The sequence below is a fragment of the Pristis pectinata genome, chromosome 8, assembly GCF_009764475.1.
Source record: "Pristis pectinata isolate sPriPec2 chromosome 8, sPriPec2.1.pri, whole genome shotgun sequence".
In the NCBI taxonomy this organism is placed as follows: domain Eukaryota; kingdom Metazoa; phylum Chordata; class Chondrichthyes; order Rhinopristiformes; family Pristidae; genus Pristis; species Pristis pectinata.
In genome coordinates this window covers 45346240-45418328 of record NC_067412.1, presented here as the reverse complement: position 1 = coordinate 45418328, position 72089 = coordinate 45346240, and the positions used below count along the sequence as shown (strand labels likewise).

Here is a 72089-nt window from a genome sequence, read left to right as displayed (position 1 = left end):
AGATGGTGAGGTTCCCTGACTTCCCACATTTTGCAGGATGAACATTCCACTGCCCTGACTACCATCCTGCCTGCACTGAATCAAATGTTACAAATCAACAACAAAATAAAACCTTACTTGTTCCTACCTGTGGCTCCTCACCAAAGACTTTTAAAAAGGTCCACTCTCATTCCCAACACTTGGAGTACTTACTCAGCCTCTTTACGCCAAAGCCTCCCAACTCTTATACTGGCCCACTGTCACAATGGCCACTCCAAAATAGCCACTCTGCTTTTTATTGGCTGCTGTTAATCAGCTAATTAGGCTAACAATTTGCAAACTTGCCTCTTTTAGAGTCCTGTAAAGTGAAACTCACAAGCAACTCCAAGACCTAACTTTTTTAAACTGTCCCACTCTTGTTCCAGGTCTTGAGTTCTGTAAAGTCAAACTCTTGAGGCTTAAGGAGTCTAGAACCAGGAGTCAGAGTCTCACAAGAAGGTTTAGGCCATTTAGGGCTGAGATGAGAAGAAATTTGAACATGTAATTTTGGATCCAAAACTGCCTTGGTAATAGGAGACAGAGAGTGATGGTAGAGGGTTGTTTTAGTGATTGGATGCCCATGACTAGTGGTGTACCAGAGGGATTAGTGTTGGGACCCATGCTGTTTATTATATACATGAATGATCTGGATGTGGATGTAGGAGGCATGATCAGTAAGTTCACAGATGACTGGAAAAGTGGTGGAGATGTTGACAGTGTGGAGGGTGGTCTTAGGCTACATGGTGATATCGATGTGTTGGTGAAATGGGCTGAGAAATGACAGATGGAGTTTAATCCTGATAAATGTGAGGTGATATATTTTGGGAGTACAAATGAGGCTGGCACATACACCATGAATGGTAGGGTCTTAGGGAGTACTGAGGAACAGAGGGACTTTGGTGTACAAAGATCCTTGAAGGTGACAGTGCAGGTAGACTGCATGGCTAAGAAGGCATATGAGATATTGCCTTCATTAGTTGGGGATTGAATACCAGAGTAGGGCGGTTATGTTCCAACTTTATAAAACATTGGTTGGAACTTTATAAAACTTCAGCTGGAGTACTGAGTGCAGCTCTTGTCACCACACTGCAGGAAAGATGAGTAGGGTGAAGAGAAGATTCACCAGGATGTTGCCTGGGATGGAGCGGTTCAGTTATGAGGACAGACTGGTGAGGCTCGGTCTGTTCTCCCTGGAGCGGAGGAGGTTAAATGGGACATAAGTTAGGTGTATAAAGTTAGGAGGGATATAGATATAGTAGACTGTAGGAAACTTTTCTCCATATCAGAGATAGATAAAATAAGAGGACATTGGCTTAGTGGAAGAGATTTAGAGGGGATCTGAGGGGAACCTTTTTCACCCCAAGAGTGGTAAATACCTGGAACACACTGCCAGAGAGAGTAGTGGAAGTAGAGTCACTGACGGCATTTCAGAAGTGTCTAGACACGCATTTAAATTGCCCGGATATAGAAGGCATTGGGTCAAGTGCTGGAAGTTGGTATTAATATGGATGGGTGCCCACTGGTTGGTGTGGATGTGGTGGGCCGAATGGCCTATTTCCATGCTGTATGATATATTGAGCACTGTAGGACATATGTGTAATATGAAAGGTCATGGCTGTCATGTGACACCACTGAGTACTGGTTGAAAGTGACACCACTGTCAATCAGGGTCTAGCCCCACCCAGCCATTTAGCAGCACACTCTGACCATTGGCCCCTGTGCACACCTCTTTTACCTGGCCACAACCCATTGGACTTCTTGAATTATCTGATCTAGCCCCACCCAGCTCTCCAGTACAATAAAGGATGCCACGTGTATGTAGCCTGCTCTCTTTGATTGCTGCTGGGGTTGAAGCCATGTCGAGGGATCACTGGTAAGAGTCTGTGCACCCACAGGGGTTTTAGGGGCATTTTTAAGTAGATTCCCCACAGCGTAGAGCTGTTGCTCCTCCTAGAGGTAAGGAGGGGTTCAGGCACTGTACAGCATTTTTCCCTGACCATTTGTAACTAGCTTACTGTGTATGTGCACTTCATCCCTGTTGCGACTCCCCTCACGTTTTGCGATTACCTGAGTGAGTGCGGGTGGGTGAGTGTGCATCCGTTCCCGTCATTCTGTTCCAGTGTTTGTTTTTGTAAGTAAATTCTTTTAAAATCCAAAGACCGTGTTCGGATACCTCTGCCTTTGAGACCCGAAAGAACCTTTTCCCACAACAATGAGTAAGTGGCAAGGATATTAAGAGCAGTGATGCACAGAGAGGGTTTGGGGAGCAAGAGAAAGTGGTGGCACAGATGGATAAGAGTTAGGAAGTCATTTTGCAGCTGCACAAAATATTAGTTAGACCAAATTTGGAGTATTGTGTACAGTTCTGGTCACCACACTAGAGGAAGGATGTAGTGGAAATAAAGAGTGCAGAAGGGATTCACCAGGATGTTGTCCAGATGGAGGGCTGTAGTTATGAGAGGTTGGATTGGCTGGATTTATTCTCACTGGAACGTAGGAGGCTGAGGGGTAACCTTCAGGAGGTTTACAATATTGAGGGGCATAGATTGGATGGATAGTCTTTTTCCCAGGACAGGGGAGTCTTGAACTAGAGGGCACAGGTTTAAGGTGAGAGGGGAGAAATTGAAAGGTGTTCTGAGGGGTATGTTTTCCACACAGAGGATGGTGGTTATCTGGAATCAGCCGCCAGAGGAGATAGTGGAAGCTGATGCAAGTACAATGTTTAAAAGGCATTTGGACAAGTACTGAGATAGGAGGGGAGTAGAGAGATATGGGGTTAACACAGGCAAATAGGATTAGTGTAGAAAAGGTATTATGGTTGTCACTCCTGCTCCTATTCTCAAGGTCTTAACTTCTTGTGCCAACCTAGATGGAGGATTATGGAAAGGGTCAATGAGAATTACTAGTCATCTACCAAGCAGTGGGCTAATAATTCTGGACCATGTGAAAGACTTAGAGTGAATGTTTTCATGCTGCCAAACTTTGGGAAGCATTCAGTTGGGGTAGTGGGAGCAGAAACCTTCATTGTATTCAGAAAGTACTTGGATGTGTCATTGAAGATGCAGTACTGTGGACTTGGTGATGGAAAGTGGGATTAGGCTAAGCAGTCCTTTTTAGACAAGCACAGAAATAATGGGTCAATTGGCCTCATAAGACATAAAGGTTCCATGACTTGATTTATCTCAGTGAATTCTTGCTAAAGTAACTCGAGACTATTGTTGAAAGAGGAGCCTAAATGTCAGAGTATGGTCTTGTATTCATTCTTAGTAACAGCTTAAAAATACAAAGCTGCCATAATTAAATCATTCACCACGGGCACCCAAAGCAATATTTGCTTTGAGCAATGCTTCCTACAACAGGCAGTCCATTGCACCAGTTGTTAAAACTGCAGCCAGAGTTGGAATTTTCAATACCATCAGTTAGTTCCAGACACAATTCTGTTGCTCTTCAGGAAAATCGACTCTCTTATCTTATTTGCACAGCAGTTCAATGTAATGCTGTAAAGCAGCACTTCCTGCCCATACTTGTTGCAGCACAAGCCACAGTAAAAGATCTGTCAAACATTGAAGCGTTCATAGGTTCCAATCAGATTGGGTAGTAATTAAACTTAGCTGTGAGATCCTACTTTTGTTTTACCAGACATGCTAGTGGTGAGTAAGTGCTCTCATTCATTAAATGAGATAGCAGTCATTCCCCACAACTGAGCAAATCTATCATACAACTATGAAAAGGCTAAATTATTTCTTATGTCAATGATTCTGAATTGTAAATGCTCACAAAAATTTGTGATTATATTTGGCAATAATTAATTGCAGGCGTAACTCTCTGATCTTGTAAACAAGAAAGTGACAATGGAGATATGGTTTGATTCACTTTCTATCTGTAATTTACCAACAACATTTTAAAGCTTGCTTAACTTGTAAGTTTTTTTCATTCCTTCCCATAGGTCACAAATTTCTGTCTACTTGCTGCGCCAGTTGTTATTTCCTCTGCTTTTACAACTCTTACTTGTGCTTCTTGCAAAGCAAATTGTGAAAATCTTGTCACTGAATCAATTACACTTGAAAGATTATCACCCAAAAATATCTGTAATACCACGTCTTTTTTTAAAAAAAATGACAAACATGGATATTTTCCTCTGCGCAGCCTAACTAGAATGCTCACGTTATTGGTGATTTTTTTTTTTTGGTTAGCATTTATGTAACTGCAAAGAAGTTAGGCAACCATTCTGAGTCTACTGTCAATATTGAGCTTCAATTGACCACTAGTTCAACTGCAAAAACATACTGGAGTGACACCACCTTCCATTTCCAGAGGCTCAGATGCAATGTTTCAGATCTAATATTGTTAGGAAACAATAGGACAAATCATTAGACCTGCTTTGTGATAATGCTATGGTCGTCTTGTCAAGTACTTAAATCTTCTTCCAATAACACTACTCCATGAAGATAGAAACATAGATAAACTACAGCACAATGTGGATAGAAAAAGTTTGGTGGGATATGGGCTAAATGTGGGCAAATGAGACTAGCTTAGATGGGAATCTTGGTCGGCTTGGACCAGTTGGGCTGAAGGGTGTGTTTGTGCTGTATGACAATCTCAAGATCACTGAGGTTGGATCAGTCATGCTTCCAGACATGACTGAGCTGCAGTTGATGTTTACAGCAGCTCTTCGATCCTCAGCATACGCAACTGGTCAGTAGTAGATGGGGATATGGGTGGTTCTGAATAGAGAAAGTAGTGGTTTTGGTGTTGTATGTATTTCAGAAAAAAATGTTGAAGTCATAACCAGTTACATTGACTTCTCCTCACTGACTATCAACACAGGTGCACCTCAAGAATGCATGCTTAGCCCACTGCTCTACTATACTATATAAAATATACATCTATCATTTCTCCTCTCGTCCTCCTTCTCTCCAAAGAGTAGATAGCCAGCACCTCTTTCCCAGGGCACCAATACTCAATACAAGAGGGCATAGCTTTAAAGTAATGGGTAGGAAGTTCAAGGGAGATATCAGAGGAAGGTTTTTTTACCCAGAGGGTGGTTGGGGCATGGAATGTGTTGCTTGGGGTGGTGGTGGAGGCAGGTACATCTGTCAAATTCAAGAGATTGCTAGATAAGCATATGGAGGAACTTAAAACCGAGGGATATGTGGGAGGAAGGGGTTAGATAGTCTTAAGTGAGGTTTAAAGGTCGGCATGACATTGTGGGCCAAAGGGCCTGTATTGTGCTGTACTGTTCTATGATTCTATAATATGATTCTATCCAACAGAAAGTAACTTAGCAAAACAAAATGAAATTGTTCAAGTAGTCATTTTCTTAGAGTCATAGAGTCATGCAGCATGAAAACAGGCCCTTTGGCCCAACTCATCAATTCTGACTGTTGCCCAACAATCTTGTCCCCTCTGCCACCATTTGGCCCATAGCCCTCTGAAGCCCTCAAAGCCAATATACATTCCATAATTAGTCTTCTTCTCGGACAGTTCTTCAAGATTGAGGATGACTTGCTTCCACTCCATTTTGTTTTTGGTTTGAGATGGCAGGAGACCAATAAGGGAACTGCAAACTCCTCCAAGGTGGGCAGGAGATGGCTGACAGTGCAGGCAGGTGTGTAGTTTGTGAGGTGGTCTGCTTATTCTGCTACTTTCACAAGGCCACTGTGTGCTCCTGATGCATGGCCTTGAGTTCTTCAGTACAGTTCCCAAAGTTCTTTCTCCACTTTGAGCAGTCATGGACTAGAGATTCCTCAGAGTCAGTAGGGATGTTGCATTTTCTCAAGGAGACTGATCCATCATTGGTAATACCTTTCCATGACAGAGCTTGAAACAGTGCCTATTTTGGAAGCCTGGTATGTCCATCAATGGATGTACATGGTTGGGTGTAGGAGCATACTTCCAAGGCTAATAGTGGAGCAGATTCAATTGAGCACTCAAAAGGGAGATGAATAAGTATCTGAAAGGAAAGATTTGCAGGGTGGAAATCAATACAAAACCAGAAGAATCTGAAACAAAAACACAAAATACTGGAAACATAGCAGCTCAGGCAAATTGTTTTTCTTTCTTTCCAACCTCTGATGAAGGAAGTTGAAATTTTGTTTCACCTTCTACAACTGAAAACTTCAGTACCAACTATACATAGCAGGGACAGATGCACACACTCAAATTCTCCCTGAGGGTTGGGTCCCACACACACACTGACCCTCATTGGGGATAGGTCCCACACTCTGACCCTCACTGGGGACAGGTCATACACACACATTTTCCTTCACTGAGGGAAGGGTCCAACATACGCTGACTTTAACTGGGGGATGGGTCCCACACACTGACTCTGGATAACAGATATACAGACATTGACGTACTGATCTGCGGGTCTCACAGGCACCGACTGTAATGCCTCCACATTTGCCCATGTTAGCATCTATTTGCCACAAATCGAGCCAGTGATTCAATCCATTAATTTCTCTTCATAAATCTAATACAGTAACAAAGTTACTAAAACTAGAGAACAACATAATGTTCCCACACTTAGTGAGCTACAGACTTTACCCTCTACATTGCAATGAAATTAACTTGAGGGTGGCATCATAATACCCGCCATGGATCCAAAACTCCTTGCACTATGGCATAATATAGAAAATAGGAGCCAGAGTAGGTCATTCGGCCTTTCAAGCTTGCTCTGTCGTTCACTATGATCAATGCTGATCATCCTTCTCTCCATATCCCTTGATTCTTGTAGCACTAAGAATGAAACTCGATCTTGAACATATCCAATGGCCTGGCTTCAACTGCTCTCTGTGGTAGAAAATGCCATCAGTTCACCACTCCCTGGGTGAAGAAGTTTCTCCTCATCTCAGTCTTAAATGGCTCATCCATTATCCTGAGACTGTCACCCCTGCTCTTGGACTGTCCACCATCAGAAACATTCTTCCCAGATCTAATCTGTCTGATGCAGATCCCCTCAAGGATTTCACGTAAACATACAAGGATCTATCGAGGTTTCATTGTCGGTTCTCTTATAAAATCAGAGCATTCCCATCAACCCCTATTTCCCCACATGATTAGAATATAGAACACGATAGTGTAGTGGTTAGCGTAACGCTATTACAGCGCCAGTGAACCGTGTTCAATTCCAGCCACTGTCTATAAGGAGTTTGTACATTCTCCCTGTGTCTGCGTGGGTTTCCTCTGGGTGCTCTGGTTTCCTTGCACGTTCCAAAGATGTGCAGGTTAAGAAGTTGTGAGCATGCTATGTTGCCTCTGGAAGCATGGCGACACTTGCAGGCTGCCCCCAGAACACACTACGCAAAAGATGCATTTCACTGTGTGTTTCGATGTACATGTGACTAACAAAGATACCTTAACTTGTCCTAGAGATCAGCATAGCACAGGAACAAGCCCTTTGGCCCATAATGTCTGTGCTGAGCATGATGCTGAATGAAACTAATCCCATCTGACTGTACATGTTCCACATCCCTCCATTCCCTTCCTGTTCATGTGTCGGTCTAAATGCCTCTTAAACATTGCTATCATATCTGCTTCCTCCCCTGACAGCACATTGCAGGCACCCACCACTCTGTTTTTAAAAAAAAAATCTTGCCTCACACATCTCCTTTAAACTTTCCCCCTCTCACCTTAAGGCTATGCCCTCTAGTATTTGACATCCCTGCCCTGGAAAAAACATTCTGACTGTTCACATTATCTGTGCCTCTCATAATTTTACAAACTTCGATCAGGTCTCTCCTCAGCTTCCACTGCTCCAGAGAAAACAATCCAAGTGTGAAATCCAGTCTAATCCATTTCCCTGTAACTTATTCTTGCTAATGTGCTCAATAACTTGCCCACCTCCCTCATTCTCACACAGGTCCAAGGTCAGGAATGAACCTGGGGATGTGTGGCAGCAACATTTACTACTGCACTACATTGGCCCTTAGTGCTGGGATGTTGACTCAGGATGGGACATTTAGTTGGTGTGCATTTGGACTTGCAGTGAATTTGGAGGAGTTTGTGAAGATAGAATGTGTAGAATACCTCCAGTGCTTTACGTAGTGCCTACTTTAGGTAATGGATGTTTCTGAAGCTTGGTAGACTGGGAGCTTTCTGCTGGGTTTGAGGTCACGACCTTCAATGGCCAAAAGCTGTGCTGGTGCACTGAAGGTCAATGTCAATATCTTCAGTGATGTCAGAGTCATCGAGTTATACAGGACAGAAACAGGCACTTCGTCCCAACACATCCATGCCGACCAAGTTGTCCACCTGAGCTAGCCCCATTTGCCTGCATTTGACCCATGTACCTCTCAACCTTTCCTATCTATGTCCAAATGTCTTTTCAACATTCTAACTGTACCCACATCTACCCCTTCCTCTGACAGCTCGTTCCATATACCCACCACTTTCTGTGTGGAAAAACTTGCCTCTCAGGTCTCCTTTAAATTTTTATCCTTGCACTTTAAACCTATGCCCTCAAGTTTTAGAGTCCCCAACCCTGGGAAAAAGACTGAAAATCCATCTTATCTATGCCCCTCATGATTTTATATGCCTCTATACAGTCAAGTCAGCCCCCTGTCACTCCAGGGAACACAGTCCCAGCCTATCCAGTCTCTCCTTTTATCTCAAGCCCTCCATTTCTGGCAGCATCCTTGTCAATCTTTTCAGCACCCTTTCCATCTTAATCACATTCTTCCTACAGTGTGGTGATAAGAACTGCACACAATACTTCAGGTGTGGTCTCACTAACATCTTGTACAGCTGGAACATGACATCCCAACTCTTGTACTCAGTGCCCTGACTGATGAAGGCAAATGTGCTGTATACTGCCTTCACCATCCTGTCCATCTGTGTTGCCAATTTCAGGGAAATGTGTACCTGTACCCCTAGGTCTCTCTATTCCACAACACTCCCCAGGACTCTGACATTCACTGTGTAAGTTCAAAGGGGAAAATACAAAGGAGATGTGTGTGGCAAGGTTTTATACAGAAAGTGTTGGGTTCCTGGAATGTGCTGCCAGGGGTGGTGGTGGAGGCAGATATGATAGAGACATTTAAGAGGCTCTTAGATAGGCACATGAATGTACAGAGAATGGAGGGATATGGACACTGTGCAGGCAGAAGGGATTAGGCGTCATTAGCTTAATTAGTTTAGCACAACATTGTGGGGTGAAGGGCCCGTTCCTGTGCTGTACTGTTCTATGTTCTAAGTCCTGCCCTGGTTTAACTTCTCAATGCCTCATTTCACACCTAGATCCTGTTGTAGCCTTAGATAACCTCCTTCACTGTGCACCACACCACCAATGCTGGACCCAGCACCAATCCCTGCAGCACATCACTGGTCATAGGCCTCCAATGTGAAAAACAACCCTGCACTAGCACCCTCTGTCTCCTTCCACCAAGCCAATTTTGTCAGTTGACAAGCTGACCCTGGATCCTATGTGATGTAACCTTCTTGACCTGAATACCATGTGGGACCTTGTCAAAAACCTTGCTAAAGTTCATGCAGACAACATCTACCACCCTGCCCTCATCAATCTTCTCGGGCACCTCTTCAAAACAAAACAATCAAATTTATGAGACATGAGTTCCCACACACAAAGCCATGCTGACTATCCTTCATCAGCCCTCACCTTTCCAAATGCAGGTAGATCCTGTCCCTCAGAATCCCCTCCAGTAACTTCCCCACCACTCATGTTAGACTCACTGCTTTGTAGTTCCCTAGTTTGTTCTTGCAGCCCTTCTTAAATAACAGTACAATATTAGCCACCCTCCAGTCTTCCAGTACCTCACCTGTGGCTAATGATGACAAAAATATCTCTGCCGGGCCCCAACAGTTTCTTCCCTTCTCACAATGTCTCGGGATACACTTGGTCATGCCCCGGGGATTTATCCACCTTAATGTGTTTTAGACTGCCAGTACCTCCTCTTTTGCCATGTCGATATTATCCAGGACATCACTGTTCTTATCACGAATTCCCTAGCTTCCATGATGGTAAATACAGACAAGAAGTATTCATTTAAGACCTTTCTATGCCTGTCTCCTGTGACTCCGCACATAGTCGACCACACTGATCCTTAAGGGGACCCTTTTGCTCTTAATATATTTTTAGACTCTCTTAGGATTCTCCTTTCCCTTATCTGCTAAGAATCCTCATGTCCCCTTTTTGCCCTCCTGATTTCCCTCTTAGGTGTATTCCTACATCTCTTATACTCCTCAAGGGATTCACTTGATCCCAGCTCCCCATACCAGACATATGCCTCCTTTTTCCTGACTGGGGTCTCAACATCCCTCATCAACTAGGGTTTCTTAATCCTTTGCCTGCAAACAACCTACTCCAGTCAACTTTTGCAAGTTCCTGACCAACATCGTCATCAAAATTAGCCTTGCCCCAGTTTAGGACTTTAACCTGTGGACCAGTCCAATCTCTTTCCATAAATATTTTAAAACTAGTAGAATTATGGTCACTTGTCCCAAAGTGCTCCCCCACTGACATTTCAACCACTTTCCCAGCCTCATTTCCCAATAGGAGGTCAAGTGTTGTCCCCTCTCTAGCATTGCTTGAGAAAACTTTCCAGGACACACTGAACAAATTCTGCCTCATCCAATCTGTTACCACTGTGGCAGTCCCCGTCAACATGAGGGATGCTCATATCGCCTGCATTTACATCTCTATTACTCCTACAAATATGAACCTTGTGCAGACAGATGGGATTAATTCAATTAGCATGGACAGCACTGACATGATGGGTCGAAGGGCCTGCTCTTGAATCTTAGAATACAGAACATAGAACAGTACAGCACAGGAACAAGCCCTTTGGCCCACAACGTTACACCAAACTAATTAAACTAGTAATTAAAAGCCTACTAAAATAGTCCCTTCTGCCTGCACAAGTCCATATCCCTCCATTCTCTGCACATTCATGGGCCTATCTAAGAGCCCCCTAAATGCCCCTATCGTAGTTGCCTCCATTCTATGTTCCCTGTCAGGATATTGGGCCCCCTTCAGTTCTGGTGCAACCTGTCCCTCTTGTACAGGTCACCACTGTCCCAGAAGGGATCCCAATGGTCCAAGAACCTGAATCCCTCCCTCCTGCACCAGCTCCTCAGCCATACAGTCATCTGCCCTATCTTCCTATTCCTACCCTCTCTAATGCATGGCACTAAGAGCAATCTAGAGATTACAGCTCTCGGTCCTGTTTTTTAAACTTCTGCCTGACTCCCTATATTCACTCTGCAGGATTTCATCTTTTGTTCTATATGTCATTTGGTACTAATGTGTGCAACAACCTCTGGCTGCTCGCTCTCTACCTTGAGAATGTTCTGCAACCGCTCAGACATCCTTGATCCTGACACCCAGGAGTTAACATAATAATCTGGAGTCCCTTTCAGGGCCACAGAATCTCCTGTCTGTTCCCCATTGAGTTTCCTATCACGACACCTCTCCTTGTCTGCCTTCATTAAGACAATGGCTCCTGAGAAAGAGTCCACGTTTTCTAGGGTTTCAACATGGGAGTTTATTGCCAAAGGCAGTGTTGTGCATGAGCTACCAGTTGGTAGAGGACCTTTTGTTTTTCAGATGTTAAGAAACCCTTTGTTGTATGCTTCAGAGAATGATTCGACAATGACTAAGCTCATCCTCTGAACATGCATATGCATCATTGGTCTGCTGCATCTTGATAACTGGGGTTGCATTAACTTTACTGGAGTGGGTGGTGACATAGGTTGAACAGTATCCCAGCTGTCCTTTGAATTATCTCCAGCCCACTGGGGGTAAGTTGCAGCTTTGCAACAATAAGATTGAGAAAAGTGCTGGAGCAATCATGCAACCTTGGACACAGACCTGCACTGAGGTTGGGTTTGTTCTGGCTGTAGATCACAGCTTTAATGCCATCAGGTAGCAGATATGAGTTGGAGATGAATTCCTGGTGGCAGCTAAATTTGAAAGAATGTTCTACAGTTCATCTCGATTGACAAAGCCAAAAGGCTCTTGAGGTCGAGGTTATGTACAGATTGATGCAGCTCCCTGCATTTCTCGGAGTTGACAAGTGATGAAGATGTGTGATGTGCCTCTGGATAGAAGGAATCCATCCTGCAGTTTGGATAGCACTTCCTGTCACCGGGGAGAAGTGTTGAGGACACTGTGGGAGAGCAGATTGACTCTGCTGGAATTACCACTGTCATCCTTGTCTCCTTTCTTGAAGATGGTCACAATTATAGCATCACTGAGGTCCCCCACATATCCTCTTCTTCACAGACATAAGAGATGATATTTTGTAATTGTGATTGGAGTCCTCTCTGCCAAGTTTTAGAGCTTCAATGGGGACACTATCTGTTCTTGAGGACTAAGGCACAGTGGTGAAGAGAGCAAAGCTGCTGCTTTGCAGTGTTAGAGACCTGACCTTGGATGCTGACTGCATGGAGTTTTCTTGTTCTCCTTGTGGGTTTGCTCTGGTTTCCAACCATGTCCCAAAAACATGCATGTTAATTGGCCCTGTAAATTGTCCCTAATGTAGGTAAATGGTGGAATCTAGGCATAGTTGATAGGTATGTGGGGAGAATAAAAGATGGGACTAATGTAGGATAAGTGCAAATGGGTGGTTGATGTTAGTGCAAACTCGGTGGCCGAAGAGACTGTTTCTGTGCTGTATCTCTCTATGACTTGTTTATAAGTTGGCTTGTTTATTTACTTGTTAGTTTGATGTAGATTGGGCAGGACAATTTACTATGGGATGGAGCTAGGGATGCTATGTCAAGAAATGTTAAGGCCTCCATTCATGGCTGTCAGTGAGGCAAGTCCTTGTGCTTAAGCTACAGATGGCCTTGACTGCATTAAAGAATCTGCACATGTTATGATATTCAGCAAGCAGCTGGATTTCCTGCACCTTTTCCACCTACCATCTTTTCTTTAGATAACAAGCTTTCTGTTTAGCCTTCAACTGTTTCTTTTTCCTTGAGACTTGCACCTTGCATTTTTAATTTAGCTCCTGGATCTCCTGGCCATTCTCAACAAACTGGCCCTAATGTCTTCTGTTAAAAAAGCCAAGTGTCTTGTCAGAGATGGTAAACATGGTGAAGTTTTGGGCAATCCTACTACTGTTAGAGGTCAACAGATTTGTGAGGTGATGTCTTGGATGAACTATCTTCTCAGGGCCTTTGAGGCATTCAACATGAATTTTCTTGTAGTCAGGTTTCTCCTGCCGCTGTTATTTTGGCCCCAGCTTGATGGAAATGATGGAAATAATGGAATGGATGAGATGTGGTCAACCCACTAGCATCTGTCATAGCATGGCTGATGCAGATAAGTCAAACATTCAGAGTCAGATAGCATGGAAACAGAACGGCCCACTAAGTCCATGCCTACCATCAAATACCCACTCACACTTGCATTCATTTACATTGATTCTGTTTTACTCTCCCCACATTCCCATCAATTCTCCCAAGGATTTATCATAGGGGAAGTTTACTGTTGTCAATTGAGCTGCTAAACTGCAGAAAGTCGTAGAGTCAGAGCATGGAAACAGGCCCTTCAGCCCAACTGATCCATGCCAACCAAGTTGCCCACCCAAGCTAGTTCCATTTGCCAGTGTTTTGCCCATAACCTTCTAAACCTTTCTAATCCATGTAGCTGTCCAATTGTCTTTTAAAAGTTGTTATTGTATCTACCTGAACCACTTCCTCTGGAAGTTCATTCCAAATAGATACAACCCTTTGTGTAAAAAGAAAAGTTGCCCCTCAAGATCCTATAAAATCTCTCTACTCACCATAAATCTATGCCCTCTTGTTCTTGATTCCCTAACGCTGGGGGAAAAGACTAAGTGCATTCACCCTAACTATGCTCCTCATGATTTTATACACCTCTATAAGATCACCTCTCAGTATCCTGCACTCCAAGGAATAAAGTCCTAGCCTGTCCAACCTTTCTCTATAACTCAGTCCCTCAAGTCCTGGCAACTTCCTTGTAAATCCAGTTTAATAACATCTTTCCTAAATTACTAAACTGAATACAATACTCCAAGTGCGCCTCACCAATGTCTTGTACAACAGCACCATGACTTTCCAACTTTTATACTCAGTGCCCTGACTGATGAAGGCCAGTACGTCAAAAGCCTGTCTACCTGTGACTCCTCTTTTTCAGGGAACCATGTACTTTTACTCCAAGGTCCCTCTGTTCTACAACACTCAGTTCATTGCTGTTCACTGTGAAAATCCTACTTTGATTTGACTTTCTAAAATGCAACACCTCACACCTAATAATTAACATTAATAAATTTAATTTGAGTTTATAAAATTTAACTCCATTTGCCATTTTGTCGGCCCACATACCCAGCTGATCAAGAACCCCCTGTAATGTTTGATAATCTTCTTCACTGTCAACTATACCATCTATTTTGGTGTAATCTGCAAATTTACTAACCATGCCTTGTACATTCTTGTCCAAATTGTTGATATAGATGACAAATAGCAATGGGCCTAGCACCAAGCCCTGGGGAACACCACTAGTCACAGGCCTCCAATCTGAGAAACCACTTTCCATCATTACCATCTGCTTCCTACCATCAAGCCAATTCTGTATCCAATCAGCCAGCCCACCAAGCCCCCCAAACCCCACCCCCCTCCGGATTCCATGTGATCTAACCATCCATAGTAGTCTACCATGTGGAACCTTATCAAAGGCCTTAATGAAGTCTATGTAGACCACGTCTACCACCCTGACCTTTCTTGATCACATCATCAAAAAACTCAATCAAGCTGTCACTGATATCACTGGTGGAAATCCCATCCCATGAAGGGTTTGCCCTTCGAGATGGTTTATCCACAGCCTTGTTCTTTGAGCTGACTATTTCCTACAAATCATGTCTGATGACAGCAGCATCAAAGCAGCTGAACTCTTGATCTGCAGTGGTGGAATGGTATTCGGGACTACCACTGTTAGGGGCAATCCATTAAAGGTCTTGATTTTCCGGGACCTGAATGTCATGTTGAAGAAGTCTGACAGCATGCCTCATGTAGGAGTACTGAAACATGGGATCCTGATGTTTCAAGATTCTGGAAAAGTGATATAAGCTACAAGCCTGTGGTGTAGGAGGCCAAGGGGTGAGGCTCGGTATTGAACTAGGTAGAATACTGTTATTTGAGAAGAAAGTTGCCAATGAATGAAAGGTAGATACTTGTTGTTGTGATCTACAAATACTGGGAAACTAGTTTTGATGACCTAGAAAGGCTGCCCAGGTTTCTGAATGTGGTTTCATGAGGGCACACATGTAATAAAGGAATATCTGGCTGGTCCTATGATGGCTTCGGATAAAAAAATTGAAAGAATTAGGTGAGTTCAGAGAAGGTCCTTGAGCTTTAAGACTCAAAGATAATGCAGCTGTATTTGAGGGACATGCTCTGCATCAGCCAGATACACAGATTAGGTCTGCAAACATGCATGGGCCAGGAGAAAACACTCAATATTTCCTGAGTTCTTTGAGTGTCATCAAATGGTTCTCCCCCTTTTACGAGGCTGGCAGAATTTCCCAAAACCTCTTTTGGATTCAGGCTTTTAATGCAAATGCAAAATTCAACAGTGCAATTTTGATGATGGTACTTTTGATTCATAAATCATAAAATTGTCTATTATTTTTGTCCACAGCAAATACTTGCATTTGACCAGCACATTTAATGTTGTAAGATCTATTTCAGATAGATGAGAAAACCATTCCAGACAGTAACTTGAGAAGTCTTGGGAGTGGGAGGGACAAGGTGATGGTTGAGTGAGTTTGAAAGGTGGAAGAAGAAAGTTTCCCATGTATAAACCTCAATGTTCCAAAATGAAATAGTTTTGAATAGTTGCTGTTTTAAAGGTACAGGGATTATGGAGACTTTGTAGCTGATGGACTAAAATTGTTTAAGGATCTGTTATTGGAAGTAATTTGGAGTGGCACAGGGGAAGGTTGGTGCTTCTTTGTCAAATTTGGCATTATAGACAAAGGGAAAAATCCACTGAATGATTTGTGAATGGAAATCAATAGCACTACTACAGGCTATATCCTGGAAACACATAACTACTCCTGGTGTCCAAGTTGTTGAGATGCTTATAAATTATCTCTAAGATAGAATAAAAAGTTCCAAGTTCTTTAAAGAGGCTTAAGGAATAAAAGTATAAACTAACCAAACTAAGAAATTATTTAAGTTGTTAATCTAACGCTTAGTGGAGTTTAAAGAGGGACATTGTGAAAAGGGTGTTTAAAAAGTGGAAAGGTTCAGGAGTAAGTTGCAGTGGCTGGGGCTTCAGGAGAAGACCCAGCAAATAGTGACATTGGAGGTGTGGGGGGTGAGTTTATGTGAAATGGGAGACTCAGAGGTATAGGCATTTTGTGTGGATGGGGGAGTGGTTCCTACACTGCTCTGTAAGATGGATGCTGAAATAAAGTTCTTGCTCATGTGGAAATCCAGAATCAGAAGGCATAGTTTCAGAAGAAAAGGTCATCCGTTGAGTGTGGAGATGAGAGGGACCCATTCAAATAGATGGAAATTATTCCCTTTAGGATTTGGTATGGAGATGAGTGTCAGCAGATGAAATTTAATCCAGATATGTACAAGGTAAATCACTTTCAGAAGTCAAATTCTGGTTGGACATATAAAGTAAGTGGTAGGGACCTGAGCAGCATTAACATGCAGAGGGATCTTGGGATCTTGCTGAATGTGATGACATAGGTGGATAGAGTGGTGAAGAAGGCATTTGATATGCTAGTCTTCATCTGTGGAGCATTAAGTATCTGAGTCCTGAGTGGATCTCCTCCTGTTCTCATATCTAATGTTCTTATAACTGAAAAGAACAGTTATGCCACTGAATTTCATAGCATACAGATTTTTCTCTGTCAGATGCACCAAGTAACAATATGTCTCTGGGCACGTTCAAGAAGGAGCTAGATAGGTTTCTTATAGATAGGGGAATCAAGGGATATGGGGACAAGGCAGGAACAGGATATTGATTGTTGAGGATCAGCCATGATCTCAAATGGCGGTGCAAGACTCGAAAGACCGAATGGTCTACTTCTGCTCCTATTGTCTATTGCCTTCTCATTTATGGAAGTAAATACTATACATGTTGCAGCTGTACAGTCGCTTCGTCAACCATCTTTGCTCCATCCACTGCAACAGCCAGGACCTCCTGATGGCCACCCACTTCAATTCCACATCCTATTCCCATAATGACATACCTATCCGTGACCTCCTCTACTGCCACATTGAGGTCAGGTGCAGGTTGGAGGAAAAACACCTCATATTCTGCCTTGAGAGTCTCCAACCTGAGATCCTCAACATCGATTCTCTAACTTACAGTAACTCCACCCCTTCTTTTTCTTCCCCCACCCCACTCCTTTGTCTTCCCTTATTCCTATGGCTCCCTTCCCCTGTCTTGATGACCTGCCCATCTCCTCTCCTCCCCTCCCCCATCCTTTATTCCATGGTCCACTGCCCTGTCCTACCTGATTCCTCCTCCTTCGGCCCTTTGCCTCTACTACCTATCAACTCTCAGCTTATTACACCTTCTCCCCCTCCCCCACCCACTACCTTCACCCTCACCTGGACGCCTATCACCTGAACTTGCCTATCCTCTGCCTGTGTGTGCTCCTCCCCCTCCCCCACCTTCTTATTCTGGCTTCTGCCCTCTTCCTTTCCAGTCCTGATGAAGGGTCTCGGTCCAAAACGTCAACTATTTATTTCCCTCCATGGATGCTGCCTGACCTGCTGAGTTCCTCCAGCACTTTTTGTGTATTGCAGCTGTACAAAACATTGGTTGGACCACATTTAGAGTACTGTGTACAATTCTGGTTCCCACACTACAACAATAGAGAGAGTGCAACCAGGAGAGCTGCTTAAAACAGCATGTGGATAGTCCAACTTGGAGAGTCTGTACTGGACCTGGTGTTGGGAAATGAGCCTGGCCAGGTGACTGACCTTTCAGTGGAGGAACATTTAGGATCACGACTCCCTAAGTTTTAAGCAACACACAAGATGCTGGTGGAACTGAGTCAGAAATGGACGGTTGATGTTTCAGGTCAAGACCCTTTAGGACTGAAAGATAGAGGGGAGGTAGCCAATATAAAGAGGTGGAGGGAGGGTGTGGAAAAGAGCTGGCAGGTGATAGATGAATCCAGGTGAGTGGAGGGTGATGGGGCAGATGGGGGAGGGGAAAGTGGGAATGGTGTCAGAAGCTGGGAAGTAATAGGTGGAAGTGATAAAGGGCTGAAGATGATGCCATCTGATAGGAGAGGAAGGTGGAGCATGGAATATGGGAGTGGAGGGCAGATAGGAGTAGTGGGGGAGGGGAACCAATGTTTTTTATGTTGCTCCTCATTCCAGCATCCGCAGTCTCTTGTGTCTCCTTAAATTTTAAGATTGCTATTGATAAAGATAAAAATAGACCTTGTGGGAAAGTATTAAATTGGGGGAGGATAAATTACGAGAGTATTAGGCAGGAACTAGCGAGAGTTAATTGGCAACAGCTTCTTTTTGGCAAGTCTCATCTGCCAAGTGGAGGGTGTTAAAAGACCAATTGCACAATGTACAGGACATGTATGTTCCAGTAAGGAGGAAGGACAAGGATGGCATGTTAAGGGAACCTTGGATTTCAAGAGGTAGTGAATTTAGTCAAGAAGGAACAGGAAGTGAATGTAAGGTTTAGGAAGCTAAAATCAAACAGGACTGTTGCAGAGTATAAAGAAGCCAGAAAAGAACTGAAGAAGGAAATTAGGAGAGCCAGGAGGGGCCATGTATGGGCCTGGGCAAATGAGATTAAAGAGAATCCCAAGATATTCTATACATACATCCACAGCAAGGAGATAATTATGGGGAGGGTAGGACTACTCAAGTATAAAGGAGGGAACATGTGCTTGGAGATGGAGGATGTGGACGAGGTCCCAAATAAATATTTTGCATCTGTATTTACGAAGGAGAAGGACATGGAGGATAGTGACATCAATGTGGAGTTTGTTAATGTGCTAGAGCATTTTGAGACTAAGAAAGAGGTGGTGTTGGGTCTCTTGAAGAATGTTAAGGTGGATAAGTCCACAGGGTCTGATGGGATATATGTCAAGTTATTGAGAGAGGCAAGAGATGAGATTGCTGGGGCCTTGATGAAGATATTTGTGTCCTCTCTAGCCACAGGTGAGGTCCTGGAGGACTGGAGAATAGCTAATGTTGTTCCTTTGTTCAAGAAGGAAAATAGGGATAATCCTGGAAATTATAGGCCAGTGAGCCTCGCATCAGTGGAAGGGAAGCTATTGGAAAGGATTCTTTGGGATAGGATTTGAGCATTTGGAAAAGCATAGCCTAATTAGGGACAGTCAGCATGGGTTTGTGCAGGACAGGTCATGTCTTGCTAACTTGATTGAGATTTTCGAGGAGTTGATGAAGGTAGAGCTGTGGATGTTGTGGAGGCTCATCCAGAAGATTAAGATGCATGGGATCCATGGTGACTTGGTTGTTTGGATTCAGAATGCCCATAGAAGACAGTAGTGGCCAATGGGACTTATTCTGGCTGGGGGTCCGTGACTAGTATTGTTCCGCAGGGATCCGTACTGGAATTTATGGGTTAGTAGATTTGCAGATGAGACAAAGATCAGTGGTGTTGTGGTTAGTGTAGAAGGCTGCCAAAGGATACAGCAGGATACTCATCAGTGGCAGATATGGGTGGAGAAATGGCAGATGGAATGTAATCCAGGCAAGTATGAGGTGTTGCACTTTAGGAGATCAAATGTAAGGGGAAAGTACACAGCTAATGGCAAGACCCTTAACAGCATTGATGTATAGAGGGATCTTGGGGTCCAAGTCCATAGCTCCCTGAAAGTGGCTGCACAGTCTGACAGCATGGTAAAGAAGGCATATGGCATGCTTCTCTTTAAGTCAAGACATAAAGTTCAAGAGTCAGGTAGTTATGCTGCAGCTTTGTAAAACTCTGTTTAGGTCACATCTGGAGTATTGCATACAATTGACTGCCCCATTATAAGAAGGATGAGGAGAGGGTGCAGAAGAGGTTTACCAGGATGCTGCCTGGATTAGAGGGCATGTGATATAAAGAGAGGTTGGACAAACTTGGGTGATTTTCTCTCGAGCAGCAGAGGCTAAGGGGAAATCTGACAGAAGTTTGTAAGATAATGAAAGGCATAGATAGAGTAGACAACTGGTGTCATTTATCCAGGGTAGAAATGTCTAATACTAGAGGGCATGCATTTAAGGTGAGAAGGGGTAAGGTCAAAGGAGATGTGCAGGCCAACTTTTTTTACACAGCGGTGGGTGCTTGGAATGCATTACAAGTGGTGCTGGTGGAGGCAGATACGATAGAGGTGTTTAAGAGGCTCTTGATAGGTACATGAATATGCAGAGAATGGAGGGATATGGACTATGTGCAGGCAGAAAGGATTAGTGTAATTAGGTATCATTAATTTAATTAGTTTGGCACAACATCACTGTTCCTGTGGTGTACTGTTCTATGATCTGTGTAATCTGGAATGAGCTGCCAGAGGAGGTGATGGAGGCAAATACCACAACATTTAAAAGGCATTTGGACAGGTACTTAGACAGGAAAGTTGTAGGGGGATACAGGCCTAATTAGGGCAAATGGGACTAAACATGGGCAGCATAGGCAAGGTTGGCCGAAAGGTCCCAGTTCTGTGAGTCTGAGCTGCTTCTCTTAGAAGATTGTGAATCTTGCAAATTCTGTACCCCAGAGAGCTGTGTAGGCTGAGTTATTGAATATATTCAAATCTTGGGGCAGGCAGATTTTTGGACTAAAGGGAGTTGAGTATTACTGGGAACAGGCCAGGAAGTGAAATCAAGGCCAAGATTAAATCAGCCATCAGCTTCCTGAACAGTGAACAATCATGAGCAGGTCATGGCACACAGATTTTTTTTTCTGTCAGGTGCACCATGTTAACAATATGCCTTCTCATTTGTGGGAGTAAATATTATGCATCTTGAAAGTAGTAATGAGGAGCACACAGCTGTTGAAGGATCTTTCCACACCAACCCACTGGGAGCTCCCACGGTTCCAAAAGGAAATGCTTCCCAATCCATTAGTTCATACACACAATTCTTGACTTGTTTACAGTTGATTTCTGGAACATCAGCTAATGAAGTTCTGTTTCCAGGGTTACTATCAGCTTACTTCTGCAAGACAAGCACTTTATGGCAGTGACCTATTGACTCCTTCAAATATTTACCAAATTCAAATCTTATCACCAAAAAAAAACTCCATCTCTGTATATAAGGTTCAGGGTTAATTTTGAATGACCTATTTGGTAATTTGTCATTCATCCTTCCAGCTTTTTATTCACCAGCTTTCTTTTTAGGGCATTAGTCTCAGGAACGTGCATGGCTCTCTGGTTAAAGACTGACCAGTCTCTGGCCACTTGGAATTCTGCAAATACTATGTGTTAAATTTAGTTAAATTTCTGTTAAACAATGAGGAAGCAGAGAACTTCTACCTGACAACAAACAATGGTAACAGTGTGATCAAATGCCTAACAGTTCGTAACAACAGTTTCCACTTGTATAGCTCTAGAGATTAGGGTTGTGCAGGTTGGTTCAAGAACTGAAGGGAAGTAGCTGTTCTTGAGCCTGTATATATCTGTATATATCTGTATATATCTGTATATATCTGTATATATCTGTAGAAGTTTGTTAGGGTGCTCAGTGACAAGCCAAACCTCCCTAACTTTCTAAGGAAGTAAAGGAACTGGTGCACCTTCCTTATGATTGCATGTATGTGCCAGGCCCAGGACAGGTCATCCAATATGTTAATGTCCAGGGATTTAAAGCTGCTGACCCTCTGCGCTGCAAATCCTCCAATGTAAACTGGCACATGTTCACATTCCTTCCCCTTCCTGAAGTCAATAATTAGCTCTTTAATTTTACTGATGTTAAGCAAGAGGTCGTTGTTGTGGTACAACTCATTCAGGCGTCCTATCTCATTCCTGTACACTGACTCATCACCACCTATGATTCATCCAACAACAGTGGTGTCGTTGGTGAATTTGTATATGGCATTGGAGCTGTACTTAGCCACATTGTCATGTGTGTATAGGGAGTAAAGCAGGTGGCTAAGCACGCAGCCTTGAGGTGCACCTGTGCTGATGGTCAGCAAGGAGGAGATGTTGTTGGCAATCATCACTGATTGAGGTCTGCTGATGAAGTTGAAGATCCAGTTGTATTGGGAGATAGAGGCCCAAGTCTTAAAGCTTGATGATGAGTTTGGATGGGATGATTCAGTTGAATGCCATGCTTCAGTTGATGAACAGCAGCCTGACATATGTGTTCGTGTTGTCCAGATCAAAGTCTAAGTCAAGTTTATTGTCATATGCACACATGGGTGCAATGAGAAACTTAACTTGCGGCCATAACCAACCTCTCGAAGCACTTCATTACTCTTGATGTAAGCGTCACTAGACAGCAGTCATTGAGGCAGATCACCATGCTCTCCTTGGGCACTGGTAAATAGATGCCTTTTAGGAGCAGGTGGGATCCTCAGACTGTAGAAGGGAGAGGTTGAATATGTCTGTAAATACTCCAGCCAGTTGGTCCACACAGATCTTTAGTACTCAGCCAGGTACACCATCTGGACCAGATGCCTTTCATGGGTTCTTGAAAGATGCCCAAACATTGGCCTCAAAGACTGAGATAACAGGATCATCTGTGGATGTAGTTAACAACAAATACGATCAATAAGATAAGTATTAAGGAGCAGGAACATCTTAAAGACGAGAGCAAGGTGGAAATGCAGAGAGGTACATGGCAATTCCAGCCTTAGTTCTTTGGGAGATAAAGGCACAGTTAATGATAATGGACCAGTGGGAGATGATTGAGTTTGGAATTTAAGATGCAGAGAAATCTTGGAGGTTATCTCCAAAGAAGTCAACAATAGAATTTGAAATTCAAGATTTAGCTGCATAATTTGCTCTAAAATCTGGGATATATTTACTGTACAAACAGACATGAACTACAATAATATTATACTTGACTAAACATCTCATAAATCAAGGTTGACTGTAAATAGGAACAATCTCCTTGGGAATCATTGTCATAACAAGGTTTAAGCAGAACATGAGTCATAAGACTAATGTGTATATTATCCCATAAACAAGAGCAACCAATCATTATCTAGATATTATTTCTTCTCTGCATGTAGAATCTGGTGGTGCTACATTCAAAATCCTTTCAAAAGCTATAAAGATCTTTGGGACATACTGATGCTGTTAATGTTGCTGCATTAATGTAAGTCTCTTTATTTTCTTTAGTAGGCTGTCACATCCATGTAAGACAAACAACAATCAGACAGTGAAGTGATAGAAGTCCGACAATCAGATAGTCTCTTGCCTGTTGGAATCTCAATGACTTCTCAGGGTCAGAGATCCAATTTAGCAAACTCATATTGGGCTAATTATATAGTTGAATGATTGTAATAAATCAGCCAAGAGTTCATGGGTTTGTGACATAGAATAGGTTACAGGGAAATAAGTAGGAGAATTGGATTGATGGGATTGCTCTGAGAACCATCTTTAACTTGATGGGATGAGTGGCCTCCTTCATGTTATTAACAAATATGAGAAAAATATAAGAAAGAACAACATTTTGCAATAGTGCTGGATTGGCCAACTGAAACTGCAAAACAGAAGCTGACCATGTAGGTCCATAGCTAATTTCAACATACCTGCAATTGCATAGGCTGACACAATGATCAGATTAACTGTTGCAAAATGAAGAGACTGTCTAAAGCAGAAAATGTGAAATTGTGACAGCAGGGTAGTCAGCATTTGAGAGAGAAAGCAAAGTAAGAATTCATAAAGATTAAAAGCTGACTTTCTTTATTTACTTTTAGAGATTTCTTTGTTTGCAAAATTATTCCCAACTTCTCGTATCAGTGGTGGCTCAGAGCATCAGTGTTGACTGCAACAGGAGTCATAATTCATCTTTTGCAAATGTGGGCAAACAGGGAATTTGACGTGGTACAGGGGTGTGGAAAATATAGTAGGCCATTCCCAGAGTCCAGACCTGTAGTAGAGGGTCAAATGAGAGGGCTAGCTCAGTCGAATGTTTGGTTTTAACAGCAGGATATAGGGAAAGGACATATATCCATTTACTTGCCCCCAAAATTTAGAATATTTTTTTCTGATAGATCTTTCCCTTCATTAAGAAATACAATAATAATATCAGTAGGTTAAGTACATGGCCAAAAAAAAAGAATTCTAATGTGTATATACCACCTTCTTCATCCTATCTACCTGTGTCCCCACTTTCAAGGAACGATGTACCTGCACCCCAAATTCTCTGTTCTACAAAAACCCCAGGGCCTTATTGTTTACTGTGTAAGAAGTCCTGGACTGGTTTGTCTCACCAAAACGCCAAACTTCGCATTTATCTGAATTAGACTCTATCCACTACTGTTCGGCCCAGTGGCCCTCTGATCAAGATCCCTCATGGGCCTGTAGTTCCCTGGATTTTTTCTTGCAACCCTTCTTAAATAAAGGCACAACATTGGCCATCATCCAGTTCCTCACCTGTGGCTATTAATGATGCAACTAACTCTGCTAGGGTCCCCACAATTTCTTCCCCAGCTTCCCACAATTTCCTAGCATACACTTGATCAGGTCCTGGGGATTTATCCACCCTTATATGCTTCAAAGCCACCAACACCTCATCTTCTGTAATTTGGACACTTTTCATGACATCATTATTAACTTCCCTGTAATCCATATCTTTCTTCACAGTAATTACAGATGAGAAAGATTTGTTCAGGACCTCACCCACTTTCATACATAGATGACCTCTTTATTCCTTAAGAGGATTTATTCTCTCTATATTTACTCTCATGCTCTTAGTACTTGTAGAATCTCTTAGGATTCACCTTTAACTCATCTGTAAAACATATCTCATGTCTTCCTTTTGCCCTCTTGATTTTCTCAAGTGTACTCCTACATGTGGGGCAAGTTTTTTTTACACAGTGGCGGGTGCTTGGAATGTGCTGCCAGGAGTGGTGGTGGAGATAGTGGTGTACTAGAGGCTCTTGGGCAATATGCAATGAATAGAAGGATATGGATCATGTACAGGCAAAACTGATTAGTTTAATTTGGCATTGTTTGACAGACATTGTGTGTCAAAGGGTTTGTTACTGTGCTGTATTGTTCTATGTACATTCTTCATACTCGAGGGATTCACTTGATCCCAGCCTCCTATACCTGACATATACCTCATTCTACCTGACCACACCCTCAATATCCCTCAAAAACCAGGGTTCCCTAATCCTGCCAGCCTTGCCCTTGCCCTGTTGGCCCTGAACTCTCCCTAGCTCACGTTTAAAAGCCTCCCAATTACCAGAGGTCCCCTGCACCCTGTAACAACCTCCCCCACCCAACCTCTGCCCGTCCCTCCGTAATGCCATCAGTGAGCGCACGGACATGTCTCTGACAACACACTAACGTGTGTACATGTTTCCCGGCACTGATGCTGCGGGTCTTCCTGCGGAGACCGCGGAACATTTGACGAGGTGACCCACACACTCCCAACGGATCGTGGCTCCCACAGTGACCAGCTCAGCGGACACTGCTGCAGGGGCGATCAGCAGCTGCAATCCCACGTGACCAGTGGGGAGCGCGCAGCAGCCACTGGCGGGTACGCGCGACGACCGGCAAGCCCACGTGACCGGGTTGGAGTCTGCGCAGTGGCGCGGACGAAAGCAGTTAGTTGGAGTGCGTCAGAGGGCCAGGGTCGGACATGGTGAAGATCGGGTTCAACTCGCCCGTCGCCCAGAAGGGTGCTAAGGGAGCGCTGCTGGTCCCCGAGCCGGTGAGCGAGGGGCGTCGGGTCACCGGACACGGTAACCCGGGGGGGGGGTGAATCACCGGCAGGTCCCGGGACACGCCCCACCAAACGGTTTCCGTTGGCGGGGGGGGGGTGGGAAGTGGGGGGGGGGGGGGGGTGGACCCGAAGGGGGGAGGAGGAAGTGGGGGAGACGGTGGACCCGAAGGGGAGGGAGAGGAGGAAGTGGGGGGGGGGGACGGTGGACCCGAAGGGGAGGGAGAGGAGGAAGTGGGGGGACGGTGGACCCGAGTGACGGGGAGGGGGAGGAGGAAGTGGGGGTGGGGGGGGGACGGTGGACCCGAGTGACGGGGGGGAGGAGGAGGAAGTGGGGGTGGGGGGGACGGTGGACCCGAGTGACGGGGGGGAGGAGGAGGAAGTGGGGGTGGGGGGGGATGGTGGAAGTTGGGGGGGGGGGAGGAAGTGGGGGGGGGGACGGTGGACCAGGTGGGGGGGGGAGGAGGAAGTGGGGTGGGGTAGGAAGTGGGGGGGACGGTGGACCCGAAGGGGAGGGAGAGGAGGAAGTGGGGGGGGGGGGGGGGACGGTGGACCCGAGTGACGGGGGGGGAGGAGGAGGAAGTGGGGGTGGGGGGGGACGGTGGACCCGAGTGACGGGGGGAGGAGGAGGAAGTGGGGGTGGGGGTCGGGACGGTGGACCCGAGTGACGGGGGGAGGAGGAGGAAGTGGGGGTGGGGGGGACGGTGGACCCGAGTGACGGGGGGGGGAGGAGGAGGAAGTGGGGGGGGGGGGGGGACGGTGGACCCGAGGGTGGGGAGGAGGGGGTGGGGGGGGATGGTGGAAGTTGGGGGGGGGAGGAGGAAGTGGGGGTGGGGGGGACGGTGGACCCGGTTGGGGGGGGGTGGAGGAGGAAGTGGGGTGGGGTAGGAAGTGGGGGGGACGGTGGACCCGAGGGAGGGGGGGTGGAGTAGGAAGTCGGGGGGACGGTGGACCCGGGGGGGGGGGGAGTGGAGTAGGAAGTTGGGGGGATGGTGGACCTGGGGGGGGGGGGCGGGGAAGGGGGACGGTGGACCTGGGGTTGGGGGAGTTCCTCTGGCAGCCCTCGTCCGTGTGAGGGGCACAGTGTGAATATGCCTGCTGTGCGCTCTATGCTTTAGGGCTGCGTGTTGTGCAAATGCTGAAACATTGAATCCCTGGCTGGTTCCGGTTGGCTCCAGGGTGGAATAATCGGTTTGCCCCGAATGCCGTCTGTGATAGCAGGGGGAGTACCGGCGGCTGTTAGACATCCCTCGGGTACCGGTTGTACAGTGGATTACAGATGTCCCTTCCTTCACTATCCCAACACAATTAAACATGGTCAAGTACGGGAAGGTGGCATGGAGCAGCAAAACGGAGACGCTAAAAAAATCTATGGATGCTGGAATCTGGAGCAATACACTAAAAGTGCTGGAGGAACTCAGGCCAAACAGTTGACATTTTGGGCCGAGACCCTTCTTCAGGGCCAGACAGGAAGAGGGTAGTGGTGGGTCAAAGGGCAATGAGCCCTTGGCCTCTTCTACCTGTCACCTCTAAGCTTATTGTATCTCTTCCCCCCACCCACCTACCATCTCCCCTTACCTGGATTTGCATATTACCTGCCTGCGTGTGCTCCTCCCCCACCTTATTCTGGCTTCTGTCCTCTTCCGTTCCAGTCCTGATGAAGGGTCTCGGCCCGAAACATCCCTCCATGGATGCTCCCTGACCTGCTGAGTTCCTCCAACTTTTTGTGTATTGGAGCAGCCAAGCTTGCTTTGTATTCACGGAAGTGATATAGAGTTTTGGTAAACAACGGAAGTGCCTCTTCAGTTCCTGTTGCCTTGTTATGCAATAACCCTTTAGATTTAAATTTAAGCGATGCGTAAAGCTGTTTCTTATTGTAATTTACTTTGGGTAAAAACCATTTTAACTGGGAGTTGCCCCCTGTTAGTATGGCCTGATTATGCAAATAATATGCAGAAAAATTTCCTAAAGCTGTTCATGCATGCATAATCAAAATTCTACAGTATTTACTGCTGGAGCATTGCTATTTAAATCAGAAAAGTGTTAAAATGTTCACACTACCCCAGTCAAGTTAGTTATATAATAGATGCCATTGCAGAGTTTGTTTTGAATGTTCAACGTGTAACTGTCCATAATGGGGAAAAGTCCTTTCTCCAATCTACTTTTCAATTTGAGATTTGAATGATTAATATCTGAATTTGGTTTGAAATGGGTTGGTGATGTTGGAATGATATTCATTTCCTTTAATTTTTGCCCAAGTTGGTCAATGGTTGAATAATACTTTACATTTATTTCTCTATTGTATAAGTAGCCTACATTAGCTGAAATTGAATGTTTGTTATAGCATTGGGATTCTAAATGTCCTAATGGGATTTGTTGATGCCCCTTAAAATGGACTTGTGTTCTTTCTGGAACATTAAGACAATATCAGGACAACACAAGAACACTACTGTTATTGACAGGTTACCTTAATTTTAGAAAATTCAATTTTTCTAGAAAGAGAACTTAAAACCTTGTACTGAAATGTTTCGGTGTTGCATTGCCAGCTGTCAGAAAATGACAATTGCTCATGCGGGCACCAGATCTCCTCTGAGGATATTAATAAAGCAAAGGTCTTTTTTAATGATCTAGAATTTCCATATCACTGTTACTAGTTTCTGTTAATTTAAATTTCCTAGCTGTCATGGGAAGATTTGCACATTTGCTCCTGTATCATGTAGTCTTGTCCTGTGGTTCAGTCCATTGACAACCAGTATCAGAGCTGGTACTTCCTGAAAGCAATTCCATACAGTGTTCCTTGTTTGAGGTGGCACCTTCCTTCATAAACAGTAGCCAACAATTTCTAATGGCAGTTTTTCCCATTATTCTGTTTACTACTAGCACACAGAGTAAATAAAGTAATAACCCTGAGCTTTTGCATCCTGAAACAATACCCTGATATACTTGATGTTTAATCATACCAGCTTTATTTACCTCCCACAGCCATTGAGAAAGCTTCTTCTGGTCGATTGGTCTGTTTGTTCATGAAGATTATTGTTGATTATACTTGAAGATCTTCTATAGTATTGGATTTAAAATTCCATGCACATTTTCATCAGTTGTAATCAGAGTTCTTGTTTTTTGAAATATTCTGGCTTCAGAATGTTGATTCAAGCAGTCATGCATCTCACTAATTTTGATGTGTGAATAATCTTGCAGCCATCTTGCCAAACTAAAAGTGGTTTCTCTTTAAATTTGATAATAAGCTTGAAATCAGGAATAGGAACATGGAAACTGGAAATGAGGAATTTACTATTTTCTTTACATTAGTGATTTGCTTACTTGGACAAAATATGGCAGAGACAAAGGGGGACAGAAGAAGTTTGCATAAGAGGAGGAGACAGATGGGGAAGTATTGGGAATGAGCTACAGGGCTTGGGGAGCAGAGGGGTGAAGCCAAGGCCACATTAGAAGTGAAGGAAGGAAAAGATGGCAATGGAAACAAATCATCAGTGGTGAAGCTAAGGGTTCTGATTTCATTAAGAATTTGCTTTTGATCTTTTTCCAATTAGACAAATATTGTGTGTTTTATGCTGAAAGTAGATGAAGAAAAGGCTGTGGATGTTGTCTACATGGACATTTAGTAAGGCCTTTGACAAGGTCCCACATGGGAGGTTAGTTCAGAAGGTTCAGACACTAGGTATCCATGGAAAGATGGTAAACTGGATTCGAAATTGGCTGTGTGGGAAAAGACAGTGGCAGTGGATGATTGTTTCTCAGACTGGAGGCCTGTGACTAGTGGTGTGCCTCAGGGATCTGTGCTGGGACCATTGTTGTTTGTTGTCTATATCAATGACCTAGATGATGATGTTAATTGGATCAGCAAGTTTGCTGATGATACTAAGATTGGAGGTGTTGTGGACAGCGAGGAAGGCTTTCAAAGCTTGCAGAGGGATCTGGACCAACTGGAAAAATGGGCCAGAAAATGGCAGATGGAATTTAATGCAGACAAGTATGAGGTGTTGCATTTTGGAAGGACAAATCAAGGTAGGACATACACAGTAAATGGTAGGGCATTGAGGAGTGCAGAAGAACAAAGGGACTTGGGAGTTCAGATACATAATTCCCTGAAAGTGATGTCACAGGTAAACAGGGTTGTAAAGAAGGCTGTTGGCATCCTGGCATTCATAAATCAAAGTGTTGAGTATAGGAGTTGGGATATTATGGTGAGGTTGTATAAGACATTGGTGAGGCCAAATTTGGAGTATTGTGTGCAGTTCTGGTCATCTAACTATAGGGAGGATATCAGTAAGATTGAAAGAGTGCAGAGAAGATTTACTAGAATGTTGCCAAGTCTTCAGGAGTTGAGTTACAGGGAAAGATTGAACAGGTTAGGACTTTATTCCTTGGAGCGTAGAAGAATGAGGGGAGATTTGATAGAGATTTACAAAATTGAGGGGTATTGACAGCGTAAATGCGAGCAGGCTCTTTCCACCTAGATTAGGAGAGAGAAGTACAAGAGGACATGGCTTTCGGGGGAAAGGTTTAGGGGGAACTTCACTCAATGAATGGTGGGAGTGTAGAACGGGCTGCCATCTGATGTGGTAAATGTGGGCTCACTCTTAAGTTTTAAGAATAAATTGGATAGATAAATGGACAGGAGAGGTCTGGAGGGATATGGACTGGGTGCAGGTCAATGGGACTAGCAGAATAAAATTTCAGCACAGACTAGAAGGGCCAAATGGCCTGTTTTCTGTGCTGTAGTGTTCTATGTTCTAGTTATTAAAGCTGCACACTAGATATTTCGCTTTTATGATTTAGAGTAAAAACAACGCAAAGGAATTTATGCATTGGAAAATTGCAGTCTGCTAATGAGAACTTTGAAAATAAATTCTTGCATATTGGCAATACCTGAAATTCTAACCACATTGCCTGTGTTGCCCAGTGTTCCACTCATGGAGCAAGGCTCTAGGCTGCCTAAGGATGATGGTCAGATGACTTAAGATTTCAGTGATTTGTTCTGTTTTCTGCAAATTAATACACAATGATTTAACTTTCTGCATGAAGTGATGTAACACTGTTAGATTTTTCATCAGGCGTTCTTGACTATTGCTATTTGCCCTCATTAAAAATGATCTCTTGAACACTCACTGGAATTATAAATGCTCCACAACTTTGGAATGGATTTCAAATTGTGCAATGGCCTCCTGCAATTGCCTGCCAGCTCAAAATTCAAATTTTGTCAACATAAAATAGATTTTTAAGCAGAAATCTATTGCTCTGTGTGTTTTGTTTTGTATGACTAAGTTAAAATTGAGTTGAGAATATGAACAAAGGTGTATTACATATTTCAACTAGCTTTTGGGACTCATTGTGGAGTATTATTTTAGGAACTGTTTACCTCTACCTAACATATTACAATGATGTGACCCACCATGAAAATAAATTTTGACACTGCTTTGGCATTTCTGAATTTTTAAATTTGTGATAAAGCTATACCAAAATGAAATTGGAACTAATTTTTGTACTTGAAAGTAATTCCATGAGATTCTGATGCCTGACTCTTTAGAGATGTGACCAAAAAGACACGCAATGAGCCAGAAAGAAGACAGAAGATTACTTTGGGAAAAGTTAAGACTATTGCGGTAGAATTTTAGGAAGAAGGAGTGGTGGAGCAAATTAGAAGGCAAAAAGCATTCAGTGGGGTAGCTGAGGCCAGGAAAGAGCTAGTAAAGCTACTAGGAATCTGTGAGAAAGGAAATTATTTTTTATAAAGCATTGTGCCAGGGTTCCTCATATAAGCTTGGTTAGGAAATCTGATGTCCTTGCGTGGCAGCAGCCAAGGTGACAACTTGGTTCAGTTATCAATTTTTTTTAAACAAAAATACAACCTTTTTTTGTCATCAAAGCAGTTGCATGGTACAGCAAATGGTATTTGTTTGAAGAGTGCCTAGAATTTTGCTGTTTGTTTGGGTAACATTGCCACCGAATAGTGTGTAAATGATGGATACACTGGATTCCAGGAGAAGGCAAAGTCACAGGTGGATTTAGACAAAGGAATGTCAGAAGCAGTGAGTATTGGTATTAGTTTATTATTATCACTGAGGTACAGTGGAAAAACTTGTCTTGCATACCAATCATACAGGTCAGTTCATTACACAGTGCAGTTACATTGAGTTAGTACAGAGTGCATTGATGTAGTACAGGTAAAACCAATAACAGTACAGAGTAAAGTGACACAGCTACAGAGAGTGCAGTGCAATAAGGTGTGAGGTCACCACAAGGTAGATCATGAAGTCATAGTCCATCTCATTGTATAAGGAAACAGTTCAATAGTCTTATCACACTGGGGTAGAAGCTGTCCTTAAATCTGGTGGTACGTGCCCTCAGGCTCCTGTATCTTCTACCCAGTGGAAGAGGAGAGAAGAGAGAATGTCCTGGGTGGGTGGGGTCTTTGATTATGCTGGCTGCTTCACCGAGACGACGAGAGGTAAAGATGGAGTTTAAGGAGGGGAGGTTGGTGTCCGTGATGCACTGGTCTGTGTCCACAACTCTCTGCAGTTTCTTGCCCTCCTGGGCAGAGCTGTTGCCGTACCAAGCCATGGTACATCCTGATATATATCTTGGGCAAGACTACAAGATAAACTACTGGGGCTGATGATGCTCAGGGTTTTATAATAAATGAAGGTGAATAAATATCCAGGGTCTGGCAAGGCCTGCTGGGCCCGTTGTTATTTATCATCGTGATTTATCATAATGATTTAGATGTGGTAAACTGGCTCTGCAAATTTGTGGATGACACCAAGACTGGGGGCATAGTGGACAGTGAGGAAGGATATTGAAGAAGCTGACTGATCATGTTAAAGTAATTCGCACAAAATATATTAATTTAAATACTTGTTTAGAACTTACTAAATCGTAGTATTGTCCTCTTTTAGAGTCAGAGGAAACAGCCCTTTCAGCTCATGCTGCCCAAAGTTGCTTCCTGAGCTGGTCCCATTTGGCTCGCATCCCTCTAAAACTTTCCTATCCATGAACCTGTCCAACTGTCTTAAACGTTGTAATTGTACCTACCTCAACAGTTTACTCTGCCAGCTCAGTTCATGTATGTACCACCCTCTGTGTGGGTGGAAAAGTTGCCCCTCAGGTCCTCTTTAAATCTTTCCCACTCACCTTAAACCTGTGCCCTCTAGTTTTGGACCCCCTATCCTGGGGGGAAAAAACCTGTGACCATTCACCTTATTTATGCCCCTTATAATTTTATAAACCCCTTAAAGGTCACCCCTCCACCTCCTTTGCTGTAGGGAAAACAGTCCCAGTCTGTCCAATCTCTCATAACAAGCCCTCCAGTCCTGGCAACATCCTTGTGAATCTTTTCTACACTCACTCTCACATCCTTCATCATGTTTAACCGCATCCTTCCTACACTATGGTGACCAGAACTACACACAATAGTGGAATTAAGTTGAACTTGGTCATGTACAAATAACAGATGGCCAGAATTCAGGATTTTATCCAGTCCCAGGTAGAGCGTGATGCACCATCAGTTTAAAAAAAATAACAAGACTACCCATAGACCAGAAGTGAAATATAATTTTAAGAACATTCAGATTTTTAAAGATGGGAGGACTCAGCAAATTTAATCCCAGCTAAGCCTCTGGCATGAAGGGAGTTCCAGTCAATTTTGGGGAAGTTAAAGTCACTCACGACAGCTATCTGTCGTTTTTGCATCTTTCCATAATCTGCTTCATATCTGTTCCTCCATCTCCTGTTGGCTATTTGGAGGCCTATAGTATAGACCCATTATGATGATTGCACCTTTCTTATTCCTGAGTTGTACCCATATTATCTCATGGGATGAGTCCTCCAGGATTTTTTTTTGAAGTGCTGTTGTGCCTTTCTTCTTGATCAGCAACTCTCACTTTTATTATCCAGCTCTATCACATCTGAAATACCAAAACCTAGGAATGTTGAGCTGCCACTCCTGCTCTTCTCTCAAGCACGTCTCTGTAATTGTTGCAACCTCATAGTTCCATGTACTAATTCAGGCTTTAAGTTCATCTGCCTTATCTGTAATACTCCTTGCATTTAAACAAACACACTTCAACCCAGCATGCATTGTACTATTTTGAAGCCTTGAGTTATCGAGTTTAAAAGCGTGCATTGTTCTTGCAGTGATTGGAAGCTATGCATGCTGTTATTCCTAGTTCAGTTCGGTGTTAAGTCATCATCTTCCTTTGCTTCCTCTTTTGATAAAGTGAAAGCTGAGATACTCGTAACTTTTTGTATTAATTTCAAATCTTGATTTGCTAAAATATTGCTGATTGTGGACAGTTTAGAACGAATCTACCAATTTAGGTCTTTCCCCATCACACATTCTATAAAATGTAGAACAGTACAGCACAGGAACAGGCCCTTTGGCCCATGATATCATATCAAACTAATTAAACTGTAATTAAATGCCTAACTAAACTAATCCCTTCTGCCTATACAATGACCATATCCCTTCATTCTCTGCACATTCATGTGCCCATCTAAGACCCTCTTAAACACCTCTATCATATTGGCCTCCCCTGGCAGTATATTTGAGGCATCAACCCCTCTCATTTATAAAAACAAGTTTACAAATACATCTCCTTTGAACTTACCACCTTAAATGCATGCCCTCCACTAGGGTCAAAATGTCTAATAGTAAAAAGATACCAGCTGTCTCCTCTATCTTTGCCTCCCATAATCTGATAAACTTCTATCAGGTCTCCCCTCAGCCTTTGCACTCCAGAGAAAACAACCCAAGTTTGTCCAACCTCTCCTTATAGCACACGCCCTCTAATCCAGGCAGTATCTTGGTAAACCCCTTATGCACCGTCTCCAAAGCCTGTACATCGTTCCTATAATAAGGTGGCTAGAATGCAGAAGAGGAGGTGCTGGCTTTTTTTTGAGGCAAATGAAGGTGGATAAATATCCAGGGCCTGGCAAGGCCTGCTGGGCCCGTTGTGGTTTATCATCGTGATTTATCATGATTTAGATGATGTGGTAAAGTGGATCAGGAAATTTGTGGATGACACCAAGATTGGGGGCCATAGTGGGCAGTGAGGAAGGATATTGAAGCTTGCAAAATGATCTGGACCAGCTAGGAAACAGAGCTGAAAAATGGCAGATGGAATTTAATGCAGACAAGTGAGGTGATGCACTTTGGGAGGACAAACCAGGGTAAGACTTACATGGTGAATGGTAGGGCACTGAGGTGTACAGTAGAACAAAGGGACCTGGGAATACAGATCCATAATTCCTTGAAAGTGGCACCACAGGTGGATAAGGTTGTAAAGAGAGCTTTTGGCACATTGTCTTTCATAAATCAGGGCATTGAGTACAGGAGTTGGGATGTTATGTTGTAGTTGTATAAGATGTTGGTGAGGCCAAACTTAAAGTATTGTGTGTAGTTCTGGTCACCTATCTACAGGAAAGATATCAATAAGCTTGAAAGAGTGCAGAGACAATTTGCACAGACATTGCTGGGACTTGAAGAGCTGAGTTACAGGGATAGGTTGAATAGTTTAGGACTGTATTCCCTGGAGCGCAGGAGAATGAGGGGAGATCTTACAGAGGCTTACAGAATTGAGGGGTATAGATAGGGTGAATGCATGCATGCAGGCTTTTTCCCCTCAGGTTGGGTGAGACTAGAACTAGAGGTCCTAGGTTTACAGTGAAAGGTGAAATATTTAAGGGGAATCTGAGGGGGAACTACTTCACTCAGGGTGGTGCGAGTGTGGAATGAGCTGTCAGCGGAAGTGGTAGATGCAGGTTCAGTTGTAACATTTTAAGAGAAATTGGGATAGGCGCATGAGTGCGAGAGGTATGGAGGGCTGGATACAGGTAGATAGGACTAGGCAGAAAACCAGGCCAGCATGGACTAGATGGGCCGAAAGGCCTGTTTCTGTGCTGTAGTGCTCTGACCTTATAACTTCCATATCAATGCAATTGCAGAACAACAAAGCACTAAAACCTTGCTGACTTTAGGCTATACAAGTAAGAAACAACTGATTACTGCACCACCAAAAGATATAAGGATTTGATTTTTGGATTATTTTTATATCATTTAATTATTCATTGCATCCAGTAATTAAGTGCTGTCGAAATAGCTTTATACACATGTATATGACATTCACTTTCTGCTCAGGAATTATCCATTTCTATTTTACTTTCTCAAATTGATTTGAATTGTATAAATAAGGAAAATTTGTCCATTGTGCAACATAGTTTTTTTGTGTGGCAGTTATATGGAATTAAGCTATTGAAGCTGATCATTGTTGATGCAAATATTAAGTTTCAGTGCAGCTGATGTGCATTTCGTTGAAATGGTTTATGCAGTGTTAAAGTTCAAATTGCTCTGAATTACTGTAGAACTAAAGCTCGAACCAGCTGGGCTACCTGATAGGAATCTGAAAAGATCACCATTAAGGCTGTATTTATTTAAGACTGCCAAGTACAAATACTTAGACTGTAGATTATAAAAGGAAATGTTTCATGAAGAAAAATTAGAATAATCAAATGAACACTTATTTTTATATAAATATGAAGAGAAAATATAATAGCTAAATTCTATTGAGAAAATATTGTTGAAGGATGCTTTAAGATTTTAGTGTGGTATTAACTCTTTTCTTTAATTTGTATCTTGTACAGGATCCAGAGTCTGCTGCAGCAAGTGGGGGTGATAATGCCACAGGAAGATGTCTGTTTACACTTCTTGGACTGGCTTTCATATTATCTGGCTTAATAATTGGAGGAGCTTGTCTGTATCGATTCATTGTTCCAAAGGTAACTTGCCAAAGCATTTGCATTTTGCAGCATATATAGTAAATGCATTATGCTTCTTTAACAAGCAAGTTCATAGAACAGTGTACCACAGGAACAGGCCATTCAGCCCACAATGACTGCACTGAACACTTACAGTGGCATGCAAAAGTTTAGGCACCCCAGTCAAAATTTGTTACTGTGAATAGCTAAGCAAGTAAAAGATGACCTGATTTCCAAAAGGCATAAAGTTAAAGAAGACACATTTCTTTAATATTTTAAGCAAGATTACTTTTTATTTCCATTTTTACAGTTTCAAAAAACAAAGGAAAAGGGCCTGAAGCAAAAGTTTGGGCACCCTGCATGGTCAGTACTTAAGTAACACCCCCTTTGGCAAATATCACAGCTTGTAAATGCTTTCTGTAGCCAACTAAGAGTCTTTCAATTCTTGTTTGGAGATTTTCGCCCATTCTTCCTTGCAAAAGGCTTCTAGTTCTGTGAGATTCTTGGGCAGTCTTGCATACACTGCTCTTTTGAGGTCTATCCACAGATTTTTGATGATGTTTAGGTCAGGGGACTGAGGTCCATGGCAAAACCTTCAGCTTGTGCATCTTGAGGTAGTCTATTGTGGATTTTGAGGTGTGTTTAGGATCTATCCTGTTGTAGAAGCCATCCTCTTTTCATTTTCAGCTTTTTTTTATAGATACTGTGATGTTTGCTTCCAGAATTTGCTGGTGTTTAATTGAATTCATTCTTCCCTCTACCAGTGAAATGTTTCCACTTGTCACTCGCTGCAACACAAGCCCAAAGCATGATCGATCCATCCCCATGCTTAACAGTTGGAGAAGTGTTCTTTTCATGAAATTCTGCACCCTTTTTTCTCCAAACATACCTTTGCTCATTGCGGCTATAAAGTTCTATTTTAACTTCATCAGTCCACAGGACTTGTTTCCAAAATGCATCAGGCTTGTTTAGATGTTCCTTTGCAAACTTCTGACGCTGAATTTTGTGGTGAGGACACAGGAAAGGTTTTCTTCTGATGACTCTTCCATGAAGGTCATGTTTGTGCAGGTGTCACTGCACAGTAGAACAGTGCATCACCACTCCAGAGTCTGCTAACTCTTCCTGAAGGTCTTTTGCAGTCAAACAGGAGTTTTGATTTGCCTTTCTAGCAGTCCTACGAGCAGTTCTCTTGGAAAGTTTTCTTGGTCTTCCAGACCTCAACTTGACTGCCAACGTTCCTGTTAACTGCCATTTCTTAATTACATTACGAACTGAAGAAATGGCTACCTGAAAACGCTTTGCTATCTTCTTACAGCCTTCTGCTTTGTGGGCATTTATTTTAATTTTCAGAGTGCTAGGCAGCTCCTTAGAGAAGCCCATGGCTGCTGATTGTTGGGACAAGGTTTGAGGAGTCAGGGTATTTATAAAGCTTTGAAATTTGCATCACCTGGCCTTTCCTAATGACGACTCTGAACAATCCATAGCCCTAACAAGCTAATGAAGGTCTGAGACCTTGGTAAAAATTATGAGAGCTCAATCTCTTGGTGTGCCCAAACTTTTGCATGATGCTCCTTTCCTTTTTTCACTTTAAAATTGTACAAAACACTAATCTTGCTTAAAATGTTAAAGATGAAACATTCTTTTCAACTTTGACTTTTGGAGATCAGTTCATCTTCTACTCACTTGACTATTCACAGTAACAGAAATTTTGACCGGCATGCCCAAACTTTTGCATGCCACTGTATACTAATGTACTTAGCAAACAGAAAATTGCTAGCATTTTCATTAATTTCTTTTAACAATTTGACAGTATGAGACGGGAGCTTAGAGATTGATTAGAATAGGTTGTTTGTAGGCAAAGGGATGTCTGGCAAGTGGGAGGCATCTAAAGGTTGTATTGTGGAGGGTTGTGGCTGTCATTACCTGGTGAAAAGACACCACTGCCAATCGAGGTTTGGCTCCACCCCACCCATCAGTGCACACCTGACTGTTGGCCTTTGTAATTGATTAGTCCTTGCTGGCCTTTGTAAATTACCTGGTCTGGACCCCCCAGCCCTCCAGCACTATAAAGAGTGCCACATGTGCTTGGTTCTTCCTCTTTTGTCTTCGAGGGACCACCCTGCTTCGCTCCAGGCTGAGGGACGTGTTACGAACCAGCATCAAAAGAAACACTCCAAGTCATGTGATAAGTGTTAAAAACTACTATTAATAACTACTTATGGTAATAAGAAAAATAAAAATGTTAGAAGTAAAAATGTTAAACCTTGAACATTAACCCCAAAACTATAAACTCATTGTGTGTGTGTGTGGCAAAGTCCCAAATTCCAAGTCCAGGAATGGTTATTAAAGTTCAGTTCAGCAAGCCATAGGGTGATACATGAGCAAAGGCTTCTTCAAGGAAATCAGGAGGGCAGAAAGGGGGCGTGAGATAGCTTGGCAAAGGAGATTGAGGGGAATGCAAAAAGGTCTTGTAAGTATATTAAAGGAAGAGGAATAACTAGAGAGAGAATAGGGCCCCTCCAAAAACCAAAGTGGACATCTATATTTGGAGCTGCAGGAGATGGGTGAGGTTCTTGATGAATATTTCTCCTCTGAAAGTCATGAATACTTTGGAACTAGGGAAAGTAAATGAGAATGTCTTGGGGATAGTCCATGTTACAGCAGAGGAGGTGCTTGGTGTCTAATTTTATGAATGTAGATAAATTTCCAAGGCCTGACCAAGTATATCCATAAACTCTGTGGGAGGTCAGAGAAGAAATTACGGGAGCCCTCACTGAAATATTTGCATCATTGTTAGCCATGGGTGAGATGCCAGTAGACTGGAGGGTAGCGAATGTTGTGCATTTAAGAAGGGTTGCAAAGAAAATACTGGGAACTATAGACCAGTATGTCTAACATCTGTGGGAGCTAAGTTACTGGAGAGGATTCTGAGGGACAAGATCTGTAAAGATGAGTTGATTAGGAATAGTCAGCATGACTTTGTGCATGGGATTTCATGTCTTACAAACTTGATTGAATTTTTTGAAGTAACCAAAAAGGTCAGTGATGGCGGGGCGATAAACATAGTCTATATGGACTTCGGTAAGGCCCTTTTTCAATCTTTTTTAGTTTTCAAATTAATACAGATTAATATATAGCATCAATGTTTGTACATGTAATAAAGAGATCTGGATAACAATCATGGCATAGATAAACATAAAGAACAATAAGATGCAAAAAAAATCTGTAGATCCAACAATCTCTTAGTAAATGAATATAATATAAAAGAAAGGAAAGAAAAAGATTTATTATATCAATTTAAAAAAAGAGAAAAAACCCAAATCAATAAGAAATTATAAACAATATAAACTAAACAGAAAAATTTCAAAAAAAGAAAAAGACTGGACTAAAATTTCTCAGTAGAAACAGCAATATTATGTTGTCAACTCCGTTCCTCTAAGTTGGAAAATTACTGAAAGGGGATCTACATCATGTGAAAATATTGAATAAATGGACTCCAAATATCTTCAAATTTAAGCGAAGGATCAACAGTACCACTCCTAATTTTTTCCAAGTTTAAACATGATATAGTTTGAGAGAACCATTGAAAAGTAGTAGGGGGTATTGGATCCTTCCATTTAAGCAAAATGGATCGTTTGGCCATTAATGTAACAAAGGCTCTATCCTTGGTAATCCAAAAATTGCAGTGATAGGGTGAGGTTGTAAATCAGTCTTCAGTACATTTGAAATAATGTTAAAAATGTCTTTCCAATATTTTTCCAAAAGAGGACAGGACCAAAACATGTCAAAGAAGCCACATTTGATTTATATGGTTATAAAAACGAGCTAGCTTATCTTTGGACATATGGGACCTGTGAACTACCTTAAACTGTATTAACGAGTGTCTGGCGCACATTGAAGATGTATTAACTAAATGAAGAATTTTCTTCCAAGTCTCTGTAGGTAAAGATGTCTGGAGTTCGCTTATTGCTATCAAGCCCTTTTGATAAGGATTAAGACCTAAAATTTTCCGTAGTTTGTTTTGTAAGGCGTCGGAAAAGAGGGTATAGTAGCTTTTTAAAAAAAAATTTCTAATCTGCAAATATAAAAAAAAGTGTGATCTAGGCAAATTGTATTTGTTAGACAATTGTTCAAAGGGTGGAAAACAGTTATCAATGAATAGATCGCGAAAACATACTATTCCCTTCCTTTTCCATACGGGAAAAAGCTGAGTCAACTCTGGATGGATGAAAGAAAAAATTAGATTGAATGGGACTTGACAAGTTAAATTTATTCAATCCAAAAAATTTATGAAATTGAAACCATATTCGCATTGTATGCTTAACAATTGGGTTAATCATATGTTTACTTAATTTGGTAAGTGCAAAAGGGAGTGAAGCTCCTAAAATAGAAACTAATGAAAATTCAAGTACTGATTGGTGCTCAAGGTGTACCTATTTGGGGCATTGAATTACATCTAATTCTTGTATCCAAAAAATTAAATATCTGATATTAATTGCCCAGTAATATAATCTAAAGTTAGGCAAGGCTATACCACCATCCTTTTTTTAGTTTTTGTAAATATTTCTTACATAACCTTGGGTTTTTATTCTGCCAAGTATATGAACAAATTTTAAAATCAATAGTGTCAAAAAAAGATTTCGGGACAAAAGTTGGAATTGCTTGAAATAAATACAAAAATTTTGGTAAAATATTCATCTTAATCGCATTAATTTGGCCTATCAGTGATAAAGACAATGGAGACCACTTAGTAAATAATTATTTAACATAAACCATAGAACCATACAGCACAAAACAGGCCCTTCAGCCCACCATGTTGTGCCATCCATCAGACCACCCTCACACTACCTAACCCCTTTCTCCCGCATATCCCTCTATCTCACATTCCTCCATATGCCTATCCAACAAGCTCTTGAACCTGTTCAATGTATCTGCCTCCACCACCACCCCAGGCAGTGCATTCCATGCACCAACCACTCTTTGGGTGAAAAACCTCCCTCTGACATCTCCCCTGAACCTCCCACCCATAACCTTAAAGCCATGACCTCTCGTCTTGAGCATTGGTGCCCTGGGAAGGAGGCGCTGACTGTCTACTCTATCTATTCCTCTCAATATTTTATATACCTCTATCATGTCTCCTCTCATCCTCCTCCTTTCCAGTGAATAAAGCCCTAGCACCGTAAGCCTCCTCATATTCAATACTCTCCAATCCAGGTAGCATCCTGGTAAATCTCCTCTGCACCCTCTCCAACGCCTCCACATCCTTCCTATAATGAGGCGACCAGAACTGAACACAGTACTCTAAGTGTGGCCTAACTAGAGTTTTGTAAAGCTGCATCATCACCTCGCGGCTCTTAAACTCAATCCCGCGACTTATGAAAGCCAACATCCCATTGGCCTTCTTAACTGCTCTTTCCACCTGTGAGGCAACTTTCAATGAACTGTGAATATGAACCCCCAGATCCCTCTGCTCCTCCACACTGCTAAGTACCTTGCCATTTACCCTGTACTCTGCCCTGGAGTTTGTCCTTCCAAAGTGTACCACCTCACACTTCTCCGGATTGAACTCTATCTGCCACTTGTCAGCCCAGCTCTGCATCCTATCAATATCCCTCTGTAAGCTCCGACAGCCCTCCACACTATCCACAACACCGCCTATCTTAGTGTCATCCGCAAACTTACTAACCCAGCCCTCCACCCCCTCATCTAAGTCATCTATAAATATCACAAAAAGTAGAGGTCCCAGAACTGATCCCTGCGGGACACCACTAGTCAATGCCTTCCAATCCAAGGGCACGCCTTCCACCACAACCCTCTGCTTTCTACATGCAAGCCAATTCCTAATCCACACAGCCAAATTTCCTTGGATCCCTTGGCCTCTGACCTTCTGAAGAAGCCTACCATGAGGAACCTTATCAAATGCCTTACTAAAATCCATGTAAACCACATCCACCACACTGCCCTCATCAATCTTCCTGGTCACCTCCTCAAAGAACTCTATCAGGCTTGAGGCAAGATCTTCCCTTCACAAAGTCATGCTGGCTGTCCCTAATCAGTCCATGATTCTCAAGGTGTTCATAAATCCTATCCCTTAGAATCCTTTCTAACAGCTTACCCACCACAGATGTGAGACTCACCGGTCTATAATTCCCTGGCCTATCCCTATTACCTTTTTTGAACAAGGGAACCACATTCGCAACCCTCCGGCACCACCCCCATAGACAACGAGGACTCAAAGATCCTTACCAGCGATTCAACAATCTCCTCCCTAGCCTCTCAAAGCAGCCTGGGGAAAATCCCGTCAGGCCCCAGAGATTTATCTGTCTTAATATTATTTAACAACTTCAACACATCCTCTCTCTTGATATCAACAACCTCAAGAACATTACTCCTACCAGCACTCCCTTCCGCATCATCAAGACCCCTCTCCCTAGTGAATACCGAAGAGAAGCATTCAGGACTTCTCCCACTTCCGCCCCCTCCAGGCAAATTCTCCCACCTTTGTCCTTAATCGGACCTACCTTCACCCTAGTCATCCTCCTACCCTTCACGTACTTGAAAATGGCCTTGGGATTTTCCTTAACCCTACTAGCCAAAGCCTTTTCATGTCCCCTGCTAGCTCTCCTCAGCCCTTTCCTAAGTTCCTTCCTCGCTACTCTATATTCCTCACGGGCCCTGTCTGAACCTTGCTGCTTATACCTCATGTATGCTACCTTCTCCCTAACAAGTCGTTCCACCTCTCTCGTCACCCACGGTTCCTTCACCCTGCCATTCCTTCTCTGCCTCACCGGGACAAAGTTATCACTAACATCCTGCATAAGATCCCCGAATATCGACCACATCCCCATGGTACATTTTCCTTCAAAAAGGACATTCCAATTTACACTCCCAAGTTCTCTCCTTATAGCCTCGTAGTTAGCCCTTCCCCAATTGAAAAACCTCGTTCTCTCTGCACCTGTCCCTGTCCATGACAATTTTAAAGGTTATGGAGCAATGGTCACTGTCCCCCAAATGCTCACCCACCAATAGATCCTTCACCTGTCCTGGTTCATTTCCTAAAACTAAATCTAACATGGCATTCCCTCTAGTCGGCCTGTCAACATACTGTGTCAGGAATCCCTCCTGAACACGCTTAACAAATTCCGTCCCATCCAAACCTTTGGCACTAAGCAGGTTCCAGTCTATATTTGGGAAGTTGAAGTCTCCCATTATAACAACCCTGTTATTTCTGCTTCTCTCCAAACACTGCCTGCCAATCTGCTCCTCTATATCTCTACTGCTACCGGGGGGCCTATAGAATACTCCTAGTAGAGTAACTGCTCCTTTCTTGTTCCTTAATTCCACCCATACAGACTCTAGAGATGATCCTTCTACAACATCCATCTTTTCCACAGCCATAAGTGTCCCTGACCAGTATCACCACCCCTCCACCTCTTTCCCCCCTTCCCTATCCCTCTTAAAACACCGAAAACCAGGAATATTCAATATCCACTCCTCTCCTGACGTCAGCCACGTCTCAGTAATTGCCACGATATCATAGTCCCCCATACTTATCCAAGCCCTCAGTTTATCCCCCCTTATTCCTGACACTTGCATTTAAGTAAACATACTTCAGTCCATCTACCTTACTACTTTTACAGCCTGTATTCTGCTTCTCCTTCCTCAAAGCCTCTCTACCTGTTTGATCTAACTTTTCCCCATTCCCTTCTTCCTCTGACCTACTCCTCTGGTTCCCTTCCCCCTCACAAACTAGTTTAAACCCTCCCGAACCACCCTAGCAAATCTCGCCGCGAGGATATTGGCCCCCTTCTGGTTCGAGTGTAACCCGTCCTCTCTGTACAGGTCCCACCTTCCCGAGAAGAGATCCCAATGATCCAGAAATCTAAAACCCTCCCTCCTGCACTAGCTTCTCAGCCACGCATTTATCTGCCACCTCCTCCTATTCCTGCCTTCACTATCATGTGGCACTGGCAGCAATCCCAAGATTGCTACCCTTGAGGTCCTGTTCCTCAATTTTCTGCCTAGCTCCCTGAACTCACTCTTCAGGACCTCATCCCCCTTCCTACTTATGTCATTGGTGCCAGTATGGACCACAACTTCTGGCTGCTGTCCCTCCCACTCAAGAATTCTGTGGACCCAATCAGTGACATCCCAGACCCTGGCACCTGGGAGGCAACATACCATCCGGGATTCATGCTCACTGCCACAGAACCTCCTGTCTGTTTCCCTGACTATCGAGTCCCCTATCACTACCGCATGTCTCTTTCCCACCCTTCCCTTCTGAGCAGCAGTACCAGTCCCAGTGCCAGAGACCTGGTAGCTGCAGCTAGGCCCCTGCAGGTCATCCCCCTCAACAGCTTCCAAGGCAGAAAACTTGTTACTGACGAGAACAGCCTCTGGGGCTGTCCTGTCTGCCTGCCTGACTTCTTCCTCTTTCCTCCCCTGACAGTCACCATTCTATCTGCCTCCTGAACGTCAGATGTACCTACCCTAAGGGGGGGTGACTGTCACCTGATGCACCGTGTCTACATAACTCTCTCCCTCCCTTATGCTGCGCAGTGTTTGTAGCTGCGACTCCAGCTCGTCAACTCTGAGCCGAAGTTCATCCAGCCTCAAGCACTTACTGCAGATGTGGCCGTCTTGGACCGCAGCAAGGTCCACGAGTTCCCACATCAAACAGCTGCAGCACACCACCATGTCCTCCATCTGACTACCTTTTTTTCCCTAGTTAGTCCCACCTACAAATCTATAATGACCAAAAGGTAAACCTTGCCTTTACCTACTTAACAGCTACTTACCCTCCTTGCCCCTTCACGCTGAAGCCCCTTGAGCCAAAGCCCAGAACACTCTGCTGCCACTCACTCCACTGCCCACTCTATAGGCTGTTTGCTTTTTAAGCTGCCCGCGCTGCACCTGCGCAGTCCAGCCCCCACTCGACTACTTAAAAAAACTTATTAAAAAATCTAAACCTTACACTAAAAACCCTAACAAAAACTAACCCTTACACCCAAAAACCCTAATAAAAGTGATAAACAGAGAAAGCACTTAGCTGCTCCGAAGTCCTCCAAACCGAAGCCTGAGTCCTCTGAAGTTTTTTTCTCTCCTTTTTAAGCTGCCCACGTCGCGCCTGCGCAGTCCAGCTCCCACTCGATGACTAAAAAAACTTATTAAAAAATCTAAACCTGGTCAATTAAAGGCAATAGATCAGCTTTAAGTCCTTATGTTTCTTGGTAATTTTAACACATATACATAAAATAGTTACCAATCTAAAAGGTAATTGCCTATAAATTGGGGTTTGCATATTCAATGGAAAAAGTTCGCTCTTATTAAGATTTAATCTATAGCGAGAAAAAACACTAAACTGATCTAGAAGTGATAGTACTGCGGGGATAGATTCGTCTGGATTAGAAATATAAAGTAACAGATCATCTGCGTAGAGAGATATCTTATGAGTCTTCTGTCCGCAAGTAATGCCACATACATTTGAAGAGTCCCGGAGCGCAATAGCCAAGGGTTCTAAAGCAATATCAAATAATAAAGGGCTTAATGGGCAACCTTATCTAGTACCTCAAAAGCCTAAACAAAGATCTTTGATTATTACTAAGTATTGAAGCCATAGGTGTATATTAAATCATTTTAATTGCAGATATAAATTTAGGGCTAAAATTAAATTTTTGAAGTGTAGTGAATAGATATTCCCGTTTGACTCTGTCAAACGCCTTTTCACCATCTAGTGAAACAACACATTCTGGAATTTGGGATGAAGGGGTATATATAATGTTCATTAATCTCCTAATGTTAAAATGTAAATAAAGATTCTGAATAAATCCTGTCTGGTCTTCAGAGATAATTTGTGGAAGAACCTTTTCCAATCTAAAGGCCAATATTTTGGAAAATATATTTGAATCTATATTTAATAAAGAAATAGGTCTATAAGATGCACAATCAGTGGGATCTTTATCCTTTTTAAGAATTAAAGAAATAGTTGCTTCATAGAAAGATTGTGGTAGTTTACCCACTGATATGGCATCTTTAAAAAAAAAAATTTTGGCTAACCAGGGAACAAGAATATCAGAAAAGGATTTAAAGAAGTTCAGCTGTATATCCATCAGGGCTGGGTGCTTTACCCAAGTTCATTGAAAATATTACTTTATTTCTTCCTCCGAAATGGGAGCATCTAATGTAGAACATTCATTTAAAGATAATTGAGGAATCTTCAGATCTCTTAAATTCATACATTAATGTAGGATCCTCAGGGGATTCTGATTGGTATAAAGAAGAATAAAATTCTTGAAAGGATTTGTTGATTAGAACATGATTTATCGTGTAGGTACCATCTGGTTTACGAATTTTATTAATCTGACGTTTAGATAAAGTAGCTTGCAATTGTCAATTTTATTTACGGGATTTGTCACCATGTATGTAAAATTGACTTTTGTTCTTAAGTAGTAGATTTTCAATTGAAGATGGTAATAATAAACTATGTTGTAATTGGAGTTCTGTTCTCTTTTTAAAAAGCTCCAGATTCAGAGTATCAGAATATTTTTTATCGATTTCTTTAATCTTGTCAGCCAGTGGACGTATTTCGTTATTCGTTTTTTCAATCCAGTGGGGAAAAAAATAATTTGACCACTGATATATGCTTTAACAGTATCCCATATTATCCCACTGGAGATTTTTTCAGTAAAATTTTTTAAAAAGAAAAATGAAATCTGTTCTTTAATAAATTGGATGAAATCTGAGTCTTGTCATAGAGAAGGGTTAAATCGCCATTGTCTGACATCAAAGGATACATCTGGTAATAAAGTCAATGGTGCATAGAGATGGCAATTGTATCGTATTTACAGTCCATAGTAAATGGAGCTAATCTAGCATCAATAAAAAAATAATCCTCGAATAGTTACGGTAGACATGAGAAAAGAATGAAAATTCTTTATCATATGGGTGTAGAAATCTACAAACATCTAAAATTCCAGATTCAACTAAGAAGGAATTAATATAGACAGCGGATTTGTTTGGAAGTGCAGGATTTGACACACATCTGTCCATTGAAGGGTTTAGACAACAATTAAAATCTCCACCCATAATCACAGTGTATTCATTTAAATTAGGAAACAATGCAAACAGATGATTAAAAAATTCAGGGTGATCTACGTTGGGTGCATAAACATTAACCATAACAGCTTTTTTATTATGAAGCAGACCAGTAATTAATAAAAAAAATCTACCATTTGGGTCTGATATTGTCTCATGATGGACAAAACGAAATTGAGGAGTCTATAAAAGTAGAAACTCCTTTCACCTTTGCTTGTGAATTTGAATGGAACTGTTGACCCCTCAAATCTAAAAAAAAACGTTGATTATCTTTCTTCCTGATGTGAGTCTCCTGAATGAAAATAATGAGCATTTAACCTATGAAAAACTTTAAAAATCTTCTTGCACTTAAGTGAGTTATTTAAGCCATTAACATTCCATGAAATAAAATTGATAGTCTCGTCCATTTTAACAGATTAAAAAACCATATGGTATGTAAAGGGTTAATCTTGGTATATCCAAGTCTACCAACAGGAAGAAATAAAAAAATATTCAAAGAGGAAACGGATGTGACGACAATTTAGAAAAATTTGTAGCTTAGCCCAGAAGAAAAACCTAAAAACAACCCCACCCCCCCCTCCCCTAACAGCCTGAAAACTAGCCAATAGGCAGCCAGAAAGCTACCCTCTAATTGAACTAACCCCAGTTCTATGGTGGCAGCAGTCCAAATTGAAAAGAAATATAAACCACCCATGTTTTGTCTAAAAATTAACAACGTAATCCAAACAGAGATATCGAACTAACAATAGTTGTGAGATTGAAACAAAGCCAAAGGGTGTTAACAGCCAACAATTAAAAAATACAGTTTAATAATTATTTCAAAAAGAAAGCAAACGATCAGTCATTTTGTTAAATTCTTAATTATTGTTAAAACATTAAAAATATTAAAGTTTTAAATCTAAAAATTGGATAATAAAGCAAGTAGGTAGTAAATCAAAGGAAAAACACTGTCTCTTCTGCATTTCTTAGCTTCTAAACTTAAAAGCTAATTCAAAAGAAATTCCTCAGCCTCTTGGACAGATTTAAACCATTTGCAAGATTTATCAGGTAATGAAATTCTCAACCTTGCTGCGAATAAGGATGATAATTGCTTTGATAGAGACGAGCCATAATTGGTTTGTAGGTCAGCCTTTCTTTCATAACTTCTGAGGTGTAATCTTCAAGTATTCAAAACTTCCATTGTTTAAATGGAATCTCAGTATTACTGGCCAAGGTTTTTGATCCAGAGCAGGTTTAGATCTTAATGTGCTGTGAACCCTATCCAGAATGGGCTGAACAAGGAACATTTCGGAACCAAACACATCAACCAAAAGATGAGAAAAGAATTCCATAGGGTTACCAGTCTCGGTGTTCTCTGGAAAATTGATTCTTAAATTTTTCCTCCTGCTGCGTCCTTCCAGGTCGATGATCCTCTGTTGCTTTTCCAGGTTTTGCTTGGTCGTAATTAAGGCTTTTTCAAGTGAATGGAGTTTGGCATCTCTCTTTACCAGCTTGGTCGAGTTCAGCAATTAGTTGCATTTGTTTGGCATTTTCCTGGATAAGAGTATTTTATTTGTCTTCAAAGTCTTTTAAAATGGACTTCAATTTGGTAAAGCTCCGATCAAACTTTCTATCCAGATTAGAAATAGCTTCCAAAGTAAGTTGGTCTCCAATATCTTTACTATTAGCAGAGGCTTTAGATCTGGTGGTCACTTTAACAGTTAAAGATCAAGATTAAACTTGTGCCAGTATTGTAAAGGACTTATTAAAGGGTGGTAAATAACAGATTGAAAAGTGCCTGGACCAAAGCCAAGTTATGATTTAGTCCGTCAAGTGCCACCAACAGACCCAGTAAGGCCTTGCATGGTAGGCTACTCTGGAAGGTTAGATTACATGGAATCCAGGGAGAGCTGGCTAATTGCATACACAATTGGCCTGATGGTTGGAAGCAGAGGGTGATGGTGGAAAGTTGTTTCTTGGACTAGAGACCTGTGCCTCGTCGTGTGCCTCAGGGGTCAGTGCTGGGCCCTTTGTTGCTTGTCATCTATGTCAGTGATTTGGATGAGAATGTCCAAGGCATGGTTAATAAGTTTGCAGATGACACTGAAATAGGTGGTATAGTGGACAACGAAGAAGGTTATTGTTGCAATTGCAGTACTGTTCAGTTTTTGTCACCCTGCTATGGAAAAGATGATATTAAACTGGAAAGAGTGCAGGAAAGATTTGCAAGGATGTTGCTGGGATTCGAGGTACTGAGTTATAGGGAGAAGTTGAACAGGTTTGGACTTTTTTCCTTGGAGTGTAGGATACTGAGAGGTCGTTTTCATATAAAATCATGGGGGGCATAGATAGGGTGAATGACTCTGTCTTCCCAGGGTTCGGGAATCAAGAACAAGAGGGCATAGGTTTAAGGTGAGAGGGGAAAGATTTAATAGGAACGTGAGGGGCAGTCTTCTTACACAGGGTGGTATGGATGTTGATTGAGCTGCCAGAGGAAGTGGTTAAGGCAGGTACAATAACTTTTAAAAGACATTTGGACAGTCGCATGGAGGTTATGGCCAAATGCTGGCAAGTGGGACTAGCTTGAATGGGGCATCTTGGTCAGCATGGACTGGTTGGGCTGAAGGAATTGTTTCTGTGCTGTATGGCGCTCTGACTCTAGATCTCTGCATCAGGAGGTTTCAGTACAATCCTAATTTTTGAAGATAACTTGGAGAAAAAATACCTCTGGTGAGTCCTTCCCCAGCACACAAGTTGGAGCCTATTGTTAATTTGGCATGTTTTTGTAAACAACCTCATCTAAAGCTCATTGTATATTTGCTGGGATTGTTTATTTTTGTAGCTGTTGCTGGAATGCAAACCTTGCAACATAACTAATGTCCCCTTGTTCTGAAGTGGCAATAAGGAGAAACATGGAAATACAGTCTGGAAATATGTTGTTGAAGAATATTCTGAGGAACAGGATTTATGCTCACTTTGGAAAGACAAGGACTAAGTAAGAGGAGTCCGCATGGTTTTGTGCAGGGAATATCAGTCTCTCAAGTCTGAGCTTTTTGAGGTAACTCACAAAATTGAATGCAAGGCAGTAGACATGGTTTACATGGACTTCATGAAGTCTTTTGACAAGGCTGTCACGGGATCCAAGGCAAGCTGGATCATTGGATCCAGAATTGGCTAGGTGACAGTATGCAGAGGCTAGTGGTGGATGGATGCTGTTCCTGATTGGAAACCTGTATTCAGTGGTGTACCACAGAGACGTCTTTATTCGTGATGTATATGACTTGAATGAGAACGTAGGGGGTATGATTAGTAAGTTTGCAGGCAACCCAAGAATTGGGAGAGTTGTAGATAGTGAAGAAAACATCAGCTGGAAAGTTAGGTGGAGAGCTGATATGTGGAAAATAGTACAGCACAGCCCTTCAGCCCACAATGTTGTGCCAATCTAATTGTTAATGATATCTAATCCCTTCTGCCTACACATGGTCCATATCCCTCCATTCTCTGCATATTCATCTGCCTGTCTAAGAGCTTCTTAAATGCTTCCACTACCACCCCAGCAGCACATTCCAGGCACCCACCACTGTGTTAAATAACCTACCCTGCACATCTCCTTTGAACTTTCCCCCTCACCTTAAATACATGCCCTCTAGTTTTAGACATTTAAACCCTAGGAAAAAGATACTGGCTGTCAACTCTTATCTATGCTTTTCATAATTTTATAGACTTCTATCAGGTCTCCCCTCAGCCTCTGCTGCTCCAGGGAAAAAAAAACAAGTTTGTCTGACCTCTCCTTATAACGCATGCCCTCTAATCCAGGCAGCATCATGGTAAGTGTTTTCTGGACCCTTTCCATAGCCTCCATATCCTACTTGCAATGGGGCAACCGGAATGCAATACTCCAGATGTGGCCTAACTAGAGTTTTATAAAGCTGCAACATAACTTCCTGACTCTTGAACTCAATGCCTTGTCTAATAAAGGCAGGCATGCCATAACTATGGTGGTAGATGGAATTTAATCCAGACAAGTGTGAGGTTATGCACTTGAATCAAATTCTGGTAGAATATGTACAGTAAATGGCAGGGACCTTAGAAGTGTTGACATACAGTGAGACTGGATGCAAGTCAATAGCTCCCTGAAAATGGGGACACAGATGGACAGGTTAGTGAAAAAGCCAGTTGATATGCTTTTCATAGGCTGAGGCATTGAGTATAAGAGTTGGGAGAGAAGAAATTCACTAGGATGTTGCCTGGATTAAAGAGCTGTAGTTGTATGGAGAAATCAAATAGGTTGATTTATTCTCACTGGAATGTAGGAGGCTTTGGGGTGACATTGTAGAATTTTATTAAATTGAGGTGCATAGATGGAATATTTTTCCCAGGGGAGTCTAGAACTAGAGGGCACAGGTTTACTGTGAGAGGGGAGAAATTTAAAGGAGATTTGAGGGGTAAGTTTTTCATACAGAGGGTGGTGGTTATCTGGAACGAGCTGCTCGTGGAGCTTGATCCAGATGTACACATTTAAATGTTTAAAAGGCATTTGGACAGGTCTGAAAGATGTAGAGGGATAAGGACCTATTGTGGGCAAATGGAATTAATAATCTGTAGGCATCACGTTTGGTGTGGACGAGGTGGGCAGATGAGGTCTGTTTTTGTGCTGTACTTTTCTACATTAAAGTTCAGTCATTGGTCATTTAAATTGTTGTTCATGAAGATGGGTTGTGGTGAACCTATGAGAACGTAAAGGAGTTTGCTATAAACCTGTGTAGCATTGGTGTTACAATTAAATTTGTACATGGTTTCAAACAGAGAATATTATCTTGGAATCTGCTTAAAACAAAGTAGTACAGGTTTTACTTACTTTAATATGGGTTTTAAAATTGTGCTTTTCCACTAGAACAAAGTATATCATGGTGAAATGCAATACTTGGATTCTAGTATCCTACCACATACTCCAGAAACAGAAGCTCCTTATTTTCTTGCTTTTGAAGACGTTCAGTTCCTGGGAGATGATGAAAATGTGGCAGTGATCAATGTCCCAGTTCCAGATTTTGAAGATTATGATCCAGCTGTCATCATTCATGACTTTGAACTGGTAAGATTAGATCTTGGAACTAAATTTTAGATATCTCGCAGTGGTATGTTCTTTAACTGTAGAAATCTTTTTTTAGAAATGCAGTACATTGTCTGTGGTGGTAATACACTCCTCTGAGCATGTTATCCATAAATTATATTTTTTGAGGGAATAAAAGCTTTAGGATTGTTTCATTAATACTGCTGGAAACTCTGAATTGGTTTGTTATAAAATATAAAAGCTTGTAATGTTTTCATAATAGCTCATTAAATTTGTTTTTCTAAGTCAGCAAATGAACTTGTTTATTCTAAACTACCCCAATAGTATCATAAATCCAATTATTTTATGGCAGAACCCTTCAATATATCCTTCCTGATCTGTAGAATGTCATCATAATTTAATGTTTTGTGGAATTCAAACCTAGAATTACTGTATATATACATTGGACACTCAGCATTGATTTGTTTGAACTTTGTTTAACTATTTCAACATCCGGTTGAAATCTTGCATCCTATGTGATGGGTGGGGAGAATATAGTGAGCTGCTTTAGTGTCAAGTTTTTAGTGTTGCATTTTAAATTCTATGGAAGGAGAAAAAAAACATTTATGGGGTGTTGACTTTTCTATTCCATAGTAGTAATTTGTGTCTTTAGAACAAAGTTGGTTCAGACAACTTAAATTTAGACAACTTTTCATTGCTGCTCATCTAAAGAATGAATAGGAAGAAAATTTTGTCTGTCTGAGGTTTTGACTGTTGATTTCAAAATTAGATTACTTGGTCTAAATAAAGTAGATGATATGTGAACTAATTCTGCTCCTGGGTTGACTACATAATGATCGGTTCAAAAGTTGTTTCTGATTTCCACATAATGAGTACAAAAGTAAGCATTGTTTTGGTATTTTCAATAATGCCTCTGAGGTCGGATTTCCATACTGTAGTCTCAAGTTACTGCCAATTTGACTACCAAGTGTTTGATCTACTTTTTAAATTGCATTGTTTATCACCTTAGATAAATGCTAAGATGATCAAGATCTATTTGGCCTTCATGGTTTGCATCAAAGTTGCTGGGCTCATTCACAGTACATTAGGAAAAGTTCCATCTTACTCCTGGTCCACATATCTTACTAGATATTAGTGTGCCAGAGTGAGTTTTCACAATTTTCTGATTGTAATAATGATGACCATGAAACTCAGACTAATTTCAAATTATTAACTAAATTTAAATTCCACAGCTGCTATGGTAAGATTTGAAGTGTTAGTCCAGGCCCAGGAGATTGATCTCTGGGCCACTACTGTAACCATAAAATATTTGGTAAATTGGTTTATTATTGTCACATGTACCAAGGTACAGTGGAGAACTTGTCTTACATACCATCCATAAGACCAATTCATTACAACAGCAGTAGTACAAGGTAACAAGAGTGCAGAATAAAGTGTTATAGTACAGAGAAAGTGCGGTGCAAGTAGATAGTGAGGTAGGTTGTGAGGTCAAGAGTCCATCTTCTCATAGTAGGGAACCATTCAATAGTCTTATAACAACAGGATAGAAGCTGTCCTTGAGCCTGGTGGCATGTGCTTTCACACTTCTGTATCTTCTGCCGGATGGGAGAAGAGATGGGGTGGGTGGGGTCTTTGATTCTGCTGGCTGCTTTACCAAGGCAGCAAGAAGCATAGACAGTCCATGGAAGGGAGGCTAGTTTCTGTGATGTGCTGAGCTGTATCCACAGCTCTCCACAGTTTCTTGTGGTCATGGGCAGAGCAGTTGCCATACCAAGCTGTGATACATCTAGATAGGATGCTTCAGTACAGATTTGATTACTTGATGTAAATGCCCAAGTGAAACTTTTTAAAATTGCTGCAAGTGAGTTTCTGGTTTCTTAAGTTCTTCTGTTTTCTACTTTTAGCTTTTGACTGCGTATCTCGATCTGAGTTTGGATAACTGCTACGTGATTACATTGAATACTTCTGTTGTTATGCCTCCACGTAACTTATTGGAGCTGTTCATGAGACTTGCAGTAAGTATCAGTCATTTTCCTTTATATTGTTAAATCTTTAGTGTAATGGAATCAGATCACATAAATAGAAGCAGTAGTTGCCATTTGACCTTATGAGCCTGCTCTACTATTCGGGTTCATGGCTGGTCTATTCCAGTGCCATTTTACTGCACTGTCTCCATATCCCTCGATTTCCTTTTATATCCAGAACTGTTTTGAATAAACTCCATGACTTGGCCTCCACTATGTTACAGCTAGAGAATTCCAGTTTCACCACCCCATATGAGGAAATCTCTCATCTCAGTCCTAAATGGTTTTATTCTGATACCATTGATCCCTTGTTCTAGAACCCTCAGCCAGGGAAAATATCTCTCATCATCCAGCCTGTCGTGCCCTTTTTTTAAAAAATGTCGTCAACAGAATTTTTACTCATTTATGAACTCTGAGTAGACAAGGCATGTATTTTCCAATTGCTCCTTGTATAATAAACCCACTGTCCAGTGGAAGTAGTCCAGTGAATCTTCACTGCATTCTATTGGAAATTATTTTTCAGATAAGGGGACCAAAATTGTGCGCTTACCAAAGCCCTGGATATTGCAGCATGATGTCTTCAGATATAAGGAGCTGGCAAAATAACTACTTTGTTTATTATTTATTGTCGTCTATGTGTGGAACCTCAGGATGGTTGTCTATGTGTGGAGCCTCAGGAGATGGGGGAGATCTTAAACAGTTTTTTGCATCAGTATTTACTCAGGAAACTGGCATAGTGGATATGGAAGGAAGGGAAACAAGCAGTAGTGTCATGGGACATATAGAGATTAAAGAGGAGGTGGTGCTGCCTTACAGCGAATAAAGGTAGATTAATCCCCCGGGCCTGATAAGATATTTCTTCAGACATTGAGAGAGACTAGTGTAGAAATTGCAGGGGCCCTGGCAGATATGTTTAAAATGTCCTTAGCCACAGGTGCGGTGCCGGAGGACTGGAGGGTAGCTCATGTTGTTCTGTCCTTTAAAAAAGGATCTAAAAGTAAGCCAGATAATTACAGGCCAGTGAGCCTGACATCAGTAGTGGGTAAATTATTGGAAGGTGTTCTGAGAGATCGGATGTACAAGTATTTGGACAGCCAAGGGCTAATTAAGGATAGTCAGCATGGCTTTGTGCGTGGTAGATCATGTTTAACGAATCTTATAGAGTTTTTCGAGGAGGTTACCAAGAAAGTAGATGAAGGAAAGGCTGTGGATGTTGTCTACATGGACTTTAGTAAGGCCTTTGACAAGGTCCCACATGGGAGGTTAGTTCAGAAGGTTCAGACACTAGGTACCCATGGAAAGGTTGTAAACTGGATTCGAAATTGGCTGTGTGGGAGAAGACAGAGTGGTAGTGGATGATTGTTTCTCAGATTGGAGGCCTGTGATTAGTGGTGTGCCTTAGGGATCTGTTCTGGGACCATTGTTGTTTGTTGTCTATATCAATGATCTAGATGATAATGTGGTAAATTGGATCAGCAAGTTTGTTGATGATACTAAGATTGGAGGCGTAGTGGACAGCGAGGAAGGCTTTCAAAGCTTGCAGAGGAATCTGAACCAGCTGGAAGAATGGGCCAGAAAATGGCAGATGGAATTTAATGCAGACAAGTGTGAGGTGTTGCACTTTGGAATGACAAATCAAGGTAGGACATACACAGTAAATGGTAGGGCACTGAGGAGTGCAGAGGAACAAAGGGATCTGGGAGTTCAGATACATAATTCCCTGAAAGTGGTGTTGCAGGTAGACAGGGTTGTAAAGAAGGCTTTTGGCACCCTGACATTCATAAATCAAAGTATTGAGTATAGGAGTTGGGATGTTATGGTGAGGTTGTATAAGACATTGGTGAGGCCAAATTTGGAGTATTTTGTGCAGTTCTGGTCACCTAACTATAGGAAGGATATTTGTAAGATTGAAAGAGTGCAGAGGAGATTTACTAGAATGTTGCTGGGTCTTCAGGAGTTAAGTTACAGGGAACGATTGAACAGGATAGGACTTTATTCCTTGGAGCGCAGAAGAATGAGGGGAGATTTGATAGGTTTACAAGATTGAGGGGTATAGACAGATTTAATGCGAGCAGGCTCTTTCCACCTAGATTAGGAGCGATAAGTACGAGAGGACATGGCTTTAGGGTGAAAGGGGAAAGGTTTAGGGGGAACTTCTTCACTCAGAGTGGTGGGAGTATAGAACGGGCTGCCATCTGATGTAATAAATGCGGCCTCACCCTTGAGTTTTAAGAATAAATTGGATAGATACATGGACAGGAAAGGTCTGGAGGGTTATGGACTGGGTGCAGGTAAATGGGACTAGCGGAATAACGTTTCAGCACAGACTAGAAGGGCCGAATGGCCCGTTTTCTGTGCCGTAGTGTTCTGTGGTTCTATGAAAGGATTAGAGGACTGGAGTAAAGTCAGGGACATTGTTATTACTTAGAAGGCTATCTCAAAGAAGACACTGGTCTTTTTACTGCTGTCATCCACAATTAGGTGTGTGTGATGGGGCAGAGTGGGGATGTCATTTGGCCCAATGTGTCCATGTTGGCAATTTGAGCTTCCATTCCACCTGTAGCCTTTAGGTTATGACTCTGAGTGCTCCTCCAGGTACTCTTTCAAAATGTGATCTGGTTTTCACTTTCATTCTCCCAGGTCTTGTATAACTCTGATCTGAACTTATGACCATTTTGTACAGGACAATTAATCTTCAGGCTTTGTTCCAAAGAAGAAACCCCAGCTAGCCAATCACTCCTCATTCTGCAAACTTGACACCGTTACTTCCTCCTTGTAATCTTATGACGAGATGTGTGTCTAATAATTGAATCTGGTAGATTGATATTACACTTGCATCGAGAAAGTTAATCTGCTACAAAACTGCACACAATGTTTTTTAAGGAGCCTTGAATTTGTAGAGAGAATGTCATGAATTTAGGATGGAAAAGGCTGTGAATTCAAAATTCAAGTCTTTGGTTTTCTTATTCCATCCTATTTTATCTTTATTTCATGAATATTCTTGGTAGGTACTTCTGTTGACAGAATTGAATATTTGATTATTTAGGCCTTGCACTGACACTTGGCAAGAATTTGTGAATCATTTACTGAGGGAAGATCGTTTTTCAAGTGGTCATTCAGAAGTTATAATTTCACTGGAATTCATGGATTTGGAAAATCTGTTTTCTCAACAGACTGGTTCCTACTTGCCTCAGACCTACCTTGTTCATGAAGACTTGATGGTAACTGAACGTATTGACAATGTTGATCAATTGGGTTATTTCATCCACCGGCTCTGTTCAGAGAAAAAGACCTACAGGCTGCAGCGTAAAGAGATGATGAAAGGTACTGTTCAAATTACTATTTGATGCCTCATGGAAATGTTCCAAGATATAAATCATCAAATTGTTGCATACAAACTTTCATTTCAAGCTGCATATCCTCATCAATTAAAACTTCCAGCACAGAAAGTGCCCCTTCTGTCCACACCAATCCATTTATACTAATCCCATATACCAGCACTTAACCCACAGCATTCTGTGCCTTGACATGTCAGGTGCTCATCCAAATAACTTAAACATTGTGGGATGACCATCCTCCACCACCTTCTCAGGCAATGCATTCCAGATGGCAACTGCCATCAGGTGCCTTCTACCGCTCTTATTCTTCACCTTAAACCTGTGTGTCCGTTTTGGGGAACAGTTTTACTGTTCACCTTATCTATGCCCCTCAATCTCATATCAGGTTCTGCCCCTGTCTCCTCCAATCTAAGGAAAACAAATCCAGCTTATCTGGTCTCCTCTTAACAGAAATGTTCCATTCCAGGGAACATCCCAGTAACTCACCTCTACGTTCTTCAGTGCATTGACATTCTTCCTCTAGTGTGGAGACTAGACCTGCACACAATATTCCAGCTGTGGCCTAACCAAGTTTTATAAAGCTAGACCATGACTTCCCTGCACTTATTTTCTATGCCCCAGTTAATGAAGGCCAGTACCCTGCCTGTCGTCTTCACATTGTGCCTACCTATGCTGTCAGCCCCAGACCTTTGGACTTGTACACCTAGGTCCCTTTGTTTGCTAATACATTCTGGGGTTCTACCATTCATGGTGTATGTTCCACCCTAAAATGCATCACTTCACACCTACAAGACTAAGTTACATTTGCATTGCCTTACTAAATTTAACAGCTGATCATTAACATTGTAACCTTAGACAACCACCTTCACTATCCACTGTGCCACCAATTTCTGTCATCTGTGAACTTAATCATACCTCCTACATTTGCATCTGTCTATAATGTATGTAATAACAAGGGTCCCAGCCCCTGTTCCACTAGTTTCAATCACAAAACAACCTCCAACATCACCCTCTCTCTGATATTGCCAAAACAATTTTGAATTCAATATGCCAACCCTGGATAGGGCTCGCAGCCCAGTAGAGATGAAGGGTCTTGATCCAAAATGTTGACTGTCCATTTCCTTCCATTGATGCTGCCTGATGCACTGAGTTGCTCCAGTGCGTTCTCCGATTGGCTGTAATGTTTTAGATTGGCCTTCCATGTGGGAACTTGTCAAAGACCTGGCTGAAATCCATATTCTGCCCTCAATATTTATTTAGTTGCCTCTTCAAAAAGCTAAATCAAATTAGTCAGACACCATCTCCTACAGGTCTATGCTGACTTATCACTGAACAATTGCTGACTTTCCAAGTGTACAGTAATCCTGTCCCTCAAGATTTTTTTCCAATAATTTTCCTACCACTGGTGTTAGACAAACTGACCTATTTCTGCTGCCCTTATTGTATAAAGGTATGACATTGACTGTCTTCCAATCATCTGGCAATTCACCTGTGGCCTTTAAGGGCAGGGGGGAATAAGCCAGGTAACTTCAGGCTGTCAAGCTTTATGTAAGTGGTAGGGAGATTATTGGAGAAAATTCTAAGGGACAGGATTTGTATCCATGTGGAAAGACTGAGTGATAAAGAATAGTCAGCATGGCTTTGAGGGAGAAATCCTGTCACACTGATTTGAGCTTTGTTTTGAAGAGATAACCATGGAGATTGATGAACACGGTGGTAGAAGTCTATATGGACTTTAGTAAGGCATTTGATAAGGTCCTGCATGATTGACTGTACATGGAATCCAAGGTGAGCTGGCTAATTGGATCCAAAATTGGTTTGTTGGTGGGAGGCAGAGGGTACTGGTGGAAGGAGTTTTTCCTGATTGGAATTCTGAGACTAATGGTGTGCCACAAGGATCGGTGCTGGGACTGTTGCTGTTTGTAATATATATTAATGATTTGGATGTGAATGTACAAGGTATGAATATTGTTTGTGGATGACATGAAAATTCGTGATATGATAACTGAAGGTCATCTAGGGCTCTGGCAGGAAATAAATTGGTTGGAAAGTTGGGCAGAGTGGTGGCAGCCTGGGTACATCTGGCTCTGGGGATTTATTAACCTTTCATGCTTGTTAAGGCACCTAACATTCTCCTTTTCAATTTTAACATGCTCCAAAATACCTTTGTCCTGAAATCTGGAACTACAGTTTTATTCCTCAGTGACTAGTAGACATTTAAGACCTGATCCGTGCCCTCTGTCTTTAAGCCCAGATTGCCACCTTGTGTCCCAACATCTTTTCCCCAGTTACCTCGTTGCTCTGTCCTTAACGCTTAGCAAGTTTCTTTCATCTTGTCTGCCTGTGATATTCTGTGTCCCCTCTTTGCCCTCCTGATATTCCTGAAGGGGCTTGCATGTTTTCAATACTCTATACCTATCATATGCTTATTTAAAAAAAAAACTTTGAAATCTCTTGATATCCAAGTTTCCCTGGACTTGTCTTCCCTACCTATCACCTTTTCAGAGCCAATGTTTTGACCATTTTTTGTGTTTCTGCTGTATGCTCACTATTTCACTTTTAAGACTCTCGCCTGTCAGCAGCAAGTAACTACTCTCAGTCAACTTTCTCTGGATCTTTTTCTCTATCCCATTCTGAGCAGCATAGAGTAGATGGCTGGTATCTCTTTCCCCAGAGTCAAAGTGGCTAATACTAGAGGGCATGCGTTTATGGAAAGAGGGGAAAGTTCAAAGGAGATTTTTTTTAAAACAGTGTCTGGAATGCGCTGCCAAGGGTGGTAAATGATAAAGGCATTTAAGAGCCTCTTAGGCCCACAAATATACAGAGAATTGAGAGAGATGGACCATGTACAAGCAGAAGGAATTAGGCGTCATTAGCTTAGTTCGGCACAATATCTGGTCCGAAGGGCCTGTTCCTGTGCTGTACTGTTCTGTGTTCTATGCCTTTCATACCAAGGATGATCCCAGTTATATTGGGGAAGCTGAAATCTCCCAGTACTGTAGCATTACTGTTTTGCCTTGTGATTTGTCCTCATCTGCTGTGTCTCTTGTTGACTAGGAGGCCTGCAGTATAGCCCCCACAGAGTGAGTACTTGTTTTCATTCCTACTTGTGTGGCCTTTATTTAAAGAACTTCCTAGGACATCCTCCCATATTATTGCAGTGATGGCCTCCTTAATAGGGCAATACCACCTTTGCTTGCTTCCTCCCCTTTTGTGCCTGAAGCTTCTATACCCTGAAACATTGAGTTGCTGATCCTGCCCTCCTTTCAACCACATCAACAAATGCAACAATATCACGTTTCCATATGCTGATGAACACTAAATTCATCTGTCCAAGCAGTCATTGCTCTTTGCATTAAAATGGACAAATTGGCCTTTCAATCCTCCCATGTACCATGTCTGCTATGTCTAGTTTTTCGATTTGACTGTTCATTCCCACACCCAGCTTCTCCAGCTGCATAGAAACTGTGCACAATTCCTCTGCAAAATTAGTTTAAACCCTCCCCATGAGCATGAGCAAACCTTCCTGCAAGGATGCCTGTCCCATTTGTGATTCAGTTACAACTGTTCTGTCACCTGCTTCCTTCCCCAGAAACAGTCAACAATTTTGTGGTGACCAGCTCATTAAACATCCTATTAAAGATGTCATAGAACAGAACAGTACAGCACAGAACAGGCCCTTCAGCCCACTATGTATGTGCTGAGCACAATGCTGAATTAAAGCAAATCTCTTCTGCCTTTACGTTATTCATATCCCTCCATTCCCTGCATTTCTTATGTTGATCTAACAGCCTCTTGAGCACCACTATTGTATCTGCTCCCACCATTTCCCCAGGCAGCCCGTTCCAGGCGTCCACAGCTTTATCTGGGGGGAAAAAAAAATCTTGCCCTGCACATCTCCTGTAAACTTCCCCCTCTCACCCTAAATGCATGTCCTCCAGTATTAGACATTTCTACCCTGAGAAAAATATTCTGAGTACTGTATCAATACCTCTCATAATTTTATAAACCTATCATACCTCCCCTCAGCCTCCAATGCTCCAGAGAAAATATCCCAAGTTTGTCTAACCTCTCCTTGTAACTCAAACCCTCTAATCCAGGCAGCATCCTGGTAAACTTATTCTGTACCCTTTCTAAAGCCTCCACATCTTTCCTGTTAATGGGGCAACCAGAAATGCACACAATACTCCCAAGTGCAGCCTAACCAAAGTTTTATATAGCTGCAACATGACTTGCACTCTGTGCCCTGACCAATGAATGCAAGCATGCCATACACCACCTTTACCAACCCACCTACTTGGCCACTTCCAGTGAGCTGTGGACTTGGACCCCCAAGATTCTTCTGTACATCAGTGCTGTTAAGGGACATGCCATAAACTATATACTTTCCCCTGACATTTCTCTGCTTCCCTTTTGATCACAGAAACAGATGAAGTTAATTTATTTCAATTGGGGAAAAAGTCACAACTACTATTACAAAAGATCCCCTTATTTACCTACTCACCTGAAACTGCAGTTTCAAGACAATAAAACAGCCTGCAAGAATTTAACTGTAGAAAGACATGTTACCTTTGACCATTAGTATACAAATAGTGTATTCACAATTCCTTTGCTCACCAAACTTCTCTTCTTTATTCAAAGGAATCCAGAAACGTTCAGCAGAAAACTGTCACCGGATCAAACACTTTGCAAATAATTTTGTCACTGATACTTTGATTTGTGAACCATGAGAGAATTTCTTTTCCCCCCAGCTGACTTTGGATGCTTTTACTCGTGCAGTATTCTTTACAGTATGTGACAATCAAGAGCCTTATTGGCTGTGCTTTGCAGTTTGTATTCTAGTGCAAATGCTGTTGCTTCACTAAAAGGCTTTTAAAATGCAGCTTCGGTTTGCACTGTTTATTTATCAACATTTGTTCTTACAAATTTTGCAGACGTAGTTTATATTCCTGATGTATTTGATCTGCTCAGAGGAATTTAAATTAAATATTGGTGTCGGGTAATGGAAAAAAATCTTTTATAGTAATTCCCTTCCATAAAGTACTTTTAAGAATTAGTATGTGCCAGCATAGTGGGATTAGAATTTGTGCAACTACTGTATTAAGATTATCAATTTGTAATGTAAACATTTGAATTGTATGAAATGCCTTGATTTTAATGTATCATGGAATAGTTCGATGTTTGCACACTGAGTATCTACTTAAAATGCATTTCTAAAATAGCTTTAAGTACTCATCAGCTGTCGTCATCTCTTTAACTTGACAAACTTAAGTTCTGTATCTCAATGTTTATGAAACTCCACCCTTTGATTACACCTGACCTGGTTGTAATATGGAAATATTTGGAACAATCACTAAATTGGATAACATTTTAATAGTTTATTTAGCAGATTTATTGAACCTGGGACTATCTAATGGTATAGATTTTAAATTACTAACCCTGTGGAGTATTTAATGTTTATCTTCATTAAATGTGTATAAAAGTATTGCAGCCTGTTTTGTTTTATTCTGCTGTTCAGTATTAGTCATAAAAGCTGTGTTGATGACATGAAGTTGTGTGATTGTGTGTGATTTGGAGCACTCCGAAAGGTGCTGTTCCAAATCACACAGCTAACAAGTAACACCAATTAGTTCAGTAAATCTTTTGACCTTACTGGAAATTTTGCCTTGGATTTCATGTTTTGGTAATTGTATTTGAAATGTAGTATCTTTTAAGAATTAAAGATGGTGAGTAAGCGCATATGAAGCTAATTAAAGGCTGTAGTTAATAAGCCATCTGAAATTTATCACCTGCATTAGTACTGTTCTAAATAGGCTCTATGTTAAAAGCCTAAGTAAATCTGATCAGTTTCACGTACTGTAATATGTGAATGTCAGTGAGTTTCCTTCACTTGTCGCTTGGGTTGAAATTTTTTTTTTACGGGGAATTGCTGTTGTTTCCTGTTGTTACTTGTCCATGTATGCTTGTCAATCCATCCATAGAATCATAGAAAGTACAGCACAATACAGGCCCTTCGGCCCACAATGTTGTGCTGACCTTTAAACCTCGCCTAAAAACTAACCCCTCCCCCCACATATCGCTCTATTTTACATTCCTCCAAATGTTTATCTAGCAATCTCATGAATTTTACCAATGTACATGCCTCCACATCCCCCCCCACCCCCACCGCCAGGCAGTGCATTCCATGCCCCAACACCCTCTGGGTAAAAAAACCTTACTCTGATGTCTCCCTTGAACTCCTTCTCCCCCCCCCCCCCCATTACTTTAAAGCCATGCCCTCTTTTATTGAGCATTTGCCTGTGTTTTGCCCACATTCCTCTAAACCTTTCCTATCCATGTACCTGTCCAGATGTCTTTTAAATATTGTAATTGTACTTGCTTCAACCACTTCCTCTGGCAGCTCGTTCCATATACCCACCACTTTCTGTGTGTGGGGGTGGGGGGCAAAAAATCTTGGGTCCCTTTTAAATTTCTTCCCCCTCACCTTAAATCTATGCCCTCTAGTTTTAGATTCCACTACCTTGGGAGAACTTCACCTTGTCCATGCCCCTCATGATTTTTATAAACCTCGAAGGTCATCCCTCAGCCTCCTTTGCTCCAGGGAAAACAGTCCCAGCCTCTTGTAACTCAAGCCCACCAGTTGTGGTAATAACCTGTGAAACATTTCTGCAAACTTCTGAAGTTAATGACATCTATCCTATAGCTAGATGACCAGAAATGCACACAGCACTCCAAGTGTGTTCTCAATATCATGTACAATTATAATGTGACATCCCAACTCCTACACTCTGTCCTGACCAGTGAAGGCATGTGTTTGAAATGCCACCTTCATGACCCTGTTTTCCTCTGCCACACTTTCAGCAACCTATGTACCTCTGTCTCTCTTTTCTACAATACTGTCCAGGGCCCTGCCATTTACTGTGCAAGTCCTGCCCAAGTTTAACTTGCCAAAATCCAACACTTCACACTTGCCTGAGTTAAATTCCATCTGCCATTTCTTTACCTACTTTCCCAGTTGATCTGGATCCTGCTGTAACCTTAGTTAACCTTCATTACTGTCCACTGTACCACCAATGTTGGTGAAATCTGCAAACTTACTAACCATGCCATCTACATTATTAATATAGATGACAAACAATGGTGAACCCAGCACTGATCCCTGCAGCACACCACTGGTCACAGACCTCCAATCTGAAAAACAACCCTGCATTACCACCCTCTGATTCCTTCCACCAAGCCAATTTTGTATCCAATTGGCTAGTTTGCCCTGGATCCCATGTGACCTTGTCAAAGGCTTTGCTAAAGTCCATATACATGATGTCTATTGCCTTGCCCTTGCCAATCCTCTTGGTCACCTCTTCAAAAAAAAAATTTGGTTAAATTTGAGACACAATTTTCCACGCACAAAGCCATGCTGACTATCCTCAATCAAACTTTCTTTCCAAATGCAGGTAGATGCTGTCCAGAATCCCCTCTAGTAACTTTCCCACCACTGATGTTAGAATCACTGGCCTGTAGTTCCCTGGCTTGTCTTTGCACACCTTCTCAAATAAAGGCACAACATTAGCCATCCTCCAGTCTTAAAGTTCCTCACCTGTGGCTAATGATGATACAAATGTCTCTGCCAGGGCCCCTGCAATTTCTTCCCTAGCTTCCCACAATGTCCCAAGATGCATTTGATCAGGCCCCAGGGATTTATCAACCTTCATGCATTTCAGACTGCCAGCACATCCTCTTTTGTAATGTGGATCTATTTCAAGATATCACTTTTTCCTGACTTGTGTGGCTTCCATGACCTTTCTATGGTAAATACAGACAAGAAATATCCATTTAAGACCTGGCCCATCTCCTGTGGCTCCACACATGGACAATGACACTGATTCTCTCACCTATGGGGGGCCAAGAGGGGCATATTCTCTCCTTAGTTACCCTTTTTGTTCTTAATATATTTAGAATCTCTTGGGATTCCCTTTATCTTGTATGTCAAGAATATCTTGGCCTCTTTATACCCTCCTGATTTCCCTCCAGGTACCCCTAGATTTCTTATACTCAAGGGATTCACTTGATCCCAGCTTTCCATACTGGACACATACATGCCTCTTTTTTCCTCTGAAGCTCAATAGCCCCTGTGAACCAGGTTTCATAAATCCTGCCACCCTTCTCCCTTCACTCTCACAGGAGCACACTCACCCTGAACTCTCCCTATCTTACTTTTTAAAAGCCTCCCACATACCAGACATCTCTTTACCTGCTAACAGTCTCTCCCAATAAACCTTCACAACTTCTGTCTAATGCCTGCAAAAATTAGCCTTGCCCCAATTTAGGACTTTAAATTGTGGACCAGTCAATCTTTTTCCATGACTATGTTAAAACTAATAGCATTATGGTCACTAGTCCCAAAATACTCTCCCACTAACACATCAGTCACTTGCCCTGCCTCATTTCCAAATAGGAAATCGTGTGTTGCCCCCTCTAATAGGATCATCAACATATTGCTTGAGAAAACTTTCCTGGACACATCCAAGCCCTTGTGACTGTCAGTCCCAATCAATATTAGGGAAGTTCAAATCTGTAACTATTACATCGCTATGAAGGCACAGGAGACAGCAGATGCTGGAATCTGGAGCAACAACCAGTCTGGTGGAGGAAAGGAATTGTCACTGTTTTGTGTCAAGACCCTGCATCCGGACAATTGATGTTTCAGGTCAATCCAAAACATTGACAATTCCTTTCCTCCCACAGATGCTGTTTGACCAGCCGAGTTCCTCCAGCAAATTGTTTGCGATTACAATCTTATTATTCCTACACCTATCTGTGATCTCTACATATTTGCTCCTCTATTTCCCATTCACTATGAGGGGGCCTACAATACAATCCCGTCAAAGTAATCAGACCTTCCTTATTTCCAAGTTCCACCCATATAGCTTCACTGGACAATACCCTAGGAATAAGTACTGCCGTGATGTTCTCCCCAATCAAAAACGCAACTCCTCCTCTCTTACTTTCACACCAATCCCATACACTTATCAATGCCCTGCATTCCATCTGCCTTGCCTGTTAGGCTGCTGGCACTAAAATAAATGCTGTTTAGCAAATCAGACTTTACTGGTTCCCTCTCCTGTCTACTGAACTTTCTCGCTTTATTTGCCTCTACTTCCCCATTTGCCACACTACTGCTTTGGGTCCCACCCACTGCCAGATTAACTTTAACCCTCCAGAGTAGCAGGAGCAAATCTCCCTGTCAGGTGATTGGTCCCCCTCTAGTTCATGTGCAACCTGTCCCTCTTGTACAGGTCACTCTGCCCCAGAAGAGATCCCAATGGACCAAGAACCTGAATCCTTCCCTCCTGCACTAGTTTCTCAGCCACATATTCATCTGCCCTATCCTATTTCTACCCCCCACTGGTACATGGCACCAGCAGTAATCCAGAGATTACAGCCCTTGAGGCCCTGTTTTCTAACCTGCCTAACTCCCACTCTGCAGGACCTCAGTCTTCCTCCTACCTAGGTCATTGGTACCAATGTGCACCATAACCTGTGGCTACTTGCCCTCCCCCTTGAGAATATTCTGCAACTGCTCAGAGGCATTCATGACCCTGGCATTAGGGGCCTAGATACCGTCCTGGAGTCTTGCTCGTGGCCATAGAATCTCCTGTCTGTCCCCCTAACTATCGAGTCTCCCATCATACTGTTAGCATGCTATACCCTATCCTATAGCATCCTATCATACTGCTCTCATAAACAATTCCTCTTCCATGGTACCCTTGTCAGTTTGATTAGTCCAATCAATATGCTGATTAAATTCACCCATGATAACTGCAGTTCCCTTGCTACATGTCTTTCATGTTTCCCATTTATGCTCTATCCTACTGCAAAGCAACACCATGGGGGACAACAGACTGCTTGCACCTGTGTCTTCTTCCTGCTGCTATTCATTAGTTTCCCCCAAATGGATTCCAGACTGACCCCCTGCATCGATATCACTACTTAGCACCACACTGATGGCTTCCTTGATTAATAAAGCTAGCCCACCTCATTTCCCTTATTGCTGATTCTTTTGGAATCTTGAATAACCTGAAATATTGAGTTCCTGGTCCAGGTCATCCTGCAGCCACTCTCTAACAGCCCGTATTGCCACTATCTGTGCTGTCAACTTATCTGTCTTTTTACAAGTCCCATGGGCATTCAGATAGTGTGTTAAGCTTTGACTTTTCAATTTTTACTTTGTTTACTTTCTGAAGCACACCTTTTCTGCTCCTTCCTGTTCTGCCTTTTTTTTAATTTTGCCCCTCACTATCCTGTACCGCTACTGTCACTTTTTTTTTGATGTATTAAACTTCCCATCACTGGAACCTCTCCCATCCCTGCCCAGTAAATTTAAAGCCCTTTTGTGCAATGAGTCGGGTCACTCGTCTCAGTGTGGTTGAGATCAAGCCTATTGCAATGGAACAGCCCCCTCCTTCCCCCTTAACAGTGCCAGTGCCTGATAAATACATTTCTCCCATACCAAGCAACGTGTTCTCTTATTTACCCTTTGCCAAGGATCATCCAATGAGGCCACAGGGGTAGAACAAGGGAGGGTCACTCTAGTGGGGCTGCATTATAGACCCCCAAGCGAGGAGGGGGTGTTGCATTTTTGATAAGGGAGGACGTAACAGCAGTGCTTAGAGATGACATCCTCAGAGGATTGTCCACTGAGGCCATATGGGTAGAACTTACGAACAAGAAGGGGAGGGTAACTCTTGTGGGGCTGTATTATAGATTCCACCCCACCCCCCAGTAGTTGGTAGGAACTTGAGCAGGTGTGTAGAGAAATTGCTCATAGTTGTAAGAATAATAGGGTTGTATTAGTGAGAAATTTTAATTTCGCCGGTATTGACTGGGCCACCCAGAGTGTTAAAGGCTTGGACAGGGTAGAATTTGTGAAATGTGTCCAGGAAAGTTTCCTTAATATATAGATGGACCTCATCCTGGGGAATGAGGCAGGGTAAGTGACAGAAGTGTTCGTCAGCAAGCACTTTGGGTCCAGTAATCATAATTCTATTAGTTTTAAGACGGTGACAGAAGAGGAGAGGACAGGTCCACAGGTTATGGTCCTAAACTGGAGCAGGGCTCATTTAGCAGGGATCTAGCAGAGGTTGATTGGGTGAGCCTGTTTAAAGGGAAAGGAATAAAAATCAAGTGGGAGGCTTTTAAGAGTGAGATATTAAGAGTCCAGGGGCAGTAATGTTCCTGTTAGGGTGAGGGGTAAACCTGGCAAGTTTAGTGAACCCTGGCTGACTAGATATTGAGGCTCTAGTCAGGAATAAAAAGGAAGCATGCATTAGGTTAAGGAGGACGGGGATGAGTGAATCCCTTGATGACTATAAAAAGATTAAGACTACACTTTAGAGGGAAATTAAGAGGGCAACGAGAGGGCATGAGATGGATCTGGCAAGGTAAGGTTAAGGAAAATTCCCCAGAGATTCAATATTATGATATATTAAGAGTAAAAGGTTGGCTAGGGATAGGTAGGTCCCCTTCAAGATAAGTAGGGCTGCCTCTGTCTCGAGCTGCAGGAGATGTGTGGGATTTTTAATGAATATTTTTGTGTTTATTGAGGAGAAAATTGTGCTTGCTCAAGAGATAAGGGAAACAAGTGGAAATGTTTGGAGAACATTTATATTAGCAGGGAGGAGGTATTTGCAGCCTTACAGTGCATTAAGGTGGATAAATCCACAGGGCCTGACCAAGTGCATCCTTGGACTTTGTGGGATGCTAGAGAAGAAATTGTGGAGGTCCTTGTGAAGATATTTGCTTCATCGTTAGCCACTGGTGAATTTCCCGAAGACTGCAAGGTAGCTGATGTTGTTCCATTGTTTAAGAAGGGTAGCAAGGGCAAGCCAGGGAACTTCAGGCCAGTTAGCCTGACATCAGTAGTAGGGAAGTTACTGGAGGGAATTTTTGTGTGAAAAGCTATCCTTGACAAATCTTTTAGAGTTCTCTGAAGAGGTAACCAAAAGGGTAGGAGAGGGGAGGGCAGTGGATGTTGTGAAGTTAGACTTGGACAAGGTCCCCTATGGTAGGCTGGTCTTGAAGGTTGGGTCCCATGGAATCCAGGGAGAGCTAGTTAGGTGGATTCAAAATCAGCTCGGAGGTAGGGTGGTTGTTAAAGGTTGTTACTTGGAATGGAGGCCAATGACTAGTGGTGTGCCGTAGGGTTCGGTGTTGGGACCCTTGTTATTCATTATTTACATAAATGATTTGGATGCGAATGCACAAGGCTTAATCAGTAAATTTGCAGATGACATGAAATTAAAAGATGTTGTTGATAGTGAAGAAGGTTATTGTAGATTACAGGGGGATCTTGATCAGTTAGGGAAATGGGCCGAGGAGTGGCAAATGAATTTCAATACATTTTCATGCATTTTGCATTTTGGAAAGTCAAACCAGTGTAGGACTTATACTATGAATGGTAGGGCATTAGGGAGAAATTGGGACTAGCTGTGTGGGCCCTGTGGTCAGCATGGACTCATTGGGCTGAAGGGCCTGTATCCATGCTGTATTGCTCTCTTAAAAAAAAATCCACACATGGCTCAGGTAATGATATGGAGATTAATCACCCTTTGGGCAAAATTAAAAAGAACCTCCAGTTGTTCATATCCCTCATCAGAATCTCCTTCCTAGTCCTAACCATGTCATTAGTGCTACATGAACAATGACCACTGGTTCCTCTTCTTCCCACTCTTTCCCAACCCAGAAAAAATGTTTGGCACTTGGCAGGCAGCACAGCCTTTGAGACTCTATCTTTACTGCATAAAACAGTGTCTGTTGCCCTAACCATGCTATCCCGATGACTACTATGTTACTCTTCGGCCCCCACTGGAAAGACTCCCTGTGCCATGGTACCATGGACAGTTTGCACATCCTTTCTGCAATCCCCACCTTGACTTACCAGCACCTGTTAGGCAAAGGGAAGGACTAAGACTCCTCCAGGATCACCTTCTCTTGCGATCACCTTCTCTTGCAATCACCTCCTCCTGATCCTGCCACTGATCAAACTTGGGGAAATTAATTTGAGGAGTGCGACTGTCTCCTAGAACACATCCACGCACTTTCCTTCTCCCCAATGTACTAGCAGTGTGTGTCATAATGCTCCAAACTTATCAACCCTGAGTTTAAATTCCTGAAGCAGCCAACACTTGTTGCATATATGATCACTGTAAACCACAATGGGGTCCACTAGTTCCCACATGTTGCAACTACAGCTCATTGTCTGCTCAACCATTCCTGTTCTACTTTTTAATTATTTGGATTAGGTTGGTGTGGATTTAATTATTTTAACCTGGTACATTCCTTGCTACAACAATAAACTTAGCCAATCAGAAAAGACTGGGAAGAAATACTTGTCAATCATGTACCTTCTGACCATGATGTCACACTCTGCCCCAAGCAATCAGAAGCAAGTGGAATCAGGGTTAGACTTTTCCCCCTGTTGTTTCCACTTTCCTCCTCAGATGCATCTTTTGTACAAATGGATCTGCAGAGTTTTAGCCTATGATGGAGCTAGAATTGTTAAAAAGCTACTTAGAGATAAATTTTTCTACAATTGCAGTAAGCATTCTGGTTATTTTTTTTCTCCAAGATGTAGATTCTTTGCTCAGATTTACAGTGTCATAGCATGGAAATGGGCCCTTTGGCCCGACTGGTCCATGCTGACCAAGATTCCCACCTAAGCTTGTCCCATTTGCCCACGTTTGGCCCATATCCCTCTAAACCCTTCCTATCCATGTACCTGTCCAACAACATTTTTAATGTTAGTGTACCCGCCTCAACTGATTGTTTCATATACTGACCACTCACTGGGTGGAAAAGTTGCCCCTCAGGTTCCTAATTCCTCCCCTTTCACCTTAAATCTGTGTCCTCAATTCTTGATTCCCCAACCCTGGAAAAAAGACTGTGCGCTTTGACCCTATCGATGTTCCTCATGAT

General features: G+C 42.3%; 1 protein-coding gene across 1 annotated transcript; it reads left to right on the top strand.

Annotated features, from left to right (window-relative positions):
* The first annotated feature begins 25667 nt into the window (after positions 1-25667).
* LOC127573613 (integral membrane protein 2A-like) lies at positions 25668-63603 on the top strand. Its single transcript, XM_052021990.1, has 6 exons — positions 25668-25830; positions 36499-36633; positions 52580-52777; positions 54661-54771; positions 57954-58104; positions 62760-63603. The coding sequence occupies exons 1-6, from the start codon at positions 25759-25761 to the stop codon at positions 62846-62848; spliced, it is 756 nt and encodes a 251-aa protein (XP_051877950.1). The 5' UTR covers positions 25668-25758; the 3' UTR covers positions 62849-63603.
* The last annotated feature ends 8486 nt before the right edge of the window (positions 63604-72089 follow it).

Bases quoted from the DNA above. Each gene is read 5' to 3' on its own strand.
- LOC127573613 (XM_052021990.1), top strand. From the start codon at position 25,759: ATGGTGAAGATCGGGTTCAACTCGCCCGTCGCCCAGAAGGGTGCTAAG. The intron at 36,634-52,579 runs GTAACTTGCCAA...CTTTTCCACTAG, and splicing joins ATCGATTCATTGTTCCAAAG to AACAAAGTATATCATGGTGA. The intron at 54,772-57,953 runs GTAAGTATCAGT...TTTTCTCAACAG, and splicing joins AGCTGTTCATGAGACTTGCA to ACTGGTTCCTACTTGCCTCA.